This window comes from Botryllus schlosseri, chromosome 12 (genome assembly GCF_051294905.1).
Source record: "Botryllus schlosseri isolate E-star chromosome 12, Bs_hap1, whole genome shotgun sequence".
NCBI classification, from domain to species: domain Eukaryota; kingdom Metazoa; phylum Chordata; class Ascidiacea; order Stolidobranchia; family Styelidae; genus Botryllus; species Botryllus schlosseri.
The window spans coordinates 19194316-19266404 of NC_137247.1; the positions used below are offsets into that span (position 1 = coordinate 19194316).

General features: G+C 40.2%; 3 protein-coding genes across 3 annotated transcripts; 1 reads left to right on the plus strand and 2 right to left on the minus strand.

The window, feature by feature from the left end:
• Nucleotides 1-8514: 8514 nt before the first annotated feature.
• On the plus strand, nucleotides 8515-11013 carry LOC145451589 (uncharacterized). Its single transcript, XM_080329799.1, has one exon. It carries the CDS (start codon nucleotides 8928-8930, stop codon nucleotides 10299-10301), a length of 1374 nt encoding a protein of 457 aa, XP_080185925.1. The 5' UTR covers nucleotides 8515-8927; the 3' UTR covers nucleotides 10302-11013.
• A 5710-nt stretch (nucleotides 11014-16723) lies between these two features.
• LOC145452457 (uncharacterized) lies at nucleotides 16724-30680 on the minus strand. The gene is made up of 14 exons (XM_080330640.1): nucleotides 30514-30680; nucleotides 29289-29411; nucleotides 29110-29220; nucleotides 26486-26596; nucleotides 25375-25545; nucleotides 25133-25303; nucleotides 24083-24259; nucleotides 22878-23045; nucleotides 22204-22371; nucleotides 21925-22116; nucleotides 19601-19822; nucleotides 19349-19456; nucleotides 19180-19287; nucleotides 16724-17212 (listed from the first exon to the last, which is right to left on the minus strand). The coding sequence occupies exons 1-14, from the start codon at nucleotides 30587-30589 to the stop codon at nucleotides 17085-17087; spliced, it is 2034 nt and encodes a 677-aa protein (XP_080186766.1). The 5' UTR covers nucleotides 30590-30680; the 3' UTR covers nucleotides 16724-17084.
• A 35322-nt stretch (nucleotides 30681-66002) lies between these two features.
• LOC145452527 (zinc finger protein 862-like) lies at nucleotides 66003-68240 on the minus strand. The gene has a single exon (XM_080330699.1). It carries the CDS (start codon nucleotides 68160-68162, stop codon nucleotides 66147-66149), a length of 2016 nt encoding a protein of 671 aa, XP_080186825.1. The 5' UTR covers nucleotides 68163-68240; the 3' UTR covers nucleotides 66003-66146.
• Between the last annotated feature and the right edge of the window lie 3849 nt (nucleotides 68241-72089).

Genomic DNA, 72089 nt, shown 5'->3' on the forward strand with positions numbered 1-72089 from the left:
CAATTGAAATTAGAATCCTACAATCCATTTGACTGACAAAACTCACATGCTATCGAAAGGTCTAGATCAGGACCGTTACACGCATAAAGCACATCGCTAGTCAGCAGCCTAATTTACTCCGATTCAATCGGCCGAGCTTTAATCCGGACGTCAAGGAATTGGTTTGGTACGGCTGGGTGGAATATTTGGTACGATCGGATTACGGCGAAGAGAATGAAACGGAAGTATTGTACCATATGTTTGCGAAGTACGTAACGTATGAAATTACGACATTTCTGAACTGATCTGATTGTGATAGGTTTGGCAACAATTTAGCGCGTGCTGCTGGATTATAATGGAGATATAGCCTATTTTGTAGAAATGCGATGATTTTTTAAATGCCATCAACACAGAGGCGCAGTCAGATAAAATTATTTTGATGGGTGGAAGACAGACTTGTACAAACTACTGGATTTTCAAAATCCGCAACTACGACTAGAACTAGAACTACTCAATTTTCAAAATCCGCAACTACGACTAGAACTAGAACTACTCAATTTTCAAAATCCGCAACTACGACTAGAACTAGAACTACTCAATTTTCAAAATCCGCAACTACGACTAGAACTAGAACTACTCAATTTTCAAAATCCGCAACTACGACTAGAACTAGAACTACTCAATTTTCAAAATCCGCAACTACGACTAGAACTAGAACTACTCAATTTTCAAAATCCGCAACTACGACTAGAACTAGAACTACTCAATTTTCAAAATCCGCAACTACGACTAGAACTAGAACTACTCAATTTTCAAAATCCGCAACTACGACTAGAACTAGAACTACTCAATTTTCAAAATCCGCAACTACGACTAGAACTAGAACTACTCAATTTTCAAAATCCGCAACTACGACTAAAACTAGATCTACTCAATTTTCAAAATCCGCAACTACGACTAGAACTAGAACTACTCAATTTTCAAAATCCGCAACTACGACTAGAACTAGAACTACTCAATTTTCAAAATCCGCAACTACGACTAGAACTAGAACTACTCAATTTTCAAAATCCGCAACTACGACTAGAACTAGAACTACTCAATTTTTAAAATCCGCAACTACGACTAGAACTAGAACTACTCAATTTTTAAAATCCGCAACTACGACTAGAACTAGAACTACTCAATTTTCAAAATCCGCAACTACGACTAGAACTAGAACTACTCAATTTTCAAAATCCGCAACTACGACTAGAACTAGAACTACTCAATTTTCAAAATCCGCAACTACGACTAGAACTAGAACTACTCAATTTTCAAAATCCGCAACTACGACTAGAACTAGAACTACTCAATTTTCAAAATCCGCAACTACGACTAGAACTAGAACTACTCAATTTTCAAAATCCGCAACTACGACTAGAACTAGAACTACTCAATTTTCAAAATCCGCAACTACGACTAGAACTAGAACTACTCAATTTTCAAAATCCGCAACTACGACTAGAACTAGAACTACTCAATTTTCAAAATCCGCAACTACGACTAGAACTAGAACTACTCAATTTTCAAAATCCGCAACTACAACTAGAACTAGAACTACTGAAAAAATCCTTAGTTAGTGGACCATCAACTAAATAAATGTTAGGTTTATACAAGTCTGCTGTCTGAGTCGCTTCACTGGTAGTCGTACAGATTACAACACTGGTATGCACATTGCACACATGTGATGGACTTTTGTTTTGTGACTCACTGAAAATTAGGGTTTCTCCGAAGGCTTGTAGATTAGCGTAGGACAGACCTGGGCAATTTACGGCCCGCGGGCCGAATTCAGACCATATGTGGAAAGTGCGGAGAAATTTTGAACAAAAATAAAATCTGCCCCAAGAGGCCCTACTTCATGTTGATTTAGGAAGTAATTTGGATTCACCTTCGAGCTTCTTCCATTTAGAAAACTTTTGTTCCACTGTTTGCAAGAAACACGATTATAATAATACATATCAAATCATTCAGCGTGCCATGAAAAATCATCTTGCGTGCCCTTTTTGGCACGCGTGCCAGTGGTAGCCGATCCCTGACGTATTCTATATTCATAATAAAGTCGATACAACATGGGTTAATTAAAGTCGGGATTAGGGCATAAGCACACATTCATTCGGCTGAAGCTGCGAGAAGACGAATTCGGAAAACCTGCCAGCGAAATTACCAACACAACAGGACGATTTTACCAATAAGCGACATACCGCTCGAGATAGTGACCAAGCTGTAACATCCCATATATTTTGGTGTCTTTTAGAAGGACGTGTCTATGGGTTGGTGTGATTAAAAAGAGTTAACAATGTTTTTTGTTTACCATTGTTTTGAATAATGACGTAAGATAAATATTATATTTGTACTTTGACTCTAAATTCCTAATTGCCTAATAGTAACACATCCACCCAGAAGCTTGTGTTAACCACGTAATTCATTGCTTTCAATTTATAAATTATTAGAAATACATACACCGCCTAATACAGTGCAAACTTTTGACTTGGCTAGCCATTGTGCACAGACACCATTCTGCACATTGTGCACAGACATCATGCAGCAGAACACCGGCATCTCAATTCGCCCAAAACCACGACACATGTTTTCTAGTTGTTCGGCAACTAATATTTTTTTCAAATGTGCAACTAGAACTAGAACTACCCGATTTTCAAAATCCGCAACTACGACTAGAACTAGAACTACTCAATTTTCAAAATCCGCAACTACGACTAGAACTAGAACTACGGAAAAAATCGTTAGTTAGTTGACCATCAACTAACTAAATATTTAGTTTGCACAAGTCTGGTGGAAGAGAGTTTTTTTCAACAATTATAGATGACCACACGAATATTCATTGTGACCTCGTTAATACTTATGACGTCACAATGCATAATTCGACCATTTGAATCTGTATACCTTTCTCCCCTTATCGCTACGCCACTATATATAATCATGGTTAACCAAGATACCTTGGCAGTTTATTACTGCTACAACTGCTGGTTACAGTAGCCAGCGCTGTTATCCAAATAGATGTAACGCCATAAATTCCTACCTTCAATGCAGACCGAAAACTTCGATATATACAAATATATGTTTAATTTTCGTAGGCGCCAAAATGGCTGGCGCCGAATGTTCCTGTCTTGGCAATATGAATCCCACAAATTATTTGCCAGTGAAGAAATACCAATTTGAAATCGTGCGCGTCTTTTAGTTTAGTACGTTTGATTAATTTCAATATATTTTTACATAGCGGACAGGAGTTCACGGAATAATATTATGTAACAAAGTCATTATAGCAACGAGGCAGCCCGAATATGTTTAATTATTATTTAGGTGCCCTCCATTTTCAAAGACAACACCTCACTCAGCTCTACCGGTAATTCTGATTACGTGGGCAGAGAGAGGATAAAAAATGACAGCAATATACAAGCAATTCCCGATATTATTGACTCATTCAATCATAAATTATAGAATTTTTCGCGCCTTGCGCGATTAGACGATATAAACCAGGGGTCACCAACCTTTTTGCAACCAAGGGCTACCTTTGGGTACTGATTGAAGCGACGGGCTACCATTTACTCCCACCGTTTACCCGCGCCAGCCGGGTCCGTTTTGATATTCGTAGCACTGGGCAGGAATCGCATATCGGTAAGACTTGAGAGTCTTTTGAATCAAAACATTTCATTTCAACTAGCTAGCCACTAACACTTTTTAAGAAATCACGAATTACTTCGCACCATGTTTATATAAATTATACAACAACTGTCAGCTCGAATTTTAAAATAAATCATGTCACACGTTGGACTGACATCGTGTTATCTGTTTCTATACCAGTCAGTGTGGGGCCTGGCATTGCATGCTATCAACTAGTGCGCTGTACTCTGGTATATAACTTGACACTGCAACTCTGAGTGAGTGATCCAGATGTGCATTATTGAGGCGTGTTCTGAGTTTTTTTTATGAAGGTAGTGTCCGCAAAGGCTGATTCACAACGACAGGTTGATCCAAACAAGCTTGCAACCTTCATAGCTGCTGCGCATTAACCACCGTACTTTTCCGTGTCAACAAGGCACCAAAAGTTTGCTGCAGCCTTGTGGGCTTTGAGGTGTAGGTACAGTGGTACAATTCCAATCTCTAACTGTTCAGCGTCCAGACATGACAGATTTCATTAGCATCGATTACAGCATCGATTACAGAAAGTTAAATAAATGGTACTATAAACTGTGTTGAGTGTAAGAGAGACAAGCTGTGTCAAAAGATGCAATACGTAATGGGCATACTGCATCTGCTAGTAATGTTGTTTACTACTTTGGTATTGTCCTGGACGTCGAGCTACCATAACGGAACCCCCCCCCAATTCAAGAAGACCGTGGATGGCATGCCGTCATGTCGCTTGTATGGGCAGTACGCCGTGTTTTACGTCTTCGATATCTTGTTATTCTATTACATGTTGGTATAATACTAACTGTAATTGAGGATATTTGATATCATCATTTTAAGTGTTTGTCATTTCTAAGTCACATGTTATAGTGTGATTTAAACAAAAATAGCTAAATCACTCAATTTATATATTTAAAAGCTCACTGGTAATAATCTGACGAATAATGGCAAATGCTGCTATTCGATCTATTTTTAGAACGGGCTCGCGGGCTACTCATCTGGTCCTCGCGGGCTACATGGGGCCCGCGGGCACCAGGTTGGTGACCTCTGATATAAACTGACTCACTAATTGGTATAACATATATCGATCCCAAGTAGAGGTGAAAACGTGTTCCCTGATAGGGAGTCTAGGAGGCGAAGCACCCTTTAAGTTTGGTTTACCACCCAATGGGGATCCAATACCAAAGTTTTGGAGGGGCTGACGTTGTGCTGTCTCGGCCCTGACCACGATACAGTGGCTATTTTGCCCTTGCTGTCATGACAATTTCAGATATGGAAATTTTTGCTATATTATTAACTAGTATACTTATAATGAAAAAAACTAATATTTTCGGCTGACACTCGTTAGGGGTAGGCTAATCGTATTGCTGATGATTGTTTTAATATGATTATACCAGGCCATTTACACTTTCATCTGGGTGCATTGGAGTCGGCTTTCATCAAAATACGCCTATCCACTTTGTGCCTACAAAAAGAGTTAGTGTACCATATAAAATAGTACATTGATCTTAAGAGCTCTCGTGGCCCGATTATTCGAAATTTCACGCCGGTGACGTCATAATTTGTTGTACGATTGTGGATATTCAATGTTCTTTCCGAATCTCTACTAGTTGCTGACGATTACCCCTGACGAGTGTCAGCCGATCACATTCGGGTTCATTTCAATATGAATATACTGTTTAATTGTATATTGAAGTTCTGTTCCTCAAAGAAGCTCTTCGAATATATTAGTCAATTTTATATTGAAATTTTGTACCGCCAAGAGTCTCTTAAGTGTATAGAAGTGCTGCGTTACTGACCACATCTGATTACTGCGCTATAAAACGTAACCAGGCTAAGGCTTTCGGTTGATGCATTCGGGACGTAAATATCCATTCCTAATTTTATGCTGCCCTGGTACTACACCATGACAAATGTTCTCTGTCAACATAATTGTGTGTTGCACAGTAGAACGTGTGGGTAGGAAATTACGGTACCAGAATGGTGCCGTAATACCGTAGTAGGTAAGCCTACTTGGTACGAATTACGACAAATTTTATCGTACCGTTGCTAGTCCCATGTCAGACCGTAATTCTCAAAGCCAGTTTCAAGCACAGCCCCACATCTTCACCAACCGCGCCGAAACGCGCTACTTTTCCCAGCGACCGTAAGATCGCCTTCGGCGTATTGAGATCCCCTGTGCTATGGTGCATATTATGAGCTACGTTATCCCTACATTGTCTTATGTTACGCTGTCTCATGGTCATTGCAATGATTGTAGAGTCGGTTGTGACATTCCCATAATCTGATCACTCTGAAGTCACTAAAACATACCTTGCACTGGGAAACATTTTAGTTCTATTGAGTATGAAATATAGTTGCAGTGGCACTTGAAAGAAATTGCAATCTGATAAAAACGAACCTCAGTTGTATATTAGCTAAATTCGTTAAGCATAGTAATTTTCCCACAATTTTTCAATAGTTACCTTCCTATTCATATTGTAATACCTTTCTATACGCGACTTTAGCGCCATTGTTGTGCGGCTTACGCTGAGAGGGATAAGGTTTTGACTAAAACGCCTTGGTGGTGAGAGCATGTGATCAACGCTCAAGCCATGCAGTGATATTAAGCCGCGTACACAGGTGCTTTTATGGATTATGCACCGATTGGATGTTCCATACTGTGAAGCATTGATCATGCAACTCGCGAGAGAAATGTCGATAAATGGGGCCTCCATGTTCCCGCTGTAAAAGTCGGTCGTGTGGCGAGAGCGCTCGCGGAGAAGAACAATGAACGGCTAATGACTCGGATCGAATCCATTTATCGAAAAAATGGACTACCGACCGTATTCGCATTTCACATCATCAGCGAGGTTGTAGCGATAACAGTATTGTCAAAATGGTAACAATTGTTGTTCCCACGCTATCACGACATAGGAAGTAAGGTGGTAATTATTCAGTTAACTCAACCTGTTATAGATTAAGCATAGGCTACCTTTCAAGTAAGAAATATTAGATTATTCCAAGTGCATTAAATCATTTGGTTATTATCACCAGTGCAGTAACGAAATAGTTCGGGAATAAATATGTCAGAATAAAAAATTGCTTATACTAGCCGATGGCATAGTAATACGAATAATGTTTACAGCGGTACATTAATATTGTAGAAATGTATATTTTGATCTGATTTTTATGCAAATTCTTATGCTGCGCCCACATTATTTTAGAGGGCGGATAGTGACATCATTTGAAGCCGAGTGAGTGAATTCTATTTCAGGAATCTATTTAAAATTCTGATCAATAGGTATTTCTCATTTCCCTATTAGAGATTTCAAATTATGTCCCGCATTAGATTAAGTACAAATATTGGAGGTTTCAATTATTTTAGCGATAATTCAGTTAGTTTCAAGGAAAAAAATAACAAATATTTTAAGTGTAATAATATTACTGATCGACGAACGCGGTTAAGACTGCGGTGTTTAAGAGTATTCAAAGATGGATGCTCTCCAAATTTAATTCAAGTTTCTTCTTTCATTACTATGAACATGTTTGTCACGAACATAGACTACCGTTGAGCATAACAAAACATAAGCCACATTCGATGCGTTTGTATATAAAATATTTCTTTTCCTACGAGTCATCTAGTTACAAAACTGGTAAATTAAAATAAAATAGATGTTCAGGTACCAATTGGTTTAGACAAGTTAAATACAGGTAGATAGTTGGTTAGTTATGTACATATATATCTGTTGTTAGCGAAGAAGGAAAAGCTACAGGATTTTAGAAACATCACTCTACAACTAAGCTGCCACTTCAGACAAAATGGCAGCTCTTTAAATGATGTCTGTGAAATTAGGGATATGGTTGATGCTGGGTTAATACATCATCAGGATGTACGCGCTGCCTTCGAAATATTCAGTAAAATATAAATTGAAGGTTATTCATTTCCGCAGTATTCCATTCAAGTCTGTTTTACTTCAACTTTTCACCAATTCAAGTAGTTTTGTATTTGTGGTAAATCGAGTTTCTGTAGTTAGAACGTGCAATTGTGCAATATTGGTGTGGTCGCTCATTGCGTTTCCAGTTCCGATTTCTTTTACTGGCGCGTTCAGTAACCAACGTGACTGTTGCGTCCGCATATTTCGTTTCGTTTAGCGTTGGTGATTCTGAAAAACATCATTAATTCTTCTGTTTCATATATACGGAGGCTTCAATATATCCATTCCATTTTATGTACAATTGTATATTATAGTCGTACTGAAATAAACTCAAATATTTTCGACGGCTTGGATTTCGGCTGTTGATATACCATGTTCTTTTCAATTCTCTTCTAGTTGCAAGCGATTACCCCTGACGAGTGTCGAGCCGAAATTATTCTGGTTGATTTCAATATCAATATACTAATTGTATACTAAAGTTCTGCGCGTCCAAATTCTCTTCGTGTCATTCTGGTCTGAAAGAATATGGATTTTATTAAGACGGCCGAACCTATAAAAATGAACCTGGTAATATTTTGCTGGAATATTCGCAGTATTTATATGCACATCGATGCACAAACCTAATCTGAATTTCCTGTCATTCACGGAACAATAACGATTCCTAACCCCGCGTAAGCACGCCAATGCAGTCGGAGACATGCACTGTATCGGGGCTCTGAGTTTTTAGTGTTTGTTTGTTTTGTTTGTTTTGGGGTAGGCCTATTCATGGTGTTTGTCGACTACTATGGTCATTTGCACCAGGCCGATATTCTTCTTATCTTTCGTAACTGCCGACTTATAGCACGGCCCACCTCTAGGCTTTTGTAAGACACCGCTGACGCGGATGAGGTGGCGAGGAGGAGGAGGAGTTTTTAGTGGATCTGAAGCAACTACAGAGCATCCGAATAATAATGGATTGTATAACTTGTCGAAACAAAGGGGGACATATCCGCCCTCACTTGTGGTGAACCATCCGTTAACTGTGTTTTTACTTACTCACATGCAACCCACCTCACCCCCAGAACATCAGCAGCAATTTCGTGGACTAAAATTACTGTACGGATGTAAGATAGTCGAAAACTGAGAATGACCAAGGGCGTAGTCGGTCAAAAAATATTAAAAACTTTTTTTGCCAGAACCATAATCATTTCTGACATCAATATCTTGAGATTTTACGAGACCGTGAATCATCGTATTTCTTTCATTGAATATTTTGCGATGCTAGGTGATTTGATATTTCACACTAGGATTTAATTATCACAGCAGGCCCGGTCCCGAGGCCAACGACAAGTGGAATTCTACGAAATGCTCTCTCAAGTTCCGAACGGCGAGCTGGCGTACGGGTCGCCACTGCAAGACGGTTGTGGAAAATATAGCAGCCATTCCGAGGTCGGGAAATGCAGGAATAAAACACGGATCCACGAAAACCCGCACATGCCTAACCACTCCCCTGTTATGAGCTACTCAACTCCCGGATTGTCGACCTACGCGTGTTTGGATTCTCAACCGCCAATACGTTCAGATACGTCACAGGAACAGGAGTCTTTCACAAAAATATCAGACGAACATTACCGACCATATCCAAATGGATACCAATTTTCGAACCACTGCTACCAATTCAATCAGTCCGGATACCACAGAGCGTTGCCAATACCGAGTCTGCAGGAACAGCTTTATTCTGTTCACGATTCCCCACGCCAAAGAATCCCCAGCAGGTCTCCTCATACATCGCAGGTCACTGAAGATTTCGTTATTAAAGAAAGCCCCGCATACACCAACGATGCAAACGTTCAAAGTTGGCACAGTTTCGTGCATTCTGCAAGAGAGATATCCGAATCGTCACGGCTGAACACCACGTCGAACGCCGGCTGTTATCCGATAGCGAATTCGGTCTGCGCGAGCGATAAGGCGGGGTGCGTGTATTCTTATCAAAATCAACCCGGACAATATCCGTACTGTTACTCGCGAAACTATTATCCGGCGTCTACCAATCTGCAAAACCGCACATGGAACCCACGACCTATAGATCTTTCCTTAAAGCAAGATCATTGCGATGGCTACGGAGAAATGGATTATCAACCGACGCACTTTACGTCCTATTCTCCGCTTCGTATCGACGAACGTAACTTACTATCCGACGAACGAACGCTAAATAAATTACCATGTGACGACATGTCGTTGAACGGGTGGACAGAGGAGGACATGAGGCAGTTTTCTAAAGTCTTCAAACACCGCCGAACCAAACTCGGATACACGCAGTCAGACGTAGGCACGTCGCTGGGAGAATTGTACGGTTCCGTATTCAGCCAAACCACTATCTGTCGATTTGAGGCGCAGCAGCTCAGCCTGAAAAACATGTGCAAGTTACGGCCTCTGCTATCGCGGTGGCTGCAACACAAAGACAATAAACACGAGACTCTAACGCCCGACATCGATCAAATTGACTCCGAAAACGGGCCGGGGCGTAAGAGAAAAAAACGGACCAGTATCGAGGCCGAGGTCAAGGCCGTTCTAGAAAAACATTTCAAACTCAAGCCCAAACCTATGACGCAAGAAATAGTCTCCATAGCGGAACAGCTATCTTTAGAAAAAGAGGTGGTGCGGATATGGTTCTGCAATCGCCGACAGAAGGAGAAAAAGGTCAACGAACAAGTGATGCGGTCGCAAAACCCAACGTGACTGACGTACCTTACTAGTCTTTCCATTTATAATCTGCTATTGTGTTTTATCTCGTGAGTTGAGCAATATATTTCCAAATTGCAAGGAACGTGTTGGTGCAGAATGCTATTGCCGCTTCAAGGTTAAATACGAAAAAAGTTGTATAGTTAGACAGTGAGGCTGTCGTCTTTTTTTTCTTTTGAGTCTCGGAGTAAATATTCGCTTTCTTAGATCTAGATATCAGTGTTGGGATGACTCGAGTCATGACTTGACTCGAGTCAGACTAGAGTCACCTTTTTCGCATGACTTGACTTGACTCGAGTCACCTTGCTGAAATGACTTGACTTGACTTGATTCGGCGTTTTAGAAATGTGGGTTGACTCGTGACTCGGAGCAAAATTCACGAGTCAATTTCAAGTCATCGATTAAACAGTGTCGTTAAAAATCACTGTATCTTGCATATGTTCGGATTGTTCTCGAAACACTGGTGTAACCCGTGAGAGCGACCAACCATTCATTGATCGTGTGTTATACTGAGCCTCCAATGTTCCCTCACAAATAAATTGACCACAAACGAAGTGATCTAAGCTTACAGCTTACGTTGTCGTAAACGAGTAGTAAAGTAATATAATAGAGAATTATCTATTTATGTGGTCTGTTCTTACCTTAAACAAACCTCTTGTTTTTTTGATTTTGAATTCGAATATAGTTTATATACTCCTCCGCCATTGGCGCAGGCTCGAATTGTATCATATCAATCTGTAAATGAGTAAAGGGTAGTGTATTGCATCTTATCAATTCGTTTCTCTATTCTCTATTTGGGTTGGTAACTAGAAATTGAGGCTACGTATATGTGAGCGATACAGCTCCTTCTTGGGTGTATACTGTATATTCAACTCTTATTCGTACATCGATTCAAAATCAATGACCACTCAATCTGTATTTCAGACAGCTAGCAAAATGTAATGACGTAATCATGCCTCACTACGAAAAGGCAACTTGACTTGAATTTTGACTTGACTCGTGACTTGACTTGACTTGACTCGATTTGACTCGAGTCACCTCCAAAAACCGAGTGATTTGACTTGACTCGAGTCACCTTCGAAAACCTTCAAAATGTGCAATGACTCGAAATGATTCGTGACTCGAAGGTAGTGACTTGATCCCAACACTGCTAGATATCAGAGGCAGCGTATTTACAACAGCCGAATTATCTTAAAAGGAAATCCGCCAGGGTATTTACGCCATTTTTTCCGTCGTTCTGTGGTTCTATGAAGAGTAGGATTTCTACGGATATTATTCGCAAATCTCTGACTGACTAAGCAACGTTGGGAATATAGTGGCTTGCATTGCTGTTCTGCTATAAAGTTTAACGTTTCAAAACAAAACAAAAATACTGAAAATTTAACGTGTAAAAGATATGGTTCGACGATATTACTGCCATAAATAACCTTGAATTGGGATTTCGGGGATGAGATAGGTTTTGCCGAGTAAAATACAAACAATAAATACTAACACGAAACATATACTATACACTAACACAAACTATTGGTAATTGTTACTTTCCAATGCTGCAAATTGCTTCCAAAACAATTGTACAATGCTCTGATGATCAAGTTATATTGTCCATCTCACGACGGTGCCAGATATAAAATCTGAGTCGGGTTTTTCGGGTTCCTGTTCACAAAATTGTCTGAAATGAATCGGGACAGCATTTCAAATGATGAGTGTTTGTTTGCGTTCGTGTTCTGTGACATCCATGGTGTTTTTGGACCGCACGGTCATTTACACCAGGCCTATATTTGTCATTTTGATTCCCCGTCTGCCGACTTGGAACACGGCCCACTTCCGGACTGATTTAAAACACCGCATACGCATATCATATGGCGAGGATGAACCTAGATAAACCTCCGACATCAGAGAAGAAACTCTGGAGACGGTATCTATGGGAGTAGAACTCACAGCCTATTGGTGTCGCAGTTGTGGTACGCACCACTACGCTCGCCACATGAACTGGTGGCTTGAAATAATTTATAATGAATGAATTGATTGAATTCATACATTTTAGTATCATCATAGGTAGATTATTTCAAATTAACTTGCACTGCACTTCAACAGTCGCACGGAAGTTTGGATATAGGCTGCATATCTCAGTTTAGTGGCAACTCAATTGTGATTTTCCGCAATTTGTCAACTCCTCAATAATTATCTTAATAGACAAAATATTGATATCAGAAGTACGCAATCACCGAAGCACAAACTTTGTTATCCCTACATTTGGCAGAGTGACTATCTTTTTGTCTTACAATGTGAATCAAATCGCTATGGTGATACGAATCTGCCGCTGCTCCAGTATGACAGGATCGTAGTTATGGGAGTGTCTGGGGCGTTGCATTTTGCCATTGTACTCAGCCAAGTAGTCCGTTGTTACATCAGGCCGAAAGTCAATCCAAATTGATTCGGGGTGGCTCATACCTCAGTGTGTGCTGTAATGAATTCTACCCGTTGGATATACCATAATTTAGCTACAGCTCAAGTCATATTTGAGACTCTGAGAAAACGATGTATCTGAGAGTTCCGCGATCATCTTTTCTAAATATCTAGTCGACGACGATAACAGAATTCGTGTCGTCACAGTTTGCGTGACTTGGATTCGACTTTTATGAAAATACGCCATCCTAGTTGGTGCCAAGCTAAGGAGTTTGTTCGTTTGTTTGTTTGATATTCATGTTGTTTCGACTACATTGGTCATTTTACACCAGGCCGATACTCTTTATTTTTGATTCCGTGTTTACCGAGTAGCCGAGTAGCACCGCCCACTTCTTGGCTTTTCATAAGACATCGCTTACGCGGGTGACGTGGCGTGGAGGAGCCTAGATAAACCTCAAACTCTTAGGCAGGAATTCTGGAGTCGACCTCGAACCCGCAACCCTACCAACCCTACAACGCAACCCCGCAACCCAACGATAAGTTATCGTAGGCCCTGCCGCAACCCATTAGTGTTGCAGAGGTGGAGCATACTACTACGCTATCTCGCACCTAAGGAGTTTGTGTACCATCTAAAAATAGTATATTCAGCTTAAGCTATATCTGTAAACCTCGATTTTATGAAATTTATTCCTGGAGACGTAATATTAAGGGATAAAACTGTTGATATATAGGTATTTACAATTCTTCACCATTGTTGCTGACGATTAGCGCTGACGACTGTGTGACAGCCGGAAACGTTGGGGTTTATGCAATTGTATGCAATATTCAATCAAATTTATTCAATTGTATATTGAAGTTATTTACCTCCAAGAGGCTCATCTATAAGGATATAGTATTCAAATATATAGCCGCATTTCTTTCCATCGAGTCAGATCGTTGTCTGAACTGTAAATTTTGAAAAACATTTGGCTCGAATGGACTTGGGTGATCCTCTTTCGCTGCGACGATACTGCGTGTGCGCGCATTTGGCGAATGAACGTGCGCAGTAGACCGACAATGAACGCCGCAAAATTAGGGTAATTAGGAACAATGATAACTCCAAAGCGAGATGTAGACAGCACTCAATTACCTTGTAGCAAATCGATAGCACGCCCAAACCCCAATCATCACGCTAGCACGCTCACGCCGCATATCTACCCAAGCATATTTCCGAAGGCCGGCCGGTTAATTAGCGCGTATAAATCAACGCCGTGTCATCGCGCGCGCCGCGGGATAATTCACGGGAAAACGCGATTATATTTTCCGCCCACACTTCGCGATTTCATTGCTCTGTTTACATTCCTGATAAATCGCGTTTCGCGGCCTCGTCTTTTGCTCGCTCAAGGCCTGTTGGTTTGTTTATTCACCGCCGAGAATAGAGAAGATGCATCCGTGAATATTCGGCTGTTCTCTACCCGTTTCCAATAGCCTGTACAAATTCCGTACGTCATATCATTTGATGGAGTGACCCCGAATCGCGGCATAAAGGCACAGCGGGACATGTTTTACGGCAAGTCACATCGCAGGCACGATTGAAGCCTGTGGAAGATTAGGATTTGAGAGCGTTTCTCAACCCCCCACCGCTCATCCGGACGGAGGATTTCTCCGATGACTCGTTTCGGTATTAAATCTGGAAGAATTCATGTGACGTACCGGAAAACAGGGATATGTACTCCGCAATTTTCGATTATTATCTTTCATTTGTCATCGTTACAACCAGCTGAAGATAGATCCTTTGAGTTACAGCCGTTCTGAATAGAATTGAAGATGGTAATGATATTGAAACAAGCCCGAATATGTTCGGCTGACTGGTGGAAAATTAAAATGAACCTTGAACATTGAACTACGGTAGTTGATATACAATGTTCTTCTCAATTCTCTTCTAGGTGCTGGCGATGACCACTGACGAGCATCATCCGTAAATATTTGAGTTTATTTCAATATGACTATATTATTCAATTTTAAAAATACAATTTTTCAATCAGCATTACCAACATGCTGTGTATGCTAACGTAAAGTACTCATAAGCGTCATAAGCGATGCGTTAATTCGCTTCAAATGCTGTCTGAGCCCTGCATAGTTGAATTCTAACTTTGATAACAATTAAGCCCGCGTAGTCGGTATCTTACAGAAGCCTAGAAAGAAATTGGGCAGTGCCAAGTCGGCAGATCAGAAATCATAATAACTAATATGAGCCTGGTGAAATGATATTGAAATGATATTGATCAATATAGTCGAAACCGAATAAATACCAAAAACACGCGCTTCGAAGTAAGTTACTGTGGTGGCGAGATAGCTACTATGGTTTCCAACCTGTTTCGCCTCGTGGACCACTTTGGCCGGTATTTGAGCTAAAATGTTCCCTCCCCTAAGAAAAAGTTTTTCGGTGACTAAAAAAAAGGTGCACAACCTTTGTTGACTGCGAGCAATATGTGCCCAAACATATTCAGATATGCCTAAACTATGGCGAATGCGGACCGCATTATTTACACTTTGGTAAAGTACCGCGGGCTACAAGTCGGTAAATACGGAATCAAAAATATAGAATATCGGCCTGGTGTAGAATGACCAATATAATCGAAACACGATGAATATCAAAACAAACAAACAAACAAAGTTCGCTTGCAATGGTCTCGAGTTGAATCGATTAATTTCTTATGCTTTTCACGTTAGCTCAGATGTTGGCCTAAAAAAGTATAAACATCTTCACCAGCGGTCTTGTGCTGAATTCGGCATAACTTTTCCCTGCTTAGTAGCAATTTCGTCGAGAGTCTGTCGCGGTCGCGGGCTCAACGAAATCGTCTCGCGAGCCTCACTTTATCAGGGGGTGGAATTTCTACGGAAAGCATTTAAACATACAGCTAGCTAAAAATTTGCCAAAAGAAACATACCATTGTAAAGAACTAGTTTCATACTTAACAGTTCTACCATAAGAATTAAAAAACCTTGTGAACCCAGTGTAGGCTATATCCCGATGTAACCCTATAAAGCCAGATTCAATTAATTTTGGCGCACGAAAATGATATTTTCGGTCATTTTCTGTAGACGCCCTGGAAATCAATTTTGGAATTTATCAAATTAACATTTGCAGAATAATATACACAAATATCTCCGAAGAGCTTTTTGAAAGTACAGAACTTCAATATACGATTATTGATATACAACGTTCTTTCCAATTATCTACTATAGTTGCTGACGATTACCCCTGATGAGTGTCAGTCGGAAATATTCGGGTTTATCTCAATATGAATATACTATTCAACAAATATCTCTGTAATTGATTCCTCTGAAGGAGAATTTTGAGTGATCGATCCGTTAAAGCAAAAATATGCATGATAAGGCCCGCTGGGAAGTTTAGAACGGCCACTTGGTACTTGTTGAAACGGCCTAATAAGAACTTATATTACATGCGTTATATATGGCGAATTCCGTTGATTGAACATGATTTAATTGTTTGTGTATTTCTGTCAACCAGTGGCTCCACACGGTTTTCTGGTAAACGGCTCTTTCGAAATATTTATCATGAAAAGTCGACGGATCCTAACATTTTGAAATCTGTCTCCCAACTTAAATTTTGCAGTCCTACTACGGAACTTCAACGGACCATTAAAATTCTAGTATTTCCGATGTTAGCTGAAAGACGAAGGGGCCAACATAAAGATCATCATAATAGGAAATTTCGATTGATCGCAGTTAAATGCTATTATACCGACGGCGAAATAAACTTCGGGTGAATTCCTATGGCTGATATTAATGCGTAAAATGGTTCGCATAATTTTGATGCGACTCCACTTCCAGCTCTCAATTGCCATTGTATAAGATACATGTATACAACAAAACATATTAGGATCCACTTCGACCTCAAGGAGTAGATTTCCGACATCACGGGTCAAAATTTCTCCAACGTACAGTACAGTATACAATGGTAGTTGGTTCGCGACTCAACTCTCCCAAGATTCTATAGGCAATGCGAGTTTATACGGGATCCTCGCAGCCGATTTCACTGCGAAGGCTGTGTATTGAAAATCCCAAGACTATGAAAATAAGCTGAACTTCAAAGTCGGCAACGCAAACACAGACAAGGACGCATGAAAGCGACACTGAGGTCGATAGCAGGAAGGGCGAGAGAATGACACTTGAATGAATGAATATTAAAATACGCCATTGTGGTAGTCTGTACTAAAACGAACGGAGTATGCAGTACTTATGTTATTGCCAATGATTATATCCGAGCTATGACCTTCACATCTGCAGATAGCTGTTCTGTCGTGTAGTTTATTTAGACGTGTAAAAGTAGAAGGCAAAATCTCGAAAAAAAGAATAGTATATCCATATTTAATTGCACTCGCTATGATAATCCAAACAGCAATTAGACTGTTCCTCGCAGCCCTCGTGACAGTAGCAGATGTCTTCCTGATCTCCTGAAGACCCGCATTTGCCTTTACAAGATATCTCTGGCAGACCTGGAAAAATGTTAACAGTTACAATACGACATTTTCGGGGTTTAATATTACGGTGGAGTGATGGATAGAGGTGATGCAACTCAGATGATCAATTCTTACTAGGTAGTCTAATTAAGTTGGATATTGCGTGACAATGATATCGCCGTGCACCGCGCAGTACTGAGAGCTGAGTACGATCGGAAAAATTCATTGGTCGGGCTAAACCAGGCATGAATCCCTCCATCCGAAAGCCATCGATCAAATCATTACTATCGCTAAAGAGTTTTGTGGTTCATATGTAATTTGACCAAAGTGATTGGTGGATTGATTGTTAGGATATGACATTATCACGAATATGTAATGCAATGACGCGTCAGCCATGGATCTTGTTGTGTCGAAATGAATGTTGGCGTTTCAATAACATAATAATATTCCCGGTAATCGGTTGTCAACTATGGTTTGTTCAATCCACGTCCTATTCTGCATCCTTGCGAAATTGCTTGTGAGAATGTCAGTATATAGCGAACATGATATGAGCCAGGGACGACGGGCATGGACATTGGACGGACATGGACAATGGACATATACATCGGGTTGCAGATTTTGAGGGTATAAAATACCTCATTGTTAAAATATTGGAATAATCAGAGATCTTCGAGACAAACGATACCAGTCAAAAAGACGAATTGCGGAGAATATGATCAACAATATAGTTGCGCTATCTCTTTACCGTGCACAACTGCCCATTCAGTTGATTTACCGTATAATGTTGACAGCTTGAGACTCCAGTCAAACAAGCATAAACGACCTATCCACATCAAGCGGATTTCATTGCATAAAGATAGTGGATATTTTCTTCGATCTTCTTATACTATTAACCGTGTGGTTAAGAAATTTCAATAGAAAGAAACAGGTCGCGGTGAAAAAGCTTGGATAGCCTTGACTTGACTTGCTCAATAAGTATCGCGGGCCCCGCTTGACTTAGTATATACCAACAGATTCGTCATTTGTGAATCAGTTTTGAATCATCAATTAGTCATTATAGGATTCGCTACCATCATAGGTTGTCGAAACGTGAATCCACTTCATTCAGAAAATAGATTGAATTTGGCCACTATAAAATTAATTGGACCACCGTACTAGCTTTCCTGGCATTATTTTTATTGGAATAGTCTATATACATATCGCTGACATTGATCAACCGTGTTAATAAGCGAATCGAGAAATCACAGCAAAATCCTAAACGCGCAATTATGATATGAACGGAACAAAATAATTGGATATTAAGGTTTCATTCCGCCTATCCACACATCCAGAAATACATGATTGTTATTCTTCCATCATGAAGTGGCTGATTGGAAGTTTGATAAGTAGTTTGAAGCGGTATTCTGAGCTAGGTCTGCAGGATTTTGCATCGGAGTAATTGATAAGAATTGCTAAGCTCAAATGAGGAGTGAATATACATATTGTATAATCAGTGTAAGATCATCATCATCATTTTTATCAAATCAATACACCACAAAATTGCGATATAATGAAAAGATATGAGGGTGCCGAAACGACTTGGAGTAGTCTTGTAATCAGACACCCACCTTGGCATATAGTATATAAATAAGAGGCATGTTCCCTGTTTCGGTAGGCGAGGTCGATATACCAGATTGTGGCCCGGTAATCTTGAAGGCGGACTAGTAATGATTAAGTAGAAATTGCATGTATTAAGATTTACATTTGGACTGGACATGCTCGACGACTGTCGGATAGCCGGCGAGATGCTGTTCCACACTACAGGTTAGGCATAGGCTACTTGATAGAGATCTTGCAAAACTGTTGGATCACAATGAAATTTCAAAATTCCACACATGATATAAGACATTGTGTGACTAATACATGTACGTATTTGACTCCGTGAGCTAGAATATGGCGGCACACGACTCGAATATTATACATTGCTGAAAAACGTTATCAGAGATTCAGAGTGGACGACTCACAAACATCCTTGAAGTCAGCACAGCAATTGTTGTACAATCGACAGTCACTGGTGCATTGACACGTAGCATTTGTGATGTTTTTTCCACATCTTCCCAAACAAGTTTCGCCTAAAAGGAATGCAATCATTGCGATTGAATGTTATAATTCCCGCACCAAGTTCAACATTACATCTCTCCACGAAGTCGTCGCAGCAATCCTTCCGATTTCTACATCCAGAATCACAGTGACAGCTATTCCGTTCATCCCTTCTTTCTCCACATGATCCATCGCAGGAACCTACAAAGATTAAAGATATTTACAGCCGTATAAAATGTTCTATGCTATACGCTGGTGCGAACATTTCTTTGCTGATCTTAATTATTCATATGCCATAACTAGACAGTTATTATGAGAAGGTGAAAAAGAGAAAATCATACTCACTTGAGATGGTGATCGGATTACAATTTATCCTTATTCCGTCTTCGCCGAAGAATATAGGCTTACATTCATCGCAAGGATTTGCTTTACAGATGCTTGAGAGGTTTGTGTCACATACTGCGGATTCACAAGTAAGGTCATGATCACAATTTCGTAGCACGTTTCCGTTGGGACACCGCGGTGAACCAGTTCCGATCGGTGAGGGCACGATAGTTGTTGTTTCGTCTATAAAGACAAAAGCGATAGCAACAATTATCGCTTAAGCTGATATTGCAACTCAAACGCAACATTGTTCATTGGTCTGAAACGACTACTTCTCTCACACCGATGAGATAATCAGCAATATCACCGGTTACAAGTGAATTCGGTATGTTGAAATCGGAACACTTACGCTACCCTGCAAGTCTTCACGGAACTCCAAAATTTCGCCGAGCGATAAGAACAAATATCCACGACACTGCACATCTGACTAGAAATCTATCACACAATATGCTAGATCACTGGTACACAAAATAAACTGTTAATTAATAGAGTGCCGAAAGAACAAAATCATCAAAATTTTCACACAAACCGAAAACATTATAATGCATATTTATTGAACATATGTTGCCATTCAGATACCAGTGCAGAAATGCGAGGCTTCACCTTGGAAAGTGTCATCGTATTGTTCGGTCGAAACGCAACAGCGTGACAGAAATCACTTAATTACAAATGAGCTACCCGCCTACTTCGTCCCACTATTCCTAGTTATGATTAAGTGTATGGCATGGAAAACGGAGCAATTGGGGCGTCCCTACACAGCCTCAAGTGATTATTGTTCGCCTTTAGGGCTGCAACCAAGTCACAAGGTTTCGAGTCGCAAGTCAATTTTAGTTTGACAGTTTTGACTCGAGTTAAGTCGAAACATATTCAATCCACCAACAAGTCAAGTGCGCGTTCAAGTAAGGAAGCAAAGAGCCGATTTGAATTCATTGCTCTAGGGTTGCATTTAAAACAAACGATGTTTTAAAACACATGTTTTAACAGTGTTCTAAACAAAGGCCTTTCATAAAAAGAAAAAAATTGTGTTTTTTTTTGAGTTGTAAAATTATGCCATAACTGTGTAAATACTTTCCAAGAAACATGTTCTATGAGCCTACGGACCATTACCACCCGATTTATCCGACGTATATATCGATATGGGATGGTTGGAACCTTCAAAATAGTCGGTTGAACAGTTATAGTACAGATATTTCGTCAAAGGAACTATATTTACCCTATATTTTCATTTGTCAATGCCAATCCATTATGACGTCGTCATCGAATATTCATGACGCCATGGCTTAAAAAAACAATAAAAACATGTTTTAAACTAGGGCCTTGTTTTAAACATGTTTGCTTTTAATTCATTTTTGTTTTAAATGGAACCCTACATTGCTCTGAATCTCGAGTCTGAGTCAAAGTCATGGTGCTCACTGTTCCTTATCGAGTTCAAGTCACGTTCAACTAATTTATTTTTGAAGCCATTGGGGGACATCGAAGGCTTCGCATTCATAATATACTCATTTTCTCACTCGCAACATTAGTATTTTGCATTCACGCCCATTCCCGTTTATGAAAATTGAATGAAATACACCATTTTATATGAGGATTGCATATATATTCCGGGGTGAAGTTGGATCTGTCTTGCTGTCTGTGGTGAGTTCTCTCACTAACAGTGCAGTCCGTTTTTGTTCGCACCATGCCGGTGCTGTGACAACTGAAGTTTAAAGGAATCGCGTGGCCTTGGGTCAGCTCCATAGCTATCAGAAAGAAATCTACTATTTTGAGATTGCGATAATACGAAAGCTTAACGGATTCAATGGGGTGGTTGATGTTAGTTGATTTCTTTAGCAAGATTATGTTGGCAGTGTAAATCTGTAAAATGTCATTCATATGGGGATCAGGTCTTCGAGTTCGAAGTATATTTTTCCTAATTTTTTTATTGTTGTTTCATAATCCGTCATCATGTCACAACACGACGACAGTGACACACATATATTCCTGTCAGCACATCGCACGGCGAGTAGGCTTCGGCCCAGCTACAACCTTGGCTTTTGTAAGAAATCTTTTACTTGGGCTCACCGGCGATTACAAGCTTACTGATAAGAACTCTAGATTCGACCGCGGTTGGTCCGTGAACCAACAGCTCACTGGTTTCGTGACCCCGGGCCGTAGGTTCTCGACGCCTGCATGGTCTACACTCTACAACATGGCCTTATCGTAACGTCGCTGTTCAATGATTTGTGCTTCCGATTCAGGTTGGATGCCAACAGAGGAATTAGGCAAAACGAAAACTAATTATTCACCTTCTACTTTGCAGTTCAATTCTCTCAAAGAAATGTCGTAGAATCGTGGGTTACAGGAATCACAAGGATCTTCCCTGCATAGAGCCATTGGCATTCCGACGCATTTGGCGTTAGCGCACAGGCTGCCGTCGCATGTCATTCTCTCATTGCCGTTATCGCATTCGTTGATAACGAGACTGCGGCTTGAAGACTCTGAAGGAAAAATGCACCGTTGATGCAAGAACGACCGACACATTACACACATCCTGACACATGTCGAGGGTATTTTTACGTTCTCACCATCACAAGTAATCTCGTTGTCTCGCGCATCGTAGAATTTAATATCGCAGTCGTTGCATTCATCAGGTTTGCATATGAAAGCCAAGTCATTGCCGCACTTCTGTCCAAGGCATAACCGCGCGTGACATTTCGAACGCAGCTTTCCGTTGGGACACACTGGTGCAATTTCTGAAATATTGAGTTCAAAGTGAGATCCAAGGGTAAAATGCATTGTATATAGGCCTAACGCTACATGGTGTGAAACAGAGATCGCGACGATCGTATGTAGAAACCATAGCGGAAACGTATAATGTCATTTAGTTTTACCTAGGTCTTATCAGGGTAGATACGGATTGGTAAAATCTACACGACAAAACATAAAGCACGCGGAATTAAATATAAAGCAGTACATCTGGGTAGCTAATATTTATTGTATTATGTGGGTTAATTATATTTGCCTACGCGTATATACAATGTCTATTTCAGCAGAAGCGAGCAGGGATGTCATTGCTGTCGGATGTAATCGCTCTAATTATATATAAACATAACAGCTGGAGCGATGCAATGTAAACATTGGTGGACGATTTGATCATTAGTAACGCAGTTGGATATTTAGTCGATAATTTACACTTAGAATTTTTGGTGCTTCCACCATGAAAAGTCAAGTCGAAATTTCCGAAAATTCAATAACTTACTTGGTTTTGAGCAATCCACGTTTACTCCGTTCAGTAAAAATGAGGCCTCGCATTTTCCGCACGCTGTGGTCTTCTTGGAAACACACTGCGCTTTGGGATAAGCTTGACATTGTGCCGATTGACATGGATCTACCTGGCACTCTTCGTCGCAGTCTGCTTGCTTAGATCCTGAAAAGTGTTAGAATTTTGATATTATTCATATGATATTAAGACCTTGGTAGCTTACACACCCTATTTAACGTTCACTTGTAATTGAATATAACTTTATTTGTTACACGAGCTTTTGCAGCGCCGCTCCTTCATCAGGTGTTGAAGCATAAGTAACGCAAAAAGAGCAACGCAACACCGGACGAAGGAGCGGCGCTACGAAAGAACGTAACAAGTAAAGTTATATTCATTTACAAGAGGACGTTAAATAGCGTGTGGAATGGTAGCTACCAAGGTCTTTGGTTTATATAGATCGTCTGCTATCGGCGCAACAAAGCATTCATATAATATTCAAATCTAGTATATATGGATTATATATTCACAGGTGATTCGGACTATGGTCTTGTAAATATGTGAATACCTGGCGGAGATGTGCAACAGTGCACGTATTTGGATTTGGAAATGAAACTACCTCCGTCATTATTGATTCATGCGGGAAATGAGCCGTGTTTATTGGGTCTGAACAGGACTTGAACGCGCCAGATTGAAACCGAACCGTAAGATGGATTGGATATTGCAGTCTCGTCAATGTCCGATTAAACTACTATACACATCCGACAAGACATCATGAAACGGCGGGGAGATCGGCTTCTTGAGTGGTAGGTCGTGGATTCAATCACGGCGCGTTCGGACCGAAGACTGTAACTTCCGAAATAGCATGGAGGGGTAGTGCAAGAGATACGGCAATTTCTGCATCTTTCTTGTCCAGCGGCATATGCACGCACATCTTACGTGTATGTCTGTATACCATGCATACATGGTATACTTACTTGCTACTTACTTGCCTGCATAAGTTGGAAGGATAACCTTAAGGAGAAAAATACAAACGTCCTGTTCCTTGATCGTTGCATTCGCACTCAAGTGTCACGAACTTCGCCGTGTCAATCTCAATGCGGTTATTTACGTGATGAGGTTCATTATACCTTGTCCTATATTATATTAGTGTGTATCTCCTACAGATGCCAATGCTATTCCTTCAAAACGTGAACAATTCCAACCTCTCGCGTTGCAGTCGACTACATTTCCTCCCGCATCATAGAATTCCGCTCTGCATTCCCCGCATACAATGTTCTTGCATTGGGCTGATACGTCGGCGAAACACACCTGCCCGTGACAAGGAGGAGGGAAGCAAACGAACGGCCTTTTGCCCTCGCTGCATTGTGGCTTCACTGGTTCTGCAGAGAGATTTCATTTTACCCATATGCAAAACCTGGGAGGTATCATAAGTTCGCATGAATATGGATTTGAAGTAACGCCTTTAAAGATTTTGGCCTGATTTGAATCAGATTTGCTTTGGTAAATTTTAAGAACTATGATTTGGACTCTGAGATGTAATTTATAATGTGTAATTTCAAATATTCAAATGATTCTGCTGGATTTAGGCACTAATTTAGACACTACTAGAAATCAATATATAGAATTTGTTCTTCGATTTTCAGCCCATATTCAAAACAGGATTTGGATTGGAAAATAATAAATCCACTCATCGCTGAAATTAATACAAGATTATCCACAATCCTGATGTTCACGAGCTCCGGCATACAGTCTTCTTAATACGATACTGACATTCAAATTTCCGCTTACCGCGATATAGCACTGTAATACTTGATGGTGGCGACGATATTAGGTATCAAGTTAGGATTTATGGCCAATACAACTTAATTAGGTCATGCCTGATACAATTCACACTACATTGTGAAGAATTGCCATGCGACAAGAAATCTGTCGTGCGAAGTCAGCGGCGGACCAAAGGGCACTCTCGTGCCACTTTTAATTGTACATTTATATCCGAACGGGTTCATCAATATAATTCGATCCGTCTAAACTTCGATATTCGTTGATAGCGGACGACATTGGGATTATAGAGTACCTAGAGCAGAGGTGGGCAAACTACATTCCCGAATTTATATAGTGCGGCCCGCGAATGGATTAAGATGTTAAATGCGGCCCGCGAGCTAAAAAGTTTGCCCACCCCTGACCTATAGTAATAGAGCAAGTTGAGTTACTTGAAGCTACTTAATCTGTATTAATAACCCCATGATACTTACGTGCTAGCTCACAATCAACGATCTGTCCTTTGTCGTCAACAAAATCGTAGAAGCACCCGCCACACTTGTTCGGAACGCAAACAGCCCTCGGAAAGGCAGGGCATGACGTACCAGCGCAAAGATCCGTGTCACCGCATTCAAACCTTCTCTCTCCGTTGGTACAGTGTTTCGCTGCAGAGGCGACAGCATAGATATTCATCTAATTGAAAGACTGCATTATAGAAGCAGGCATATTTACTCACATGGATCGCGACAATCTAACTGGACGCCCATGTCGTCGGTGTACACAGCTTCGCATGTGTCGCATTGATTGATGGAGCATACGGCGCCGGGATACATATCACATGGTATGTTACATGGATTCGAAGGACACACGACGAAAGCGATACCTTTCGGACATGTTATCTCTTTTCCTTAAAAATTTAGGACATGGTTAGAAATATCCAAGCAATGGATCACAGCATGATGCTGTTGCGAATGGAGAAGCAACAACTTTTATGAAACGGATTTTATTTGAAGCCAATCCAGATGTGAATATTATTAGACCTGGATCCTGTAAGTCTAGAGTTATGTTGTTTGTATTTGTTATAATATAAGTTCCTGAAACTGGTATCCGATTTACCGACATCCATGTCTCTCAATTTTTTCTAGCCCACGCATACTAAAAACGTTAATGAAGAGGCTAAGGACCCCCTTTACAACAGTATTTCTTAAACTTTTTATACCGCGACCCAAATCGTAGTTTTATTGGCGTCTCGCAACCCAAGCCTCTCCCATCTAAATAATGTACCGTACTTTTAATATTAGTATGCTTCGTTTTCACTGTAATATATGAAATACAAAAGATGCAGACAACCAGTTGTACGCCGTTTTAAGAAACACGCGAGTTCAAATTGGGGGCAGTCGGATATGTGGAGAGTAGTAGACTCGTAGCAGCAACTTAACGACGATGAAACCAGCCAAGGCCAGACATATATTATGAGAATGACATCTTTCAACGAATATATTTCGCGATCTCAATTGGGTTGTCACCCACGCCACATTGACCACCACTGCTTTAGAATAGACATACTACAAAGTCGAATTGGTTGTAGTGGTGATTAAGTCATCGTCTATCATTCCATAACGGACGTGGTTTCGCAATTACTCGAAACTTTGAGCTACCAGTCACGCTTTCATCGTGATTATTCATTCGATCAAGACGAATAATTTCTTGATAAGGTAGATGAAAACGTGTGCATATCCGACGAATATAGCTATCGTCAGACGGACCCTTTACTACGACCTCGTGGACCTCAGTTAGGATTCCCTGAACTAGATATTGGAGAATCGTATACGCAGTAATGTTCTCACCTTGAACGAAGCTGTATCCGATTTCGATAGGTCGCAATTTAACTGTCGTGGTACGTCGGGTAGTAGGAGGTAGAGGCAGCGTAGTTGACAGCGATCTTGCCGATGCTCCTTCTAAACAAGAAAAAGAGTTTCACGAACTGCTAACTGTTTTCGCTACACGAAAATGATCTCTATGTCAAAAATAGCTCATCTATCTGGCAAGTCTCATGTATATTTTTCTACATCTCATATCATGATATCAAAGTAAACGCAGCTACCAGTAGGGAAGGTGTGAACCCCTGAAATGTTCTGGTTCGTGGGAACGCGAACGCGAACACGAACCTACGACATCGCGTGACGTCATATTGCCAATTCCAACCCTACATTTGAGTGAAGTATTATATTAAATGTACATGAAACACGAGACGACGACTCAGGCCACGTTATGCCACAATGCTGAAGTACATGCTAACTTTATAAATATCACCAGATCAACTGGAACATTCAAATGCTATATTACTCGCATAAAATCAATATATTCCGTTGCTTTGCGAAAAATTTCGACGAGGGCTTGCAATTGAATAAGCTTAAGCCTTAAATGTGTAGGCTACACCGGACAATGTATTCGGTTCTATACCAATACCGAGAAAACCATTACCGAGAATGGACATTACCGAGAATGCCATTATCGAGAATGGACATCACCGAGAATGGACGTTACCGAGAATGGTCATTACCGAGAATGGACACCACCGAGAATGGACATTATCGAGAATGACCAATGTCAAGAATATAGCTTACTGGGACTGACGTTGTCGAGAAATTTATACCTGAGCATAGATACCGAACGTGGCGACGTCGTGATGCACACACACGACCTGTGCATATGCATAACATGCCTGCATCACATATATTGCATTCTCGGTAATGTCCATTCTCGGTGGTGTCTATTCTCGGTAATGTCCATTCTCTGTGGTGTCCATTCTCGGTAATGGCATTCTCGGTAATGGTTTTCTCGGTATTGACCGGACACCAATGTATTCGGCGTATGACTATTGCTACATTGATATTAATCACAGTGTAAAACGGGTTGCTATACTTGCTTTGCTACCGTTACTACCTCCTAAACAAGTTATATAGTAGCCAAATCAAGATGCATCCCGTAGACCAGCTAGATTTTTTTACATTAGACTAAGATATATTTTTCTATCCACTTCATTGATTGGTTGAATGAGCAAAATTCGCTGACTACCTGCATGCAGTGTATTTCGTTCTTGATGTTGTGTGATTGCAGGCCAAGCTCTCAAAAGAGTGTCGCTAAATATTCACGAGCGGAAAGCTGAATATTTCGAGCAAAGTTTGTACCAAAGCGAGTAAAATCTTTGAAATTGGCAAGGTACATGCTCGTTTAGTGTTGATTTTTTGTGCTGCTAGCGCCATGCATATAGTGATCCGAAGTTTAATGGCAAAAATGTCAACCAAAGATGTTATAATGACGTGATAAATTGTAATAAATGGAAAAGGTTCACAGTGCAGAACCTACCAAGGTTCGTTTGTGAACGCGAACCTTTCAATTTCTGAGGTTTACACCAGTGTACTGTAGGGATCAAGTCACTACCTTCGAGTCACGAGTCATCTCAAGTCATTGCACATTTTGACTCGAGTCAAGTCAAATCAATTGATTGTCGAAGGTGACTCGAGTCAAGTCAAGTCACGAGTCAAATCACAATGGAAGTCAAATTTAATTTTCGAAGTATGAGTGATGATTCAAAGTCATTACATTTTGCTCGCTGCTTGCAGGACAGATTAATTGACCATTTACCTAGCTAGAATATCAAATAACGAATATAAAGTCAAATACATGCAGAAAGGCGATGTATCACTCACGCATACGTAGAACTGCTAATAAAATAATTGAGTCACTGGATAGCTACATGCTAGAGTGTCTTATTATCATCCAAAATTGAGGCTTGAAGACGAAGCCTCGAGAACTTGAAACAAATTGACATCGTACAAAACACTACCCCCCTCCCCCATCTACACATCCGTGATAATATAAATGCATAAACTATATTCGTTTGATTTAAAACCATACAAGAGGCTTGGTAAAAGTGAGCGCTGCGCAATGTAAGCACTGATCCGTCTAAGAATCAGAGATACGTTGCTATTAGATTAATCTACTATTACGACAACGTAAGAGTTTTTCGTTTGCAGACAATTTATTTGTGATGTAACAACGTAGGATCAGTGAAACGTACTATCAGTGGATGATTGGTTGCTCTCATAAGTGACACCGGCGTTTTGCGAATAATCCGAACATACTCAAGATACAGAGATTTAATGGACGCCATCTACTTAATGACTTGAAATTGACTCGTGAATTTTGACCCGAGTCACGAGTCAATCAACATTTCTGAAGCGCCGAGTCAAGTCAAGTCATTTTTGCAAAGTGACTCTAGTCAAGTCAAGTCATACGAAAATGTTGGCTCGAGTCATCTAAACACTGGTTCACACACATAACGCGAACGTGGACCACACGTTCACAACATCCCTAGCTACCAGCATCTGATCGAAATTAGAACATTTTATCAACTATTAACAACTAGTAAATATGTTCACTACCTCTTCTGGCCAATGATACTCACCGCATATATCGGTGTAATCAGCGCAACAATTTTCCCCTTCGCATTTATCATAGCATTGACACACAAAGAGGGCATGATACTCATTCCCGCATCTTTCTTTACACGATTTACCTGCAACGGCAAATTTTCCAGATCATGCATTATCTCAAATCCGGCTGTGCCTTACAATTTAAACTTACTGCAAAATGTCCGATAATCTCGGCAACAATTTCGTTGCGTTTCGCACGATGCCGCACAACTGCACTCTAGGGAAAGCCGATGGATAAGGCTGGGTTGTCGTCCACATCTTCCCACGCATGATGCTGGAAATATTGATACGGTTGGTATATTCTCAATACGAACGCTGAAGAAGCACGTGCATCTCGAGCTGATAATTAGCTCACATTCAAGCGGATAGAATGCGACTTCCGCGTCTTCCAGCGGTGAGAAAAAATAATGGAATCATTAGTCTGTCGAACAGCGCCACCCAAAGGATAAACATTAAATATATATAACACGAGTAAAGTTTTGGTCGTTACAATCGACAGATCAATCTATATGATCATGAATCAAGGCCAATCCAGGACTACGTTTTCTGAGGGGTTGGTTAAGGACAGATAGTCTATCGTTAATAACATTTCCACGGGCTGAGACAAGATAGCGTACTGGTGGAGCGTCCGGCTTCTTTATCGTGGGCTCGATCCCCCGCCAGGTCACACCAAGGACATGCAGTAAAAATGGTATTTGTGGCTTCCCAGCTTGCCGCATAGCATTTCCGGGACAGGATGAAGGGGTCGTTGAAGGATGGGAAAGCCTTTGACGGCTATATCTGCACCTTCTTTGTCCAGCAACATATATGCACTGCACATCATGCACTCGTTGTGTGCATATGCAGTTATGCACAGGTCGTTTGTGCGTATATCATGAGTCGGTGTGTATGCCGCCAAAACGTCAAAGACAAAATTCTATAATATACTATTCGCCATTATTTTGGCAATAAAACGAAGTACTTTTTGTTTGACGCAGCGGGTGCGTTGAGCGCTCAGATTCAGTGCAATTTTAAAATAAATTTTATCATTCAAACACCACAAGACTAGTGATACAAAAGGGAAAACGGGGGAGTCCAAACGACTTAATGTAATTCAATAATCAAACTGCTACTTTGTCATCTACACCTTGTCTTCCATATCAATAAAAAGGGACATACTTGCTGATAGTGTAATACTATTAATCAATGTACCTAGTTGATTATATCAGCCTATGGGAGAGCAATATGCTTCCCCATATTACAACATATCTCATTTTCAAATGACAATTTTGTGACACATCGTAAATTAGCAAATTGATTGATCCGCACGAATGCAGAAATGCGCCGATGCGCATCATGGGAAAATTCTCCCAAGTGCGTAAAATTGTTGAACTTACGCGCGCCAAATAGTTGTCCTGAGACGAAGCTGGTAACGAAAGTAATGAAAAGTAATGGCGAAGTTAGTCGAAGCATATTTGCAATACTACAGCACGAAGTCTCGCTGTATTTAAGTCACTATAGTTTAATTGATTATGAACCTGAAATGAAATGGATCACAAACATTGATGTTATTTCGCTTCTTCGCTGGTGCATCATTATGTCCTTATCACGTAAAACTATAAAATATACATTATCGGCATTAGGTATTCCGCATGCTTCTATCAAATGCCCGATGCTGTAACTATAACCGTAACCAAATTACAATAATAATATGCTCTCACAAGACATTCCAAATGCCCTATACGGTGAGAATTTATGTCATGACGGATTATTTAAAGGTCGCACAAACACTGGCATTAAAGATATCTAGAGTTCAACTCGTCGAAACCACGGGATTAATTTCTCCTTAACTCCCAGTGAATCGATACCTAGTTATTACCACAAAGGAGTGCTAGGTGTGCTACGACTTGAAAATATAATAATCGGATGGATTGTCCAATGCCCATTCAGGCTTTCAGGGTTGGCATGCCGTCAACCGCCAACGTTTCACTGATACGCTATAACCGCGGATACGCAACGATGTGAAAATATAAATCGAAGGGGCATCTTTTTTTTTAGAGTATGTAGCACGCCGCTGCTACGGTTTTCAAAGAATGCATCGCATAACGTTTCGAAGAAATCGAGAATTCCAAACTATGGAGGCAGTCCTATAGTTTTTGATTTAACATTGATCGCCTTCTTGGCGAAAGATAAGAAAGGTATTCAGAATAACACATACACAGTACATACTGACAGTTCGACATATCACATAAAAGTAAGTCAGCCTACCATTCCAGATGCCATTTCAAGCCTAGTCGATTACTCTCCTAGGGATCATTACTAGATCTATACTAACTGAACTAATTGCGCGACAAGAGAGCGAGGAGTAACGATGATGTATTAATTTTGTTATAAAACAGTGCTAATATCTGAAAAATCCGGTCACTGACTCCAACAGTATTACCTTCAATGTATCATTTATATATAATGTCCCGTTGGCTTTTACGGTGCTCGCGCGCGAATTGCGCGTATTTTACGCCTGCGTATCAAAAATAGTTCTCAAAGCAACTCTCCGTAGCTATATCGTACAGCGACATATTTTCCCAATGCGCCACATCAGTTAATATCACGTCAAATATTCCTATAAGAAAATGGATTTGATGCTCCAATAGAAAAAGGAATTATGCTGTGTAGGCTATAAGACATTTCCGCTCACGATACCAATCGGTGATCCAATTGGCTCCATTTGCAGATTTTCCAACAATACAGATTCTTTCATACTACAATGGCGATTTGCCTCACAAGACTGAAGTAATGTAATGTTTACATTTCATCTTCTTCAATCACCCCGCTACATCTGTTCAGAAACAGTTCAAAAAGTTTAATTATCCTCGCAGTACCTGCTGATTAATCGAAGCCTCGTGCTGAAGTGGCCAATTTCGTTGGCAAATCGCGGCTTGAAAATATTGCCGCTGGGTCATTGCGTCGGTCATCATGAAAGTGAAACCATCAATGCAACCACAGCCACTTCCATCAAGCGACAGACAGCAAATCTCTGAATATGAGCCCATAGCCCAACATTCCTATCTGGCATTTCCCGATATGTTATGGGGAGATTTTGTCACGTGGATATCAAATATGACTACTTGACTAGGCTTGTTCGGCGAAGACTTCGCGTATATAGCGAATCGTGATTACGCAACAGTGAAGATATGCGTGCCGGTTACATGTGGGTGACGCGTGACCTCGATGTCAGAGAGACAGATGCAGTGGAATGGTAGACCAATGAAACCATTTTAGCTGCAGTTCGAAAGCGGTGGTTTTCTGCGGCAAATGGCTGCTGCCAAACTGCTGTTAACATATTTAACTTCAATTTGAGACGACTTCGTATTCAGAGCGCAGTTACCTTTGATTGAACATAGAGATATTTCCAAACATGAACTGATCATGTGAAAAAGGGATATCATAGCAAAACTGTATTTATTTCAAGCCTCGTCTAATCATAGTACCTCGCCATAGCATCTCGCCATAGTCGATCTGGATTATGGAACGGAGTGAAGATATTAGCATTGTTTTTCCTCACCTTGCACTTGCAAACGCTGCTGCAAAGGAAGATTTTTAATTGCTTGACTGATGTAGGCTACTAATGTTTACACCTATAACGATCACACGGGGCTGATGATACTGAGTCAGCATCACTCGTCATAAAATATTATAGTTGTATTGTATGGGAAATAACTGTAGGTTTACTTGTTTCACCGAGGAGACGGGTGACGAGATGTGTCAAATGACATCGCAACGTCTCCAATGGAAGCAACTTCAAGTTTCGACTCTACCTGTAGTTTCTCTGGGACTGGCGTTTACCTGGGTTCCAATTCGCTGACATCATTAAGAACGAAGAGTTTACAAGAACCCAGGATGATACTAAGCCCTCGAGTGAATGATTGTCTCCCATAGGATTGAGTTCAGGTGTCATGTGGGAAAATGCACAGCGGGAGGCCTCCTTACAGCAGATTACAAATTCAAAATTAAGTGCTTTATTGGCAGGAGCCCGTAGTCACTGTTGCCTCAACACGCATTCGACGTAGGTCGTATCGCAGCATATATGAAACGTGTGGTGCAGTGGTACTCAACCTTTTGGTCTTCGCGGACCCTTTTCGGACCGTGACGGACCCCCGCGGACCCCTTCAAGTTTTAGTTCAAATTTAGCTCAATTATCGTGCAACCGTCATCTGTCATGTGCAAATATCTACTTGAAGCTAGTGATAAACAGCAAGAAAATGACAGTTCTTGAAAATAATATAACACTACTGTATATGTAGAAATATGGGTGGACTTTTAGTATTTCGAAGGGACTTCTGCAGTTGAATTTCTTATTTCTTGAAATATGTGGTCGTGTCTTGAAAATTCACGCCTTCGATTTGATAGAAACAAGTGCCGAAAATCCATTTCCACAAAGGTAGCTTAGCTGACGGCGAATGTAATATTGACACCTGACCCTTCCGACGACACCTTTGAGCACGCTCGCAACATATATGGCAGCAAAATTGAGAAGAAGATTTTTCAATGAAGATATCACGCGTCCAGACTAGTCATTTCTATATAGCAGCTCATCTTCAAGATATTCTGGATTAGTGGTTGTTGATATACACTGTTTTTTCCAATTTCCTACTAGTTGCTGACGATTACCCTTGACAAGTGTCAACGGATAATATTCGGGTTCATTTCAATCTGAATATGAATAATTGAATAGTGGTTATGTAGGCCTATATCACAGGAGAAAATGAATTCCGTGATGAGGTTTTGAGCCCTTCTTTGAGACAAACTTGAAGAAACTATTTTCAACAAACCTCAACAAAATATCTTTAAACGGCAATATGTTTATATCAGTAGGCTATTGGCAATTTGGCAGTTAAAATGAGTTTACACAGTAGGATAATCTCACACGGCCATTCTGTTGATGTGCTTACTGAAGCATTGGCAGTTTAGAAGTGAACTATAGTTCGTGATTTCCCTAATTTAAAACAGTTAAAAATTGATTTTCAATCAGTTTGCAAATTTAGAGGTTTCGCGGACCCCCTGAAAATGCTTCGCGGGCCCGCGGTTGAGAGCCACTGGTGTAGTGCTAAGGGGAAAATAACATATTTGCGATGTCTTTATCAACCCACGGCATTGTCACAGAGTGCGATGAAATAAGCATTGTCGTCGAACAATTACCAAATTATCTGCATTATGATGTATAGTACCGGCATTATATTCGTTGTTCGGTCCTGATAATGCCATATGTGATAACCCTGATCGTTCTTTCATAACATTTTATTTTCATGGGTTTTTGCATTCTCATTAACATTGGTGCAAAATGCCAATAAGCGAGAAGCGTCCAAGCATATTGTTCAACATCATAGCAACTGCTTAGTCATTGAAGGGATCGAACATCCTACCCCAGGCTTATTCGAATATAGTCTGGACCTGCAACGCTGCGTAACTTGTAAAGCGACCCTATCGACTTTTGCAAAACGTTGCTTGGGAACCATAAAATGTGAGACGGAACGTATAAAAACCCTCAAGACTTAGACATGGATTGTAATCGACCTGACCAGACCTTGGGCCTCTGGTGAACAAACGGTGTCGCAGAGGCGGATGACACCACCGTGCTTCAGAACCTTGCGTGAAATATAAATATATTATATATATATATGTGTTGACAATTCAATATTACTACAGCCCTCGTAATCACGCGCCCAATAATAAACCATATGATGGAGATTGGCATGGCGGTGTTAGTAATGTTGCCTAGTCGGCGTTATGCTCTTTTACCTTTCTATTAACTACTGCGAGAATAAATATATACCGATTGCGACAATATTACAGTTTGCAGATACGCATGGCTATGCCACCGTATCGGAGTAGCCTATATAGTATATATACTCTAGTGCCAGCCAAACTACAACACACGACTTAGTGTGTTGTGGCTTCACTTTTCATGCCTAGTTACGTAAATACGCGCATATGATTTCATTCAACTTTCAGTTATTTACCATTTATTTTCACGCAGGCTGTGAGTAATAACATGTCCACAACATGACGTTTGTGATCGTTGTACAGTATTGAACTTGAAGCCAGGATACAGTTTCGGCATCGTAGCCTCGGGGTTGTCGATATAATTATACGAAAATGGAATCTTTATAGATGTGTGTATCACAAATTTCGATTCGTCAAGCACCGAACGAAAATGTATGACTTATGTGGGGTTTACATTCTCGCCTTGTTTAGTCTCGATATTAGCGTTTGAAACTCAGTAACGGAAACATTCAGTTGTGATTTTACATTTATTTTATTTAGTTGTAGCAAACTGACATTCACATTCCAAAAAAATATCCACAACACACACAAAATGTTTTTTACTGAGCCCAAAACGATTTCGATCAAACTTTTTGTTATTTCAGGTCAGGTAAAGTATACTGGGTGTGCAAGTGCATTCTGTGCAATGTTCAGGTACAACTTTTTTGCATTGTTTATGTAGGCCGAAGGGTTGTGCTAAATCGAGTACCTGAGCGATTCGAATCTTAATCGACTATTAGGCTTCGACTCGAGTCGAGCATTCGAGTATAGCAGGGGCGGGCAACTTCTCCAGTCGGCGGGCCGGATATAGGAAAATCAAGTACTTAGCGGGCCGGATTGCTGAATCGATACATTATTCGCCCATTTATCCACATATACAAGGACTAAATCGTATTTAACGATGGTATTTTAACGACAGCAATGTCCCTTCAAAGCCATTTCTCGCCAATAACGACGAGGATATAATGTGGATTTGGGAACTGCATTGTCATACAGACGCCGCCATGTCTGCTTCTCGTTGATCATAGTGTCCTATATGGTGTGAGCACAATCAAATCTGACGGCTCAGTGAAATTGGTCTACGTCACACTTTCCATTTGGTCAAAGGCAATTTGACGGTAGTATTTGACCGACTTGCCGAGCATTAAATTTGATAAAACGGGTATCGATCGAAAGCTACCGCGGCGCTGGCTTTCAAAAAACATAAATTCTATTCTGCTCGAGGTTCTGGACCCCCCCCCAAAAAAAATCAGCCTGCAATGTTGCATTGTAACGGAGTTTGGTATTGTGACGCAGCCATGCCATCTGAGCAGCTCAGGAGCAAGCGTGCACGAGAGTAAGAATGTGAATGCTCAATCGGTTGCGCAACAATGGCCAATACACTTGCGGTTTACTCTGCTCCTCACCTGCTCCCAGACGGCATGGCTGCGTCACAATACCAAACTCCGTTACAATGCAAGATTCGAAGCTGATTTTGGGGGTTCCATGACCACGAGCAGAATACAATTTATATTTTCGCAATCAGTACCGCGGTAGCTTTCGATTGATACCAGTTTTATCAATTTTAATGCTTGACAAGCCGGTCAAAAATGACGGTAAAATTGCCTTTTGACCAAAGGGAAAGTGTGACGTAGACCAATTTTACTGAGCCGTGAGATTTGCTTGTGTACACACCATATAGGACACTATGCTGTGATCAATCAACTTACGGTGCAATCTCTAATTAATATTTCAAGGCGTTCGATAAGCCCGGCACCCCAAATTTACCAAGATATCAATTCATTAGGGCTGGGTAGGTGATGAGATAGCGTCGTTGTTTATCTGTGTGGCCTTATTTATCTCGATATTAAATTCATGCGGACCGCGGCATCTACGAAATTTTAAAAGTGGCCCGCGACCCGTTTTGAGTTGGCGACCCCTGGCATAAGCGTTGTATTACAAAAGCCTACAAGTTGTTGGTTACGGAATCAAAAATTAGAAATATCGGTCTGGTGTAAATGACCATTGTAGTCTACAAACACCATGATTACCACAAACGATATTAGGGTTGAGTACATCGTAAATGCCGATAATGCAAGTCTTCTCGCTTCGACGAACTTACGCGCAAGCTCCACTCGCACGCTGCGCTTACAAATAGCATATATTCACTAAAATTTGACGTAGTAAGCAAGTAGCGGGGTATTTCGGCAGGCTGTAGCCGCGGGCCGCATTATCATATAAAACGGAAAACTGTCCGCGGGCCGGACAAAATTCCTTCGCGGGCCGGATCCGACCCGCGGGCCGTATGTTGCCCACCCCTGGAGTATAGCCTGTCACTGCATGGTTATGAGGTCACAACTCACAAGAGCATGTGAAAGACACGAGGGCAGTTCAAATATGTATCTTTTATGCGAGCACTAACAATATAATGAGAGTTCTACATCGCATTAAACATTACTTGGTATTATTTTGACCACACGTATTTCATTACATCTTGTGACGAGGCTGTGGGTACTATTGTAACTCTACACTACGTCTTTCGCATGCTACGATACGACCAATCGAGGTTTCAAGGCTGAAACTATAACTTTCGTTGGTAGCAAGGAGCGTATTATTTCATTACTCGAAAAATTCATGTCACTACTACCCTCGAATCATAAGAAGTACTACTCCATTCAGATTCCAGCACACCAATCATTATGCGCAGCCCTATAGATATGTAATATATATTGTACCGTGTGAGTGTGAATTTACCCCCAACAAGCTATATTTGGAGTTGGTTATTATTATATTCTTTACTCACAGTAACACTGGTAAATACACACATAATCCGGGGAGCAACCTGCCCCCAAATGAAAATGGCGAGATTGGAGTAAATTTTTAAAATTTCAGTAATACAGTCATATTGTTATTCCTATGCAATACATGGAGAAGTCGGATAACAGAATTGCAGTAGATGAAGAATTGGCAAGGGTTACAGAGCAGAGGTAGAGATGATTGAAAATGAAGAGTCGAAATTACAGAAATTATGCTGTGATTCACTAGTGTAATTTTAGTCCAGTGGTGAATTCAAGGCCTTCCGAAGAATATGCGCAGTGCCCAATAACGTGATCTTTTGGATCATGTCGAATCGAACGTTACCCAGAATCCGTCGGATATGTCTCATGAGTTTTTTTGATTACGACCCCTGTTGCGTCAATGACTATCAGTACAATGTTTATTTTGCATCGCCACATTTTCTCACATTCCATTTTGAGGTCTGCGTATGTGGATTGCTTTTCTGATTCTTTTTGTTGTATGTTGTGATCAGCTGGGACAACCAGTTCAATGAATAAGCATTCTCTTTTCTTCTTTAGTTTGATGATCATGTCCGCACTTGAATCAACATTCATTAAGATCCATCAACCACGCTTATGCCAGCAAAAGTAGCGTTTGCTTCAGCTAAAATTGGCCACTAGCAGCGCTCGCGGTTTGCCTGTACTCAATGTTGTTTTCGTTTTGATGACGTCACAATTGGATGTATGCAATGTAGTTGTATGCAAGTTTTTGAAATTCTCTACTTGCTGACGATTGCCCCTGAAGAGTGTCAGATCGTAAAGCTTCGGCTTTTACTATATTTGTGATATGAATATATTATTGGAATGCATATTGAAGGTCTTTACCAAAAGTCTCTTAAAATAAATTGATAGAATTCGTAATAAAAACTCATTTACTTCAGCGACTTGACTAGATTTTCTATGTATACTTCATCATGATGTTAGCTATAGTATTTTTTGATTATATTGCTGGCCCATTAGCCGGACCTCGGAGCCCACACATTTTTAAATGTTTCGGTTGCTAAACATCCCAAAGGATTAAAACGGATATGATTTAATTCGCATCACAACGATGATCTCAGATTGGCAACCCCAACTTTCAGTGCTGTGCTTGGAAAAAAATTAAACATAAGGTGGAGCATTTTTGAGCAGTTGTAATAAACTTGAAATCTTTCCTCGCATGATATATAGTGTCAGTGCATTTTTATTGTTGAGTAACTACCTCCTGATATGTAAAAATGAAAGACATGGCTAAATAAAAATAAGCATGGTGTACAATGGCGCCAAAATACACACCATAAGAGGGATAAAGTTTTAGCCAGCAGGAAGTGCGATGCCAGAAAGATCGCCGCTGATACAACATTGGTCGAAGATCATACCAGATCAGACTTGGACAACTAGATAATTCTGGTCATCTAATTAGACTAAATTAGACCGAAATGCCAGCAATCTAATTCTTATCTAGTTAATAAAGTTCGACGAATCGGAAAAATTGGTCATTGATGATGGCCAGCTTATACCAATTCGCTAATGTTGCTGACGCGTGTGTTGTAATAAAATAAATATTTTATTAGTTTCAAATATATATGTTATCTCCAAGCCATGTGTTTCGGTCACTATATAGGCTATATACAAAAAATGATGTTTTGACTTATAATGGGTTTTACTATTCAGAAGTTGAATACCGCCCACAAGCTAAAAACTTTGCCGATCCCTGTTCTAGGGACGCGAACCCAGAAGCCATGGTGTCGTTGGAAAGCAAGTCACCGAATCTAACAAATTGTGCCTGTGTGAAAGGTGGACCTACACCCCTTTTGAGTTGGAAGCCTTTATGTTACAACCGTTTAGTCATGAAATAGCACCGGAATATTGCACAAAATGCTGAAAATCGACCAAATAAACCGTAGGGAAGGTCTCAAGTTAATTTCTATCACGACGAATTCAGGTGGAGCACAATACGATAGCCCAGAGATCAGAACAGAGTTTGATTTTTGCTCACTGAGTAATAATTGATTCCAATCTTTTGCGAAAGCGACTCCTTCTTGATTGTAAATGAATATTCAGCATTTTTTTGCGCTTGTGTAGATAGCTCTCCGATTCTTTCAGGGTCAGTTGCAGGCTGCATGTCGTGCCTCTAATTTATCCTGCACACCAGAGATTATAAGAGAGTCAATAATCATGTCGCAAATCAGGGTCCCAAAATACTTCTTAGCGCTATTCAAATATACCTGTTCTAAGCTCTCGGAGCACACTCATTTTATGGAACATATTATCTAGAACAGGGGTCACCAACACGCGGCCTGCCACCTGATTTGAGATTTAAGAAGAATGCTAAGTAAACGACTTTGAGATGCTGAAATTGTTTTTAGTTAACAAATATTGTTGTCGTTTCAAAATATGCTATTCTGCTGTGCTCAACATCGCTATCCCTCACTTGATGAAACGGTTTCAGCGATGAAAACGGCATTCCATCGAGGGAGAGTCAGCTGGTATGAATGAGTATATTGCCTTGACGTGCAATGACTCAGACACTGCCAAGAATGGCACTTCGAAAACAGCTTAGGGCTTCCAAAAAGATCATGCTTTACGAGAAGATAGTCTTTCAGATAGTACTGTGTCACATAATCGATTCCTTAGTCGCTGAAAAGAGTTGTTAGGGATCGTGCACAGCTCATAATTTAAAATAAAACGAAATCGCTGATCATGATATTTTTGTTATATTTGTATTACTTGAATGAAATAGTCCAGGATTCAGTCCATGGCCGGTTCACACCAATTACTCAATCGTTAACTCGAGAACCTAACCATCAGTTCCTTCAGCAACTGCACTGTCAAACACATCGATGGTATATACGAAAATTCACTGATTTACTTCCTTCCTCATGATTCGGCCTACCAACAGTAAGCAGAATTTGAGTTATTCCAAGTCTCCTTCGCATATATCTATTGGGGTTGTAATGACTCAAGACGCGATGTTTTGTGACTAGACTTGACTCGAGTCATTTTCTTAAAATACGGAAAATGACTCGACTCGATTCAATCTGTGCATTGACTCGACTTGGACTCGAGTCATTGCGCATGACTTGGACCAAGTCATATGACTCTAGACTCAGACAGCCCAGCCAAACATTTCATTTTAATCTCGAAGAATATTAAAATATTTCATCCATTAGTACAGGTAGCCTACTTGAAAATGCGACCACAGACTGTTAAAAGTGAGGAAAATTGGTATATTAAGAATGCGAAGCATTCGATATCACCGAGCAGAGTCGTAAACTGAACAGTGAGCACAATGACCTGGACTCGGACTTGACTGCGGTCTTTCTGTCAAGTAAAATGCTTCAGCATTCATATGGCTACGCCACTATACGTAGGTTACTACACAAGGAGCAATATTCTCCCCTCACTGACACAGGACATTCTCCAAATCCATAAGCGCTGAGTCGCGAAAGGGGGACAGCTAAGCGAAAATATGCATGTCACCCATTCGATTGTTCTTTCCGTGTCTCCTTTCACACACCAATACAGTGACGCCAGATTGTAGACGCCTCATCAGGCATGCACCATCATCGGTCTAGGAAAAAATGCCGATGAAGTATTGATCGTTGGAAATTTGCTAACATACATTTGGCAAGCACAGAAAAGGCTGTAAATTCATTAAATCAAGGAAACCCAGAGTTGAAATTGTGGGTAATAATCAAGAAAAATTCTTTTATCAAGCTTGATCAATTGATTTTCAAGTTCAAAGTCCTCAATACAAACAGTTCTCTTCTCTTCAAAGCGTTGAAGTGTGTTAATTACATAACGAAGGCACAGAACTCGCGTAGCGTAATTTCGAAAAATGTGCATTTGCGATCCTCTGAATCAGTGGTTTTCAAAATGGGCGGAGGTTCGAGTGTGAAAGCATTTGAGGGGAGCAGCAAAGGGGCCTTAGAGAATTTATGTTTCTTCAACTCGGAATTAGTTTCATTTGTACTGGATCATCCAGTCATCGAAGTTCCAAGTTCCAACAATGGCAATAATTCTAATTAAATTACGATTTTTAAAGTCATGATTGAGTCGTACCATCCACACTCTGATGGTACCCGACCTCGCACGAATCAGAAGATGTCCCTGGATGAAGTGTAACTGGTAAATGCGTGTAGATGTGCCATTGGTTTGCGATTTAGCTTATGGTCACTGGTCAGATATGTTTGAGCGAAGATCAAGTGAGGTAATAGAAGAGAATAGGCACCAAAATCGCTACAGTATCTATATTCTTAGTGCTACCATTGCACATGCTTTATGTTCAACAAAATTTAACTGAAAACTATTTTACGTATGCTGCGATTTACGTCCAGTTAATAATTATTGTTCTGTGTATAGCGGAGTTGTAACCAAGTCACAAGTCAATCTCACTTTCATTGTTTTGACTCGAGTCAAGACAAGTCATTTTCAATTCATCCCTGAGTCATGACCGAGTCCAACTCAGCGAGCAGAGGGTCGCTGGGTCATGGTAATATGACTCGAGTCCGAGTCCAAGTCATTGCGTTTACTGCTCAGTTTCAAGTTAAAGTTTTGTTAAACCCACTTTTTTTATAACATTGATTGGTGAATGGTTCGCATTTATAATATTCTAATTTTCCTCAATTTTCAACAGTTTATGATCATATTTTCAAGTACTAGTACCAATAGACCAAATACCAAGAGTGTGGCTACTTTAATATTATTCGTAATGACAATGAAATGTCGGTCTTGACCGTCTGAGTCTCGAGTCATATGACTTAGGCGAGTCATGTGCAATCACACAAGTCCAAGTCGAGTCAATCTCACTCCCGCATTGTGAGAACATGACTAGAGTCAAGTCGAGTCAACAAAAAATCGTGACTCAAGTCGAGTCCTGACTCGATTCATCATAACCCTGGTGTATAGTGCGAATTCCATGTTTGAGAAAGTGTCTAAACAGCCTCAAGACCTTCCATGCCAGTAAACAATGCGTCAGGTTGCTCTTTTCTATAGTTCTTGATATGACGATAAGGGGACGTGAAAATTTCCGCTATCATCAAGAGAGTATGTCGGAAAAAGGTTGAGAACCACTGCTCCAAATAGTCAAAAGTCCTGGACGGCTTGCATAACTCCCAGAGATACATCAAACGCGCGCAGTAGTTTAGTTGTGGCTAAAGCCATTTTGGAGATACTGGCAAATATGAGGTATCTTGGGTAAATAAAAAAAAGTTTGTATGTTAAAGGATGATAGTGATAGGCCTACACTCTGTTTACGAGACCGTACTATACATTTTAAAGATCACTCTCTCGGATGAGAACAATTGTATAAAAATTCGAAATCACATGCAAATTAAGACAATATGTCGAAATTTGTTGCATATTCCATCCAGATCTAATATAATTGGTGGACTGGCAAGAAACTTGAGAGCCACTGCCAACTGCCATGGCAATTAAAATCATAATCAAGCTTAAAAAAGATAGTTGAACAAACTTGCTTCAAATCGCCAACCCATTTTAAATCCAAATTCAAATTTAAACTCCATCTCGAACACACTCGGAACACCTGTATTATCAGGGTTGACTGGAGTTATGATTTTTTGGTGTCTCGACTTGACTTGAGTCATTTTTCCAAATTCGCAAAATAACTCGGCTTGAGTCAATTTGTATATTGACTCGACTTGTACATGAGTTATTGTGCATGACTCGAACCAAGTCAAATGACCTGAGACTAGGGTGGTCAAGACAGATATTTCATTGCAACTTCAAAGAATAGCAAAGTCACCACATTATTGGTATTTTGTCTATCAGTATTGAAAAATAGGGCCAGAAACTCTTAGCACCAAGGGAAATTACGATATTATGAATGCGTGCCATTCTATATCACTCGAGCAGAGTTGAGAAAAGTGGGTTGAGCCAAATTGAACTCAAAACTGAACAGTGAACACAATGACTTGGACTCGACCCTTTACTCGCTGACTTGAACTTGACATGGTGGTCAATTGAAAATGACTCGACTTTACTCGAGTCAAAACTATGAAAGGAACTCGGAATCTTGTGACTTGGTTACAAGCATGTATATTATTCAGCTATATAGGCAGTATCATCAAGTCCCACCATCTTGTAATCAGAAGATAGAGCTCCCATCACTAACATGTCCTCGCCATCAGGATCTTCCTCCCCATGACAAACATCTTCCAAGTCGATGCAGTCCCCATGACCTAAACACAAAATCACATGCATATCTAATACAAAGACTTGTATTTTTTTTGGGGGGGGGGAGCTCGCTCAAGATTGAAGGTGGCTACTAGCAAATTTGTAGGTAGAGCGCATCTTCACGACACTACAATGACACTGCAGTTTTTGAAAAGAGGATACTTCACACCAGCGATTCTGAACCGGGGGTACGCGGGCCCCTAGGGGTCCAGAAAGAATTTTTTCAGAGGGTTCGAGAAACCTCCGAATTTGCAAAATGGTTGATAACCTAATTTATATTTTTGTTAATTAGTGAAGTCACAAAGCAGTTTCGCTTCATAACTGCTAAAACTTCAGGACTTAAATGAACAGGATGGCCGTCTGAGATGAAATATTCTACCGTGCAAACTCATTTCAATCGCGAAATCGCCAATAGCCTGCTGATAAAAACTTATCGCTGTTTAGAGAAGTTTTGTTACGGTTTTGGAATAAATTTGTTTGCAAAAATCTTTTTCTCCTGTGATATACATAATCAGAATAGCCAGAATCAGCTGCTAGATAGAAATGACTAGGCTGGACGTTGGTGACATATATGTTGCCCTAATACCCAAAGGTATTCGCCACTACCTATTAATGGATTTTCGGCAGTCATTCATGTCAAATGGAAGGCGCGGATTTTCAAGACATGACCGTGTATTTCAAGAAATACAGCTGCAGAATTCGACTTGAAATAATAAGTCTTTCCAATATCTACAAGAATAAGATGTTATTATTTTCAAGAACGCGGTCATTTTGTTGCTGTTCATGACCAGCCTACACATTTGTACTAAAACTTGGGGAGACCGTGACTGTCTAAAGGGGGTCCGCGAAGACAAAAAACGTTGAGAACCACTGCTTCAGACAGTAATTATGACACATTCAATAATGAATGTGACAGAGACATGTCCCAAAACCACTCTCTACTCCACAACTCTGAAAAGTCGTTATGCCTAAAACACTGTTAAGTAGAAGTAGCAATTGTAAATAAACAACCACATGAGGAAGTTGTGGGTTATATACCATGTAACTCAATGGTGGGCCGGACCAACTTACTTTAATCATCCTGAAGTTGCCATTTCAAGGTACATGAGCTCGTACAATAGAACAATAGATGCTGTTGCGAAACGTTCATCATGTCTGATAGCCTGCGATGGTATACAGCGAGTCCGGGGTCTACGGATAACGACTTACAATATACTTAACTGGCAGTATAACTGAAACGAACGTCCCGAGTAAGTTCTTGACTAGCAGTTCAACAGACGTCCATTGCCTTTTCCCCGAGCTTTCGGAGCGGCGAGTAACTCGTGTAACAAATAAAGTTGTATTCATTTATAAGTGGACGTTAAATAGGGTGTGGAAGCTGCCAAGGTCTTAAGTTAATAAAATATAGTGAACTGAATTGCAACCTAGCAATTTATTCCTTCAAAGTTTTCTTACACTAACAGAGAATGTAATGCCTCCTATCGTCGGCTAAGTTGTTGAAAAAAAGATTTTTCCAGATATTAAAAAAATATTAATAAATTCTTATGTTGACTGAAAAAATGAAGCACTTCAGATTCTGCAATTCCAATCACTACGAGTAGTCCGATTCAAATTTGAAATTTGGATCATTTGACAAAATGTACCTGGTGGCAAATTTCGTTGCATCGCCATCATCAAAAATCGTGTTGCAGGCATGAAAAGAATTGATGCTTTTTCACGTGTTTCTTCTCGAAAAGGGCTTGTGATAGAGTTTGGACAAACACATTACAAATTGATAACATAAATATTCATGAGACTGATTCCCTGGGAATTAGTCAACTTCGGTGGGATGGTCATTTTAAAAATGGCTGGCTTTGAATACTACTCAGCAAGTAAGTAGTTGTGAAAACCAGTCATATATATATATACCCTCCGGCCTCAATGAACTGTCTAAAGATATAAACTGTGAGCTATCGGTATGCATAGAGCACATATCCAGGTGATTTAAAAGATCTCCAGAATGAGAATTCACCCGCATCATGAAACATCAAGTAATGCTTTGTCTGTGGAACAAAAGCTCTAAACACCCCAGCGCGATGCAAGCTACGACCTTCTGATATATTATTAGTCCCCATAACAGTCTGATAGTTTGTTGCGTATTTGAAAAATAAGATATAAGGTTCGCGTACTAGACCTGCAATGACTTTAAGGAGGTGGATCTGGTGCTGTCAAGTTGCTTTCCGGGATACAAGAGAGCCGATTAGACCTTCAATTTATGTTGTTGTTGTTGTTGTTGTTGGTGGTGGTGGTGGTGATGATGGTTCGAAGTACTTGAACGTACTGAACCTTGTGAGGCATGCTATCTCAGTTATTGCAGACGCTGTATGGGATTTCAACATCGCATTGCCTCGCTCAGCCATTTGATTTCAGAGAGAGTCTTTATTTTTTTCATCCAACCAAAATACATAACAAACAGATGGCAATGATGGTGCGGGTTCGAGTCCGACCGAGGTCGACTTCCGAATTCCGATACCTAAGTGTTAGAGGTTTACCTAGGCTCCTCATCGCCACCTCATTCGCGTCAGCGGTGTCTAACAAAAGCCTACAGGTGGGCCGTGCTATAAGTCGGCAGTTACGGAAAATAAGAAGAATATCGGCCTGGTGTAAATGACCATGACCATAGTAGTCGGCAAACACCATGAATATCCCAAAACAAACAAACAAACAAACAAAAATGATGGTGGTACAGAAAATATGCATGCACAGTATCCGGTATTAGATATGAATGATAGATACGACCTTAAAGGTCCACTAGTCTGATCATATCCGCATCTAACAGGTACACTTGTCTCCGTACAGTCTGGCTGTAAGAAATATTAGTTAAAAAGGAAAAGAAAGAAAAAAATAAACTACGGTAGCAAATTATCAATAAAGCAATGTCTGGGCGAGGTAGCGCAACAGTGTTAATATGACGACAAGAGGTAATTAAGTAGGTCTTTTTTGAATTTATTATAAGGCAATTCACAGATACGTGGAATTCGAAGCAACCTGGTTTAACTAATAGATTCATGTTTGCATTCTAACAAGACATGCAGCCCTAAGGGATAGTAATATGTAGGACTACTAATATTAATGTCGAAATTTATTAGTGAATCTTGAAATAATTTCGCGCTTTGCGCGAATATGAGCAGTTCCTTGCCATTTCCAGTGCCCACTCGTGATTTCGCTTCGTATAGTAAGCCTATATCATTTAATAGACGAGTCCGGAGTTCACCGGAAATATACATAGACACTGTAACATGGTTATTTGGCGCCCAGCTCGTTCGTTAGAAATATGCCCAGGAATGCGGCCGTAGGCTACATGAGCGGTCGAAATGCGGCCGTGAATGGCCAAAATGTTGGCCACCCCTGGCGTAAAAGTATAGGCTATTTATATTTTATCTACACATAGTAGAAGCGTGTTTGAAGGTAATATGGGTTTGATGCTGTCAGCATTGTGTGTCCTTGAACTGACCCAAAAGTGGAATTAGCAAATCTATGAACATATAGCTGCTCACCGATTTCAATTTCAATTTCTTTTCTAAGAATCGAGACAACCGACTTTCATCCCTATAGCATTGACAAATTGGTTTTTGAGGTTGACCAGCCTATAAAGTCTTGCCACTGTTTCTGACGCGTGTATACGATTTCGTCAAAGCAATATTTGGTTGGTTTTAAATAACCATATATATTATGTCCATGTCCTCGCTATATAATCAAATACCAATATTGTGTTTTGGTTTATAATCCCAATTCTATATAGTGCGGTCCGCGAATGGATCCAGATGTTGAATGCGGCCCGCGAGCTGAAAAGTTTGCCCCCCTGCCCTATATGATAGTGAAAAATTTCACGCACGCCCCCCCCCCCCCTTATTGTCATATCACAAAATCCAATCGGGATGCTAGCAACCTCAACAGATTGTTTGATGGCATGGAAGGTTATGACTGTTGATGAGAGAGTTGAAAAATATGAAATTCGGTCTATACATAGAGAAACACGCATGAATTGGAGGTAAATCGCGCAGTTGACCGCTTCTTCGCGCCCTCGTTCAGATGCTTTCACGCGCCCCCCCCCCAGGTTGGGAACCACTGGGCTATTGATAAACAGCAATAAAATGACTTTTCTTGAAAATAACATCATACTATATATGTGTAGAAATTGGGAATATACTTTTATTATCCCTAAGTGAATTCTGTAGCTGCATTTCTTGAAATATATGGGCTTGTATTGGAAATTCGCGCCGTCGACATGATATGAACAAGCGCCGAAAACCCACTTCCACAAAGATAGATGATGGTGAATGTAATATTAAAGCGTATAGGCTACCGCTTTCGACGACACCTTTTGGTATGATTGCGACATCACACCAAAATTGAGAAAAAAAATTAATGAACATATCACGTCCAGCCTAGTTATTTCCATCCAGCAGTTATTCTGGAACATCGGTTATGGCTATTTCTAATTTGGCAATTAAAATTTGTTTTCACAGTAGAATGTTTCATCTCAGACGGCCATTCTGTTTATGTAAGTCCTGAAGTTTTAGAAGTTATGAAGCAAAACTGCCTCGTAATTTCTCTAATCAAAAAATACGAATTAAGTTATCAACCATTTAGCAAATTTAGAGGTTTCGTGGACCCTCTGAAAATGCTTCGCTGACCCCAAGAGTCCACGGACCTTTGGTGAAAACCACTACACTCATTTTGTGACAAGACTACTGAAAATGACTTACAAGACTCTGGGTTTCAAAAAATCTGGATTGACTCATGATGGACTCGAAGCAAAATTTTAGAGTCACTTATTATTTCAAGCAATGTTCCCTCTAATTTTTCACCAGTCTGCGCAAACACGCCAACTCACTGCGCAGGCCCTTGGACACCAGTGCGCAAATAAGCTCACATAGGGTGTTAAATCTATAATTCACGATTGAGTCGGTACATTGCTATCAATTTTTATGCTCCGTCTGCTCACGTAATCACATTTACCGGTACAGCTGATCGAGTCAGGTGTGTTGGAAAAGGTATAGGACCCCTAAATAATAGTTGAACGTCTTCGGGCTTACCTAGCTTTGTCTTCCGTTTTTACATGCTCCGACAACCATTCCATGTTAATCGGACTCCTTTGTTAATTTGACTTGGTGACGGGATGAGCATGAGAAACTACCCATTCGTTGTGCCATCATTAAAAGCGATCATTATAAACAGTGAGAAGCAGAATTAGCAAGTATTCACTCAACGTCGACCACACGGGCAAGCAGCTAGCCCAGTGGTTCTCAACCGGTGTGCCGCGGCACACTAGTGTGCCATTGACGTCTCTCAAGTGTGCCGCGAGCGATTTCTTCGAAACTTTCAAATTATGAGCTAAATAATTCTAGTATATAGCAAACGATCAATAAATAATCTAAATCGAGCTTGATGTGAAGTTTGTACAATTCTCGTTTGTACAATTCTCAAAGCCTCGCGCGGAAGCAGAGAAAGGTATTTTTTCGTCTTGCACTGGAATTGTCAATAAAATGTTTGTGACCAAAGTTGCAGCTGAATTGAAAACGATTCCCATGTCAAATGATACCATTCGTAGACGTATTTGTGACATGTTCAGAGATATTAGCATGATTGGTAGATAGGCCTATCTTTAACCACCTAAATAAGACAAATTCCAGTACGCAAGCAAGAATGAAAACTGTTGCAAAATTAGAGAATTGAAAGAAATTCAAAATGTGGTCAGTACAAGCAGCAGCAGGAATTTGCACCATGTTCTCCCATTTCTCCGAAACGAATACCAGGGAAGACGTGCAATAATTTGTTCGGCATCTCAATTGTTTGCATGCAAAAATATGCGCTTATTTTCCAACACTAGTCACCGAAAACTATGGATGGGTAAGAAATCTATTTTTGCCACAAGAACCCATTTTACTTTAAATCTCAAAGAGGAGGTATAGAGCTGATTGACATCCGTGCTGACGGAAGCTTGAAGTTATGGTACAATGAGATGGCTGTCGACGAATTTTGAATGAAAATCCGTAAGGAATATCATTGCATTGGAGAAAAGGCAATTGTGATTGTACTTCAATTTTCCACGCCGTAACTTTGCGAGACTGGATTTCCATTCTGGTCAACATAAAAGCCCAAATAAATAGGGAGGTTACTTGCTATTGAAGAAGAGATGAGGGTGATAATCAATGTTCCCTCTAATTTTTCACGAGTCTGCGCAAATACGCTAACTCACTGCGCAGGCCCTTGGACAGCAGTGCGCAACCAGGCCCCCTATAGGGTGATAAACCAAACTTATGGGGGGCTTCGCCCCCCAGACCCCCCTCGGCCTACACGCTTTTCGCTGCTACTAGTCATCTATGTTCGGTCTTCGTTTAGTGGGCGTTCCGGCTAAACGCGCGAAATTTTATCTATAATTCATGATCAAATCGGTCAATATCATCGGGAATTTGCGTATATATTGCTATCAATTTTGATCCTGTCTCTGCTCACGTAATCAGATTTACCGGTTAACCTGATTGAGTGAGATGTGTTGGAAAAGGTAGGACCCCTAAATAATAATTGAATATCTTCGGGCGTAGGCCTACCCGTTAGTATAATGACTTACTTACTTGATGCTATTTCGTGACCTCCAATCTGCTATGTCAAAAGATATTGAAATCGCCCAAACGTACTAAACTAAAAGACGTACACCATTTCAAATTGGTATTTCTTCTTTGAAAAAGTTGCATAAATTTCCAAAAACATACTCCATGATTTATGTTAATTCACGATTGGATTTCAATAATTTGCGGCCCCTTCGAGCTCTGGGGTCTGGGTGCGGCAGTTACGGTCCTGTGCTTAAAACCAGACGTGCGTGTATCCATTCAAGTCACATGATTTATTGATAGAATCACAGTACAACATTTACATTTAGTTCTATTGCATGGCACCAAATAATCTCATTATGAGTGAAGAAGGGGAACTGCGCTCTGAACATGATGTGGTTTTGACTTGACGCTCGGCCATTGAGGGCATTTTTTTTCAGAAAGCTACCGCGTTTGGGCTGTAACTGAAATATTTTCGGGATATGCACCATAGCACACGTGCGAATCTGTGGGATCGCAAAGGGCTAAGACGCATTCATGCGCAATAACGATAAATCTAGACATCATGGATATCGCACGTGAGTAGTATAGTAGATCGGTCGCACGCGGCTATTGTGGCTTATAGGCGGGGTGGCGATTCGCCTGGAAAACCGGGGGTGGCGATTCGCCTCTTATCTCTTATGGCGGGGCCGCGATTCGCCATGTGTTCTTATGGATGCGGTCGTGATTCGCCTTTTCGGGTATAGGCCGCGGTCGTGATTCGCCGTGAAAACTCGGGGTCGTGACTCGCCTTTTTTGCTATAGGCGGTGGCGGTGATTCGCCTGTTATGTATTCTTACGGGTTCTGTGGTGATTTATCATGTGTTCTTATGGGTGCGGTCGCGATTCGTACTTTCAGGCGTCTCTCGCGTGGTGTTGAATATGCACGAGTCACCAACAATAACCGCACAAACGGAAACGTGGCTTGTTGTGAGGATTAAGCAGTGCGTGCGACCTATATTTCGAATGACCTGTGCGCTGAATTATTTCTCGTCCAGCCGCTACTATCGATTATTACACTATTCCTGAATCGTAATGAAAACTCGTGGTCGTGATTCGTACTTTCCCGTGATTCGTAATGGATTCTTATGGACGCGGTCGTGATTCGTACTTTCGGGTATAGGCATCTCTCGCATGTCGTATTGGAAACTCGTGTTGGCATGCGGCTCTTATTTCTTACGGCGGGGGTCGCATGCGGCTATTGCGTCTTATGGGTGCGGTCGTGATTCGTACTTTCGGTATAGACTGCGGGCGGTATGTCGTACTTTCAGCAAAAAAGGTGTGAAATAGTTTGCTAAGTCTAGGAATCACTTGCAAGGTAATATTTCGGTATTTAGTTTACCACAGAGCCGGCGTAGACGGTGATTCGAATATCAACAATAACAACGGTCACAAATTACCACTTCAAATAGCTGTGAAATAGTTTGCAAAACCCCGCGATCGCTGACAAGATAATGTCTCGGTCATAACCATCTTTCACGACTTGGTGTTACAGGCATATTGATCGCTCACGCGGTGAAATTTTAGTAATCAGTTTGTCACAGAACTTAATATCGCTGGTAAGATTTAACAAGTAACGAATAACAGACCGCCAGTGTCGGTAGCTTGAATAGCGACAAATTGTCACTTATTTCCGCTCTAACCCTAATCCTCTGTGAAGTGAACGCTTATTCAAAAGGGTGTGATATAATTTTAAAATCCGACGACCACTCACCGGATAACGCGTCAGACGTAGCAATCCCTCATGCCCGCTCACAAGGTAATATTTCGGTAATTAGTTTGTCCCAGAACCGTCGCAGGCGGTGATTCGAAAACCAACAATTTGTCACTCGCCCGCGATCGCTATATGTTTCACGCCTCCAGAATAGTGGCTGACTTTAGTTGCGTGATAAGATCCATGAAAATATTCAATCAATGTGTTAGTTTGTCAACTTGAAATGAAACTCACTACACAAATCAAGTCGATTCGTATCTGAATGTTCTAAATCGGTACAACTCTAATCCTTTGACAAATCCCTTAACGCGTTTTGTTGAATCGAACGTAACCCGAATATTACTGACGACGACTTTCAACTGCATCGAATTATTCGCACATTCCGCGCCACTGTTTTCACACTTATAGAATCAATACAAGAATCAAGAATCACAAGTATGTGCATTACACAGTTATTATCTTTATTAACTCGAAATCAAACACTTAACAAAAACACGCAACTAATCATTTGACAACTCTAGCATTACCAAAAAATTCCAGTATTGTTGATTGGAAATCCTTGAGTCATTATTATCAAAAATGTTATAGTACCGCATCGGAATCCATTCGCGGGATGTACTAAAGGTAAATCCAGATAATCCAAAATGAAATATTTGGACTTTGACAAACATGACTACCAACTTTGATCCAGTCACATTTCAAGATCATACTTTGAAACAATCCTTGAAACTTACAACTCTATTCACGACTGAGTTTTTCCGTTTATCAAATAGAGTTTCAGCAAATACTATCGCGATATTTTAATGTGTTACTACACACAATAGAATCAATCAATGAAATAGCACCTGTTGTAAATATTTCTAACTTGACAACCACTTGTGCATACCGCGATCGACTTGTGACGCGGTGAGTTAAATCGGAATATTTCAATATATTTGTCGAAACCTTGAACAAACTAGCAGGTTATTTTTTGTTGTAATCGAGTGAACGGAAATAGTATTACGTCTCAACATTTCAACATCTTCCCATACACAAAAGAGTAAAATACAAAAAAGCCTTGTCAAGTCAATCCGTTTGTAACTTACCCAACCAAAGCAAAAAGTATCCTTATGAAAAGTAGACAAGACTACGCGAGTAATCACCACAATCAAAAATCCATAGCAAGTTCGGTTGTAGTCATATACAACCAAATCGTCTTTTTATTTGTTCAACTGTAAAAGTCGTTACTATTCTGTAAGATAAAGTAATTACTACTCGGTATATTTTATAAACCAAAGTAAATACTACTCGGTGTGTGGTTTGAGATTAACATATTACATTTGAGTATACCGGATTGGAATGTCTGACCAACGTAGTTGAGAATTCATTTCTTACAATCAAACGCCGGTGTTACATTGAAAGGTATCATACTGTAAACATAAGGATTGACACATTGATTTGATATATGAGATTTTGTAATGTTCGACCACGACTTGATTATTAAATTATTCACGATAATTAGACCCGGTGTTGTGGTAAAGGTTATTAGAAAATATCACTTTTGGCATCGAGTACCAGTCGAAGTGGGTGAACAATACTTAATCCTTTCAGTGACTCGCTGTTGTACGTGCTAAATGTAAAACATTACGAGGTTAAACTCTAAGACTTTGATCAGCGCAAGAGCAATTTGGAATATCTTTACTGGCTGCAACCTATTCTACTAGACAAAACTCGCAGCATTAATAAAATCAAAATATGTGCTACACTGAAATCTACAAAATGTGTTTGTATTGTTACTAGTAGTGATCATGCATTATCATTTGAATCTTCTAAAGTAATTGTAATGATAAAACCAAACTACTCAAAGTCATTACCAACACAAAAAACGATTTCTATGATATTCGTCAAACGCATCATACCTCAGTATGCAGAAATTATTTGTAGAGTGCATACCAACAAAGAAATCAGGAACACAACCAACACCGAAAATGATAAATGCGTTTCGTGCTACTATTGATACAAGTTCATTTCTATCAGGTGAAATAAACACCATCACAAAACTCAGAGCATGCAAAGGTCTTGATTGATATGAATTTCGATTTGTGTGTTATGATACCAGCAAGCATTTTAGAAATATTATGATTCGTTAAACCAAAGTCGTATGTCCGATTATTAATTGATTGGAAACTTGATCACGTACCTCGATCATTACAGAAGATTATAACACCATTGTCCGACAATCTTTTACAAAAGGATCGAAACCAAGTAACCCAAAGTCGTTGCCGTCGCATAAACAATTTGTGCGACGTTTGATAAATGTACCCTATACTTTGGTGTACTAGAAATATTTGTAAAACACACTCTGGTAAAGAAATCGAAAAGATATCCTACACCTAAATCTGATAAAACCATTTTGCACTTTTTGTTCGTCAGTAGTATCCATTTGAATTTTTCCATTTCCTCTCGTCAAAGTAGATGTAATCATAGTCGCTAAAGAACTTACTTGGATGTGTTTGAATTCTAGACATAGTTATGATGTACTCGACGCAAGACCCAAGAACAACCGTGCACACATATCCAAAATATCGCACACTCCGCTATTCCTAAAGTACAAACACCCGATACAAAATATTACTTGTTGTGTTGTTGCGGCATCATCTTACAATATCACCATTTTGTTTGTGTCAATTAGTTACTTTGTATGTTACCCCACAACTCTTACAAAAGTACGAAGGATATTAACATCGCACTAAGTAATTAACTTTACTCGATATTCTCGCATTACGAAACTAAAGAATGGTTGGTTAGACTCTACAAACTGTTTCGATATCACAAGACCTTTATTGTCTGAATGGGTGTTCATGTATCTTAATAACCAAATAGTTCAACACAGAACTAGTACTAACAGAAAGATCACAGAGTTGTTTACACAAAAGTTTGTATATGTGCAGTTGTGCACAGTATGCGAATACCATGTGTAAGTCCAGCACAATCGCGGTATCCATCCAAGTTTAGTTAACACAAATTTATTACAACGGAGCCACGTAAACTTTCGTGAAAGAAAAGCATACTCACTCCCAGAGGGTTATGTCAATGCCATAGCAGTACCCCAACAACAAAGTACATATGTTTCTAGTCACGGTCCTTACATCTTTCACATAGATCAATCTACTTTGCTAACGAAAAGTGCTGAGTCATCACATGATCGCTCTCACAACAAAACAGCTAGTAGATATTATCATTCAAAATATTCCTAACCCTTTACACACCAGTAACAAATCATACAACGAATATGTTTTGTGGGTCGAATTGTTGTTCAGTGTCAAGTCTACCTGTTGAAACGTACATTAAAACAACACAGTCACAATCGAATTAAAACCACGAATCTATTTTCATTTCCTCGCAAACTGTCACATACAGAAAAATAAATTTAATTTCCCAAAACATACTTGTAACCAATCGCTTTCATTAAACACACAACACCATAATAGTATTTACTTTCTACAACATAGACATTCCGGTGTAGTCAAGAAATATTTTTAATAGTCAAAATCATCGACATCTGTTTACGGTGTTAGTGTGTGCATATCATACATGTGGGCCCGTATTAAAATGGACACGACACGACTGACTGTAAGGAGATAGAAGTCTATCGCATAGATTTACATGTGGTCTTCGCTACGGTTTCAAAAAACGAATCATCTCTTTTGCATTGATCTAGACCGAGCAAGTTAGTTAATGGCCATGATTGTGTTTGTCATATGCGAATGATAGGGTTACTGTCAAATCTACATACAACAATCTTCTGACGATCATAATAGCAATTTCATTTTCCGCCCCTTCATAATTGTACAACTCGGTAACTACGTTTAACAAGACCAATCACACTACCAGCGTTGAACACAAGATACCTACCCAAGTAAAAATATCATTCTAGTTTGGACAACTGACGTTTACCTGTGTAAAATTATCATTTTCACTTGGAGGTCCACCGTCACCTAACTAAAATACCATTGTCCTTTGGAGATTTATCGTTTACCCAGTGTAACAATCCCCTTTTCACTTGGAAATATATTTTTGCCCTGGATAACAAACCCCTTTTCACTTGGAAATCTATTTTCTCTTGGTAACAAACCTTTTTCACTTGGAAATCTATTTTTGTCCTTGATAACAAACCTTTTCCACTTGGAAATATATTTTTTCTCTTGGTAACAAACCTTTTTCACTTGGAAATATATATTTTCTCTGGGTAACAAACCTTTTTCACTTGGAAATATATTTTTTCTCTGGGTAACAAACCTTTTTCACTTGGAAATATATTTTTTCCCTGAGCAACAAACCATTTTCACTTGGCGGGTCGTCGTTTACCTTGGTAAAAATATCATTTTCCTTTGGAGATCCGGCGTTTACCTAGTGTAACAATAAATTTTCTCTTGGTCATCTAGCTTTTCCTAGAGTAACAAAACCATTTTCATTTTGAAATCTGACAAACACACCTGACAATTTGGTATTTGTTGTATTGACGATAGTTTGAAATAGATTACAACGAACAGTGACGGAAATATACACGGACTACCGGTTACAGAGTATACCTCCATCAGTCGTATCACATCAATATCATCGGTTAACCACATACAATATACTCTTGTACAAAGAAATGTATGTTTCGGAAAATTGGACAATAGGCTTCGATAGTTCTGTGATGTCCAGGTTCGTGCTTTGGATTTTCCAGAGTCAAAATGTCTGAATAAAACACCTCCTCGACGATGGTTGGTATGTGGATAACGGTGTTCGGAAAACGGTTGGATTTATGTTACCCATCGTGATAACAACTCCAGGTCGAGTTTTCCCACCTGCATGTTTACTATATTGTGTCTTTATTGGTCAGTGTATGTCTCGACATTCAGTTTGAAATCGGAAACCCTGATAAATTACGTAACCGGATCCGGATATCAACTCTGAATCGATAAACCAATGAACAATATTCAAAGTAAACATGTTACACCCTGTGTTTCCACGAAAAAATACCATCCAGACATACGTCGCGCTTGTTTGCCCACAACAGTATACGCGTAAATGGAGGTGTGTGACATTGCATGCAATGTGTTGGTATACAAACATCGGGGAGTAAGCCTTCGATCCACAGACATTATCATAGCCGGTAGTTTTGATGTAGATCGAATGTTATCACACCCGATAACAATACCAATAAGCCACATTGCAATGACTCTGAGTCAATCTGAAGCAGGACATACAGACACCGTTCACTGATTTACTCGATGGTTTTATCGCGTTGTAACATTACAATATAGTCATGACCCTATCTCCGGACAGACGTCGCAGATCAATTGGATACATGGGTCAATATCCATCGTGTTGTCGAGACCGAAGTTTTCTGCTGAGACCTCAGCGTTTCACCAATGTGAACTATCGAAGTACGGTGCTCGAAATGATTGTGATCAGTCTTTCAGTCACGATGCAAGGATGTCGCTACTCCCACATAACGACTCCAGATAAATATCGTGAACGGTGATTCTGAAAATCTCGGACTGATACTGTGATCCAATAAGGTATGTTTCTGTGGAATGAAGACTGCAATCGTACACCACAATAGAACACCACCTCGCGATTTCACACACAATCATAAAACACATTATCGTAAGGGTCCAGTTCGTCCGGCAACATTTCGAAACGGTCATCGCCACAAGAGATCGGATTGGTCTCGTCATATCGGTAGCATTTTGACACTGTCATCACCACAAGGCTATTGACGTCATTTCGGTTGGTCATGTCAATCCGTTTTACAATTTACCGCTTTTCAACTCCCCGCACCATACTGTTACGACACAGACAAGAAGCGTCGGTGGAAATAATAAAACACGGAAGGCACACTTTGGTGTTATTTGACATGGATTTTACACCCGACGAACCTCACATTCGAGCAATGTATTGGAATGGTGCTTGTATTGTTGACGTCAAAGGAAAACAAATGTATCGATTTATTGGTTTCGTACATATCCAACGAAAAGCTGGGTATATGATTGTACACGGTTCGCATATTTGACTGTGAACGCTCTATTGATATATGTTGTACAGTTCACTTTCACCGTTGTGCGAATAACCCATGTTACGGTTCCATGTTTGTGTGTCTGTATGTCCTGCTTCAGATTGACTCAGAGTCATTGCAATGTGGCTTATTGGTATTGTTATCGGGTGTGATAACATTCGATCTACATCAAAACTACCGGCTATGATAATGTCTGTGGATCGAAGGCTTACTCCCCGATGTTTGTATACCAACACATTGCATGCAATGTCACACACCTCCATTTACGCGTATACTGTTGTGGACAAACAAGCGCGACGTATGTCTGGATGGTATTTTTTCGTGGAAACACAGGGTGTAACATGTTTACTTTGAATATTGTTCATTGGTTTATCGATTCAGAGTTGATATCCGGATCCGGTTACGTAATTTATCAGGGTTTCCGATTTCAAACTGAATGTCGAGACATACACTGACCAATAAAGACACAATATAGTAAACATGCAGGTGGGAAAACTCGACCTGGAGTTGTTATCACGATGGGTAACATAAATCCAACCGTTTTCCGAACACCGTTATCCACATACCAACCATCGTCGAGGAGGTGTTTTATTCAGACATTTTGACTCTGGAAAATCCAAAGCACGAACCTGGACATCACAGAACTATCGAAGCCTATTGTCCAATTTTCCGAAACATACATTTCTGTGTACAAGAGTATATTGCAGGGGTCGCCAACTCAAAATGGGTCGCGGGCCACTTTTCCGAATTCCTAGAGGCCGCGGGCCGCAGGACATGAACATCGATATAAAAGTTGGCAACGCAGTTCAACAACCACATCTGATAACTCTACGTTATTACAATGTTTTGCTCTCTTACATGGATGACGGTTATAGTCACCACAAAGAAATAATATTTTATTGAACAAAGACAAATATAATAAAAATTATCATGATCATCAATTTCGTTATATTTTGAACTATGAGCTGTACACGATACCTGACAACACTCTGTAGCCGCTAAACAGGGGTGGCCAACATTTTTGGTATTCATGGCCGCATTTCGATTACTCATTTACGCATTACGCATACCGGTGGTTAGTCGTAATAAACTAGCTGGGGCCAAATGCCCGGGTTAAATTGTCCATGTCCATTGCCGGTACACTCCGAACTATAATCAATTTATACATATCGGCTTACTAAGCGCACCGAAATCGTTAGTAGTTATGTTGTAAAGAGCCACCGGAACCGCGGTCCGTAGTCGCGCGAAGCGCGAAAAAAATTTCATGTTCATTAGTGGATTTCGTCAATATTCGTATAGTTTCACATATTACTATAAAATATTTATCCTTTCTCGGCCAATGTGATCAGATTCACCGATAGAGCTGATGCAGGGAGTATCTTAGAAAACGTAGGGTTGTTATCAAAAGTAACGACAGCCACATAATTTCCCTTCTACTGCCGCAGATGGCCACCCCTGGATTAAAGAATCAATATTTGGGTTAGCTAGACACGGTAGGCCTGCTTGCTAGACAACTATCTCCTCGTAAAGCATGGTCTTTCGGAGAGCCTGAAGTTGTTTTTACTGCGTCTCGGTCTTGGCAGTCGTGGGCCATTACATGTCAAGGCAATATATCATAGCCATTCGTACCGGCAAATTCTTCATCCAGGGAATGATATTACTATGCCGAAGCCGTATCAACTAGTAAGGAATAGTGATATTTGGCACAATTGGCTTACTTTGAACAACAACAACATTATGTTTCAATTGAAATAAATTTCAGCGTTTCAAAATGATTTACTAAGCGTTTTTCTGATTTTTTTTTTCAAATCAGGTCGCGGGCCGCAAAATAGGACCTCGCGGGCCGCATGCGGCCCGCGGGCCGCGTGTTGGAGACCCCTGGTATATTGTATGTGGTTAACCGATGATATTGATGTGATACGACTGATGGAGGTATACTCTGTAACCGGTAGTCCGTGTATATTTCCGTCACTGTTCGTTGTAATCTATTTCAAACTATCGTCAATACAACAAATACCAAATTGTCAGGTGTGTTTGTCAGATTTCAAAATGAAAATGGTTTTGTTACTCTAGGAAAAGCTAGATGACCAAGAGAAAATTTATTGTTACACTAGGTAAACGCCGGATCTCCAAAGGAAAATGATATTTTTACCAAGGTAAACGACGACCCGCCAAGTGAAAATGGTTTGTTGCTCAGGGAAAAAATATATTTCCAAGTGAAAAAGGTTTGTTACCCAGAGAAAAAATATATTTCCAAGTGAAAAAGGTTTGTTACCCAGAGAAAATATATATTTCCAAGTGAAAAAGGTTTGTTACCAAGAGAAAAAATATATTTCCAAGTGGAAAAGGTTTGTTATCAAGGACAAAAATAGATTTCCAAGTGAAAAAGGTTTGTTACCAAGAGAAAATAGATTTCCAAGTGAAAAGGGGTTTGTTATCCAGGGCAAAAATATATTTCCAAGTGAAAAGGGGATTGTTACACTGGGTAAACGATAAATCTCCAAAGGACAATGGTATTTTAGTTAGGTGACGGTGGACCTCCAAGTGAAAATGATAATTTTACACAGGTAAACGTCAGTTGTCCAAACTAGAATGATATTTTTACTTGGGTAGGTATCTTGTGTTCAACGCTGGTAGTGTGATTGGTCTTGTTAAACGTAGTTACCGAGTTGTACAATTATGAAGGGGCGGAAAATGAAATTGCTATTATGATCGTCAGAAGATTGTTGTATGTAGATTTGACAGTAACCCTATCATTCGCATATGACAAACACAATCATGGCCATTAACTAACTTGCTCGGTCTAGATCAATGCAAAAGAGATGATTCGTTTTTTGAAACCGTAGCGAAGACCACATGTAAATCTATGCGATAGACTTCTATCTCCTTACAGTCAGTCGTGTCGTGTCCATTTTAATACGGGCCCACATGTATGATATGCACACACTAACACCGTAAACAGATGTCGATGATTTTGACTATTAAAAATATTTCTTGACTACACCGGAATGTCTATGTTGTAGAAAGTAAATACTATTATGGTGTTGTGTGTTTAATGAAAGCGATTGGTTACAAGTATGTTTTGGGAAATTAAATTTATTTTTCTGTATGTTACAGTTTGCGAGGAAATGAAAATAGATTCGTGGTTTTAATTCGATTGTGACTGTGTTGTTTTAATGTACGTTTCAACAGGTAGACTTGACACTGAACAACAATTCGACCCACAAAACATATTCGTTGTATGATTTGTTACTGGTGTGTAAAGGGTTAGGAATATTTTGAATGATAATATCTACTAGCTGTTTTGTTGTGAGAGCGATCATGTGATGACTCAGCACTTTTCGTTAGCAAAGTAGATTGATCTATGTGAAAGATGTAAGGACCGTGACTAGAAACATATGTACTTTGTTGTTGGGGTACTGCTATGGCATTGACATAACCCTCTGGGAGTGAGTATGCTTTTCTTTCACGAAAGTTTACGTGGCTCCGTTGTAATAAATTTGTGTTAACTAAACTTGGATGGATACCGCGATTGTGCTGGACTTACACATGGTATTCGCATACTGTGCACAACTGCACATATACAAACTTTTGTGTAAACAACTCTGTGATCTTTCTGTTAGTACTAGTTCTGTGTTGAACTATTTGGTTATTAAGATACATGAACACCCATTCAGACAATAAAGGTCTTGTGATATCGAAACAGTTTGTAGAGTCTAACCAACCATTCTTTAGTTTCGTAATGCGAGAATATCGAGTAAAGTTAATTACTTAGTGCGATGTTAATATCCTTCGTACTTTTGTAAGAGTTGTGGGGTAACATACAAAGTAACTAATTGACACAAACAAAATGGTGATATTGTAAGATGATGCCGCAACAACACAACAAGTAATATTTTGTATCGGGTGTTTGTACTTTAGGAATAGCGGAGTGTGCGATATTTTGGATATGTGTGCACGGTTGTTCTTGGGTCTTGCGTCGAGTACATCATAACTATGTCTAGAATTCAAACACATCCAAGTAAGTTCTTTAGCGACTATGATTACATCTACTTTGACGAGAGGAAATGGAAAAATTCAAATGGATACTACTGACGAACAAAAAGTGCAAAATGGTTTTATCAGATTTAGGTGTAGGATATCTTTTCGATTTCTTTACCAGAGTGTGTTTTACAAATATTTCTAGTACACCAAAGTATAGGGTACATTTATCAAACGTCGTACAAATTGTTTATGCGACGGCAACGACTTTGGGTTACTTGGTTTCGATCCTTTTGTAAAAGATTGTCGGACAATGGTGTTATAATCTTCTGTAATGATCGAGGTACGTGATCAAGTTTCCAATCAATTAATAATCGGACATACGACTTTGGTTTAACGAATCATAATATTTCCAAAATGCTTGCTGGTATCATAACACACAAATCGAAATTCATAACAATCAAGACCTTTGCATGCTCTGAGTTTTGTGATGGTGTTTATTTCACCTGATAGAAATGAACTTGTATCAATAGTAGCACGAAACGCATTTATCATTTTCGGTGTTGGTTGTGTTCCTGATTTCTCTGTTGGTATGCACTCTACAAATAATTTCTGCATACTGAGGTATGATGCGTTTGACGAATATCATAGAAATCGTTTTTTGTGTTGGTAATGACTTTGAGTAGTTTGGTTTTATCATTACAATTACTTTAGAAGATTCAAATGATAATGCATGATCACTACTAGTAACAATACAAACACATTTTGTAGATTTCAGTGTAGCACATATTTTGATTTTATTAATGCTGCGAGTTTTGTCTAGTAGAATAGGTTGCAGCCAGTAAAGATATTCCAAATTGCTCTTGCGCTGATCAAAGTCTTAGAGTTTAACCTCGTAATGTTTTACATTTAGCACGTACAACAGCGAGTCACTGAAAGGATTAAGTATTGTTCACCCACTTCGACTGGTACTCGATGCCAAAAGTGATATTTTCTAATAACCTTTACCACAACACCGGGTCTAATTATCGTGAATAATTTAATAATCAAGTCGTGGTCGAACATTACAAAATCTCATATATCAAATCAATGTGTCAATCCTTATGTTTACAGTATGATACCTTTCAATGTAACACCGGCGTTTGATTGTAAGAAATGAATTCTCAACTACGTTGGTCAGACATTCCAATCCGGTATACTCAAATGTAATATGTTAATCTCAAACCACACACCGAGTAGTATTTACTTTGGTTTATAAAATATACCGAGTAGTAATTACTTTATCTTACAGAATAGTAACGACTTTTACAGTTGAACAAATAAAAAGACGATTTGGTGGTATATGACTACAACCGAACTTGCTATGGATTTTTGATTGTGGTGATTACTCGCGTAGTCTTGTCTACTTTTCATAAGGATACTTTTTGCTTTGGTTGGGTAAGTTACAAACGGATTGACTTGACAAGGCTTTTTTGTATTTTACTCTTTTGTGTATGGGAAGATGTTGAAATGTTGAGACGTAATACTATTTCCGTTCACTCGATTACAACAAAAAATAACCTGCTAGTTTGTTCAAGGTTTCGACAAATATATTGAAATATTCCGATTTAACTCACCGCGTCACAAGTCGATCGCGGTATGCACAAGTGGTTGTCAAGTTAGAAATATTTACAACAGGTGCTATTTCATTGATTGATTCTATTGTGTGTAGTAACACATTAAAATATCGCAATAGTATTTGCTGAAACTCTATTTGATAAACGGAAAAACTCAGTCGTGAATAGAGTTGTAAGTTTCAAGGATTGTTTCAAAGTATGATCTTGAAATGTGACTGGATCAAAGTTGGTAGTCATGTTTGTCAAAGTCCAAATATTTCATTTTGGATTATCTGGATTTACCTTTAGTACATCCCGCGAATGGATTCCGATGCGGTACTATAACATTTTTGATAATAATGACTCAAGGATTTCCAATCAACAATACTGGAATTTTTTGGTAATGCTAGAGTTGTCAAATGATTAGTTGCGTGTTTTTGTTAAGTGTTTGATTTCGAGTTAATAAAGATAATAACTGTGTAATGCACATACTTGTGATTCTTGATTCTTGTATTGATTCTATAAGTGTGAAAACAGTGGCGCGGAATGTGCGAATAATTCGATGCAGTTGAAAGTCGTCGTCAGTAATATTCGGGTTACGTTCGATTCAACAAAACGCGTTAAGGGATTTGTCAAAGGATTAGAGTTGTACCGATTTAGAACATTCAGATACGAATCGACTTGATTTGTGTAGTGAGTTTCATTTCAAGTTGACAAACTAACACATTGATTGAATATTTTCATGGATCTTATCACGCAACTAAAGTCAGCCACTATTCTGGAGGCGTGAAACATATAGCGATCGCGGGCGAGTGACAAATTGTTGGTTTTCGAATCACCGCCTGCGACGGTTCTGGGACAAACTAATTACCGAAATATTACCTTGTGAGCGGGCATGAGGGATTGCTACGTCTGACGCGTTATCCGGTGAGTGGTCGTCGGATTTTAAAATTATATCACACCCTTTTGAATAAGCGTTCACTTCACAGAGGATTAGGGTTAGAGCGGAAATAAGTGACAATTTGTCGCTATTCAAGCTACCGACACTGGCGGTCTGTTATTCGTTACTTGTTAAATCTTACCAGCGATATTAAGTTCTGTGACAAACTGATTACTAAAATTTCACCGCGTGAGCGATCAATATGCCTGTAACACCAAGTCGTGAAAGATGGTTATGACCGAGACATTATCTTGTCAGCGATCGCGGGGTTTTGCAAACTATTTCACAGCTATTTGAAGTGGTAATTTGTGACCGTTGTTATTGTTGATATTCGAATCACCGTCTACGCCGGCTCTGTGGTAAACTAAATACCGAAATATTACCTTGCAAGTGATTCCTAGACTTAGCAAACTATTTCACACCTTTTTTGCTGAAAGTACGACATACCGCCCGCAGTCTATACCGAAAGTACGAATCACGACCGCACCCATAAGACGCAATAGCCGCATGCGACCCCCGCCGTAAGAAATAAGAGCCGCATGCCAACACGAGTTTCCAATACGACATGCGAGAGATGCCTATACCCGAAAGTACGAATCACGACCGCGTCCATAAGAATCCATTACGAATCACGGGAAAGTACGAATCACGACCACGAGTTTTCATTACGATTCAGGAATAGTGTAATAATCGATAGTAGCGGCTGGACGAGAAATAATTCAGCGCACAGGTCATTCGAAATATAGGTCGCACGCACTGCTTAATCCTCACAACAAGCCACGTTTCCGTTTGTGCGGTTATTGTTGGTGACTCGTGCATATTCAACACCACGCGAGAGACGCCTGAAAGTACGAATCGCGACCGCACCCATAAGAACACATGATAAATCACCACAGAACCCGTAAGAATACATAACAGGCGAATCACCGCCACCGCCTATAGCAAAAAAGGCGAGTCACGACCCCGAGTTTTCACGGCGAATCACGACCGCGGCCTATACCCGAAAAGGCGAATCACGACCGCATCCATAAGAACACATGGCGAATCGCGGCCCCGCCATAAGAGATAAGAGGCGAATCGCCACCCCCGGTTTTCCAGGCGAATCGCCACCCCGCCTATAAGCCACAATAGCCGCGTGCGACCGATCTACTATACTACTCACGTGTGCTGTGGCGCGTATTTTGAGGGTGTTTTGGCTTCAGTTCGAGTGCGGTGCCTTTCTGAAAAAAATGAGTGCTTCCAAAATTGTTCACAAATTTATCTCAAATTTAAGACCCCGTCGTATCTAGATCGCAGTCTCCCTTTACATTTAATCCTTATTTTCCCGTCTGTCCTTTTCAGCTCTCCAATGGTTGTATACATTGTCCAGGTCAATGGCATCGTCTGTATTCAGTTTTGACTTTATGCGCATCAGCTGGTCCAAATGAGCCACTTGAAGACGATTTCTCGATGCTGTTTTGATCCGATTCATTAAACTAAAGCCTCTTTCGCAATCCGCACTGGATGCTTGAAATGTAGCACAAATATCCACAAGCTGTGAGACGTGCTTCAGCTCCTCGCATTTTAGTGTCGCAGCCACCATATCGGAAAATGTTCCGATCGATCCTTGTTTCAATTTTTGCTTCATAACATATTTGAAATCAGGATATTCATCGTGAATGGCCTCCATAGAATGTGGCTGGTGGAAAATGTCCTCATACTTCTTTGTTAATATGGCAATGTCTGCTGCTCCGTACTCGAAGTCAGAACTGATATCTGAACTCAATGCCTCACAGTCCAATGCAGACCACTCCTTCAATTCATTCTCTGGAAATCGAGCATCCAAGTGATCGCAAAGATTACGAATAAAACAAATAATCGCGTCGGTATCTATGACTTCAGCTGACCCAGCCCTCATCACCTCTTTGACGCGGTCACTCCACTTGATAACCTTTCCTTCTTTCAGATACTGAGAACGCAGCTTCTCAATCTTTGCTCTTGCAAGGCAGTGTCCCTCCATCACAGTCAGATTGCGTTTTTGAAAAGAAAGACACAGTTGTGCCAGGTCATCCAAAACATCTCCCAGAGCAGTGAGAATAAACTTGAATTTTGAATCCGTCAGCTTTTTGTAACAGTATTTTGTCACTGGATCTCTATAATTACTGGATGATTCTCTCCTGCAGTATTCTTCGAGAACTGTGTAGTTCCTCAGAACAGCCTTCACAGCTTGGTGCCGCGAAAGCCACCGTACTTCGTTCAGAGGTCTGAATGACAGCGAATCCTCATCAAGAATCTTCGATAGGTCTTCAAATTTCCCCTTTTTTACAGTGGATCTAGAGAAAGTGGAATACACCGTTCTGAGAAACGTTTCCACGTCACGCATCGCAGGGACGTCTTTCCATGCATCAACAATGCCCAAGTCTTCTCTATGGGCAACACAGTGCTGTTCTGTTAGATGTGGTATTTGCTGCTTTAATAACGCTGCAACTCCGTTGTGCTTTCCCAACATTACTGAGGCACCGTCGGAGGTCAGCATCACCATTCTCTGCATGTCTAATTTATGCTTGGCGTAAAACTGAGTTATTGCCTGCACAATATCCCGAGCGGTGCATCCAGTCAGCTGGGAAATGCCTCCAAACACAGTTTTGTAGTCGACCTCATTTTCCTCTCTATATTTAATGTAAAGCACTAGCATTTTGTGCACTGTTATGTCTGTGCTCTCATCCACGATCAGAGTGTGCCAATGTGCATTTCTAAGTTTGCACATTGTCTCATTCTGCACTATTTGATTGATAGAATTCACAAACTCAAAGGCATAATTTTTGCTTCGCCAGCTCTCTGGAATACTCACGTACTTTGCCATGTGATCGTGAATTTGTTGAACTGACAGCATAGAAGTATTCATGTTTATGGCTAGGAGAATATTGTCGACGAGAACCTTAACTTGATCGGGGTTGGATTTCTTCACGAGTGACAGCTCGCTCCTCTTCTCTCGATCGTTGATGCTCTCAGTCAGTAATGTGCCGATTCCAATTCTCATCTTGCACCTTCTTACGATTCCGACCGCTTTCTCGTGGGTTTTGCTCTTAATGTGACGCTTAAGGTAATCCAGCCTCCATGCTTTCCACATTTTACCATCCGAAAACTCGTTTGATATTTTGGCTTCTCGACATATTTTGCACATTAGACCTTTCTCGCTCGAGAAAGAAAAAATCTCACCTAATTTTATAGTTTTGTCTTCCGTTTTCACGTGCTCCGACAACCATTCTATTTTAAACGAATCACAGCTCTTTGTCAATTTGGCTTGGTGGGGAGATGAGAAACCACCCATTCGTTTTGCCATCATTAAAAGCGGTCAGTAGAAACAGTGCTAAGCAGAATTAGTGAGTATTCACTCAACGCTGGCCCACCGGCAAGCAGCTAGCTAAAACACTTATAATAGCGACACAAATGGACGCATGTAACCGCATTACTATATACGGCGAATCGTAATGCTGTGCGACTGCGTGTGACGTCACAATTAATCAATGTACGTATGTTGATATACTATGGATTACTAGAAGACAGACATACCCGCACGAGAACGCACCCGAAATCAATACAAGCGATCGATGTAGGCCTATCGCGTTAAAACACTGATGTGACGTCTTGATACCGGCAGCGCACTCATTACTTTCAAGACATACAGTCAGATATAATGATACGAATATTCAAGTCTGATTGAAGCAAGAACAAGATCACCGTATGACCTTATCTACAGAAGATACCCGTTCAAACCAATCGAATAAAATCACAAATTTGTGCTGCTGAGAAGCTGATCCAACGCAACGCCTTAAAGTGCATATAGTTGCTGCATTTCCTGATCAACGTTTGCAAAGGGATGGATTTTTTCAACAATATTAGTGCTTGTACTTGCATATTCTGCATATTACCCTATATCACCATACGTGATCAGATTTGCCTGATAGAAGTGATGACTTCAAAAATTCGCGACATGCAATTGTAAAGTAAATCTTACATAACAATCATGCCACGCGAACAAGACTATTCGTTAGTTTCTCGTAGTTTAACTTCGAGCTAGAGCCCATTGTTATTTACAACTTCGTTACACCATTTTATATCGCCATTCCCACAAGGAATGCGCTATTGAAATGATATCAGTATCGCTCACGCGTACGATATCATTCTAAAAAAAAATCTGTTTCGTGAGGCGCACACGATTGCAAATTCTCATTGCTTCGCAGAGCGCAATATTTACCTTTGCGGGCTGCAGGCTTACCTCGGTTTCAGACTTCAGCGATAGCACTATTTACCCCTGGCAATGTTTCCTCTCATTTTTCTCGAGTCTGAGCGCCTGCGCGGTGCCTTGGACAACAGTGCGCAACGATTAAAAAAAAGTCATCACTTCGGAATTTTTGTGCGCGGCCAAGATTTTCTGTGCGCGGAGACCGTTTCAGTACTGCGCATTTGCGCACGCGCGCAGCTTAGAGGGAACATTGGTGATAATAGCATTATCATATGTGCATGTGCATCCTGTGATCGAGACATTGACTGGATATGCGCTAGAAGTCCAGCGCAAATTTCGCACTGACTTTTGTTAGTAATGAAATTAAATAAATTGTTTTGTTTCCGGTAGAACTGTTCAATATTGCTTTCAGAACTACAGTAATTGCAGTAGAGTATATGAACTCGAAGGCTTTTCGTGTACCCCTTATCAGGAGTTAACCACGCAATGAGAAATCTACAGAAAACCAAATTGGCTAATTATGACGTAACAATGCAATTATAAAAGGAACTCTAGACAAAGTTAGTTGTACCGGTACTCAGTGTTGCCAATTGGCGCATTTGAGAGCCAAATTTCGGAAATTTGGCTCTTTTAAAGGTCGGTTGGCAACGAAAAATTACGTTTGGCGCGTTGGCTCCAATTTGGCGCATTTTAATAAAGTCGAATCGCTCTTCTTTAGTCCTCGTTCTAACCTTGGATATTAGGATTTGCAGGCCTGTACCATCATTTGAGCGGCTTATTGCCATCACAGTGCTTTCCTCGTGCCCCATATACTAGATCAGGGGTCACCCACGCGGGCCTAAGGTAGCCCGCAAGGACCAGATGATTCGCCCGCGGGCCTGTTCTAGAAAATAGAGTACAAATGATATTTTTTATAATGAGATTGATTTATTTAGCTGTTCTTGTGTAAATAACACTAACATGTAACTTGGTTACTCCAGACATTTGCCTGCTTTAGTATTTCACTGTATTTTTGGTTGTAACTCGCTTTGTGCTCACAATAAATAAAACTTTCTTCTTAAGACCGATAGAAACATGATGTTTGGCAGCTTTTGAGCTATTCTATATATCATGACTTTACGAGCAGTGGTTGTCGAGTTGTGCAATTTTACCCCTTGGTGCGTTGAAATTGGGGGGTTGCCGGCTGGAAAATAGGGGCAATTCCATAAAGTCACTTTTTATTGAAGTTTCAGGTCATTCGTCGGGATTTAAGAACCCCCTTTTTTCGATTAAAAAAAGTTATTTTCACTCTTCTCTAATTAAAAACGCACGCAGGCTGTTGACAACGTGTCATTTTCGTGTTTTAGGTGTAATTTATAAGCATATTGTTTGAAATCGAAAATAGTTGGCTCTTTGAAGGGCCATTTGGCACATTTTGGAGAGCAATTTGGCTATTTTGAACCACCAGCAGTTGGCAACCCTGCGGCGGTACTCCAGTAGTCGTGACAAGAGAGAATCAAATCGTACAATACAATACACATTGCACAGACAATTAACAGTATTTTAAGATTACATAGAAACTCGTTCTGCTTCTAATTGTGCCGCGAACTCTTGATAACGGGTACACGAAGAGTCTTTGAGTTAATAAATTCTACTACACTGAATGTAGTACTGAAAGAACTCTTCAAGTTCACTACTGCCAGTCACATATTTAAGGTGTCTTTGCATTTTATCTGAGAGCTAATAAGTTGACTAACATTTCAAAAGTGGCATTTTTCGAATCACGCAGCCTAATTCCAAAATCGGAATATAACGAACCCGGACCAGGACGGGGCTCGTTCATTTTCGGACCAAAAACCCTTTTTCTCCGTAAGGCTGTACTGAGTTTGGTCCGAAAGTGAACGAGCCCCGTAGGTGCGTCAATTAGATGTTCCGGAATCATCATCATCCGTAAGTGGAAGAAAACATTCCTCCAAATTAGTATCAATGATCGTTTCTTAAGGTTTTATCAATATAAAATCCCTTAAAATAACAAATTCACTACGAGACTAGCGTCTTTGCATTGAGAAATAAGAGAAAATGCCAGGTTGACAATTTGTCAACGTGTGTGCCGATTAAGTTACCTAAAATCCCTGTGCTGATATGGGTTAATACATAAAAATTTACGATTGACTGCAGTGGTGCTCACATTAGTCAGCAGCGCCCACTTCCTGCTAAGTATTCAGGTGGTTTTCAGGTGCTGTAGGCCAAAAAATCTCACAACTACTGTGCTGGTGTGCCGCGAACTATTTTTCATTTCCACAGGGTGCCGCGAGGTCAAAAAGGTTGAGAACCACTGAGCTAGCCAAACACCTGTAGTGACACAAGTGGACGCTTGTAACCGCAAAGACGGCGATTCGTAATTTTGTGCGACCTTCTGTGACGTCACAAAAATCCGTGCATGTGGTGACATATAGATTACTAGTAGACATACACGCACGAGAACGCGCTTCAAATCAATACTTTACTGGCGATCGATGTAGGCCTACCGCAATAAAACACTGATGTGACGTCTTAATACCGGCAATGCACTCATTACTATCAAGACAAACAGTCATGTGTTGGGGTCAAGTCACTGCCTTCGAGTCACGAGTCATGTCGATTCATTGCAGATTTTGACTCGAGTCAAGTCAAGTCAATCGATTTTCGAAGGTGACTCGAGTCAAGTCAAGTCACTCGATTTTTAGAGGTGACTCGAGTCAAGTCACGAGTCAAGTCACAATTCAAGTCAAATTGAATTTTCGAAGTAGGAGTGACGATTCAAAGTCATAACATTTTGCCAGCTGTGTGAAAGACAGATTAATTAGCCATTTATCTTGAATCAAATAACGAATATAAAGTTAAATATACATGCAAAATTGCATTGTATCGCACACGCACACGTAGAACTACTAATAAAATACGTGAGTACCTGTATAGTTACATGCTACAGTCTGTTATTAATGTTATTATCAGCCAAAATATAAATTCGAATACGACGCCTCGAGAAGTTCAAACAAATTGATGTGG

What these genes read in the sequence shown, in the direction of transcription:
- LOC145452457 (XM_080330640.1), bottom strand. Translation starts at nt 30,589, where the DNA reads ATGCTTCGACTAACTTCGCCATTACTTTTCATTACTTTCGTTACCAGC. An exon ending in AGGACAACTATTTGGCGCGC is followed by an intron (nt 29,412 to 30,513) that starts GTAAGTTCAACA and finishes CAATATTTCCAG; the next exon opens with CATCATGCGTGGGAAGATGT. An exon ending in TAATCCGATCACCATCTCAA is followed by an intron (nt 19,457 to 19,600) that starts GTGAGTATGATT and finishes TAATCTTTGTAG; the next exon opens with GTTCCTGCGATGGATCATGT.
- LOC145452527 (XM_080330699.1), bottom strand. Translation starts at nt 68,162, where the DNA reads ATGATGGCAAAACGAATGGGTGGTTTCTCATCTCCCCACCAAGCCAAA.
- LOC145451589 (XM_080329799.1), top strand. Translation starts at nt 8,928, where the DNA reads ATGCTCTCTCAAGTTCCGAACGGCGAGCTGGCGTACGGGTCGCCACTG.